This window comes from Schistocerca piceifrons, chromosome 2, assembly GCF_021461385.2.
Source record: "Schistocerca piceifrons isolate TAMUIC-IGC-003096 chromosome 2, iqSchPice1.1, whole genome shotgun sequence".
Classification (NCBI taxonomy): Eukaryota; Metazoa; Arthropoda; class Insecta; order Orthoptera; family Acrididae; genus Schistocerca; species Schistocerca piceifrons.
The window spans coordinates 496,296,938-496,369,026 of record NC_060139.1 but is presented as its reverse complement, the minus strand read 5'-3'; the positions used below and the strand labels follow the sequence as shown (position 1 = coordinate 496,369,026).

At 41.9% G+C, this 72,089-nt stretch overlaps 1 protein-coding gene across 1 annotated transcript; it reads right to left on the bottom strand.

Moving 5' to 3' along the window:
• Positions 1-32,139: 32,139 nt before the first annotated feature.
• LOC124777353 lies at positions 32,140-64,432 on the bottom strand. The gene is made up of 2 exons (XM_047252727.1): positions 64,324-64,432; positions 32,140-34,448 (listed from the first exon to the last, which is right to left on the bottom strand). The coding sequence occupies exon 2, from the start codon at positions 34,396-34,398 to the stop codon at positions 32,317-32,319; it is 2,082 nt and encodes a 693-aa protein (XP_047108683.1). The 5' UTR covers positions 34,399-34,448; positions 64,324-64,432; the 3' UTR covers positions 32,140-32,316.
• Positions 64,433-72,089: the final 7,657 nt, after the last annotated feature.

The following is a 72,089-nucleotide window of genomic DNA, read 5'->3' as shown; positions in this document are numbered from 1 at the left end:
TGATCACACGCACGGCACAGCAGACACACCAGAAACCGCGGTGTTGGCCGTCGAATGGCGCTAGCTGCGCAGCATTTGTGCACCGCCGCCGTCAGTGTCAGCCAGTTTGCCGTGGCATACAAAGCTCCATCGCAGCCTTTAACACTGGTAGCATGCCGCGACAGCGTGGACGTGAACCGTATGTGCAGTTGACGGACTTTGAGCGAGGGCGTATAGTGGGCATGCGGGAGGCCGGGTGGACGTACCGCCGAATTGCTCAACACGTGGAGCGTGAGGTCTCCACAGTACATCGATGTTGTCGCCAGTGGTCGGCGGAAGGTGCACGTGCCCGTCGACCTGGGACCGGACCGCAGCGACGCACGGATGCACGCCAAGACCGTAGGATCCTACGCAGTGCCGTAGGGGACCGCACCGCCACTTCCCAGCAAATTAGGGACACTGTTGCTCCTGGGGTATCGGCGAGGACCATTCGCAACCGTCTCCATGAAGCTGGGCTACGGTCCCGCACACCGTTAGGCCGTCTTCCGCTCACGCCCCAACATCGTGCAGCCCGCCTCCAGTGGTGTCGCGACAGGCGTGAATGGAGGGACGAATGGAGACGTGTCGTCTTCAGCGATGAGAGTCGCTTCTGCCTTGGTGCCAATGATGGTCGTATGCGTGTTTGGCGCCGTGCAGGTGAGCGCCACAATCAGGACTGCATACGACCGAGGCACACAGGGCCAACACCCGGCATCATGGTGTGGGGAGCGATCTCCTACACTGGCCGTACACCACTGGTGATCGTCGAGATCGTCGAGAGGACACTGAATAGTGCACGGTACATCCAAACCGTCATCGAACCCATCGTTCTACCATTCCTAGACCGGCAAGGGAACTTGCTGTTCCAACAGGACAATGCACGTCCGCATGTATCCCGTGCCACCCAACGTGCTCTAGAAGGTGTAAGTCAACTACCCTGGCCAGCAAGATCTCCGGATCTGTCCCCCATTGAGCATGTTTGGGACTGGATGAAGTGTCGTCTCACGCGGTCTGCACGTCCAGCCCGAACGCTGGTCCAACTGAGGCGCCAGGTGGAAATGGCATGGCAAGCCATTCCACAGGACTACATCCAGCATCTCTACCATCGTCTCCATGGGAGAATAGCAGCCTGCATTGCTGCGAAAGGTGGATATACACTGTACTAGTGCCGACATTGTGCATGCTCTGTTGCCTGTGTCTATGTGCCTGTGGTTCTGTCAGTGTGATCATGTGATGTATCTGACCCCAGGAATGTGTCAATAAAGTTTCCCCTTCCTGGGACAATGAATTCACGGTGTTCTTATTTCAATTTCCAGGAGTGTATTTTTGTTCTTAGACTCATTATTTTTCTCATATTTGTTTGCATAATGTTCTGCACGTTCGAATCTCCATCTGTTCCTACATTTCATTGGTGACAGTGGCTGACAAGACACACGTCTGATCGAAAAGACAGTTAGTGAAACTAGGGAACTTACACATAAAAGAAGGGACAGTTGGTTGAAAGGTCTATGGAAAGTCACAGTTACAGAATTTATCTAACAATGCTACCAAGATATCAAAGCTAGTGCAGGGTATATTTTGCCCCACACATGCGTTTATGGATTAAGTGCTATACATTAATAAGTTCACACGACAGCATAATTTCCTGTAAGTACGTAACAATGTGACAGAAACGGAAAATAATACATAGAAAATTGGCATAAAAAAACGCCATCTTCGGTGAAAACAGGCTTTATGTAAGACAGTTATGTGTTTCACTTAAGCGAAACTAATTGTCTAGCCCATGCTGCGTTCCCAATGCCTAAATGAATTTTTTCTACTCTTGCCTCAAACACTAACAAATGAACATTTTATTCCACACAATAGTTCCATAGTACAACTTAAAGTAATAGTTCCTGTCATATGGAGAGATATCAGCTTCTATGAACTTATAGTATGGGTCAACCACCGCTAGGAGATCTAGCTAAAAGAACTGTTTACAGTAGTAGAACTAATATTCTGTGTCCTCTGGTTATTTTAGCTTAAGAAGCTTTCTGTCTATGGTTACAAGGCTCGAAAACCCCCCAAAGTTGTGAAAATCCTTCTCTTATTTCTTCTGTACTTCTACTCCAAGCCGGCCGGAGTGGCCGTGCGGTTCTAGGCGCTACAGTTTGGAACCGAGCGACCGCTACGGTCGCAGGTTCGAATCCTGCCTCGGGCATGGATGTATGTGATGTCCTTAGGTTAGTTAGATTTAATTAGTTCTAAGCTCTAGGTGACTGATGACCTCAGAAGTTAAGTCGCATAGTGCTCAGAGCCATTTGAACCATTTTCTACTGCAGGTGTAGGTAAATAATTTGATTCTACAATATTTCAAATTGTGTGGCATACTTCCGTCATAATTTCTGACTGTTGCATTTAACCAACATCTGGGAAAAGATAAAATAAGTTGCTCTGATAAAAGAAATAGACAAATTAATGTGTGAAGAGTCCAACAAGCTGTGCGTTCTTAATACCTTATGTTGTCGCTCAGAACCTATAAAAAAGTATGACCATAGGTGAGAAGGAAGTAACGTAATCCAAAACTGAATTACAGTACTATTTTTTGTTTGTTATTAATGGATTGATAGCAGTTTGCTTCACGGCATCAACATCTTATTGTTTATGCCATTCGTTTACTACGATATGTAATAAATTATTAATTAGAAAGGACTGTAATTAAGAGCTGAGAGAATAACTCGTTCCAGAAAATGTTTTTTACTATAACTTCAGTTAGCATTTCCTTGCTTTGAGCAAAGGAAACTCGTTGATTATGTTATTGAAGACAAATTCAGCAGGTGCAGCATATTCTGTCGACAAGGTAGTTAAATTTGACAGACTCGACTATAAGCAGTATTTTATCATCTTTAATTTCCTGAAACTGCGTTCACAAGAGAGCAGAGTACAGTTGTTTATAGACACAATAAGTGACAACTCGCGTGGTAATACTAATCAGCCAGCTTATCCTCCCGAACTTCGTTTTATTTTCACACCAGATCGTAGTAACAGCAAAAATACTGGCTGGAGGGGCGGGTAAATGACATACTCCCCCCATCCCCTTCCATCGTTTTTGCTTACTTCTTCCATCGTTTCTCATTCCAGTCCGCAGACTGAATCGGCAAAAACCGGAACTCCCCCGTCAAATAGCATATTTGCTTCAGGACTCGCTTGCCACGTTTGAGATCCTACAATACAATAGTGAAGTAGCATAGAGAACTCTATTGCTGGACGTGAGCGAGCTGTTTGGCGGCGGCTGTGTGGACCGAGCGCGCTGTAGTGACATAAACCATGTTAGCCATAGGTGTCGGTTCGGTAGCGCCGTCGTGGTGATTTCTTTATGATGCTGCTTGGAGGAAATGTCACTGTAGCTGTGACACTGTGACAGAAGCGTTTGTTTACAATCGCGGGTAAAGGAAAAGGCTTCATATCTTACGCAAAAGGCAGGAACAATGAGAGAAGACCTCATGTACCTCTCTCGGTTAATTCCTAAGGCGACTTTCGATCCTGACTTTTTCCCCATATCTGTCCAGCCAGTTGGTACAGCCTTGACTGAACTACAAGACAAAACAATAATTGACAGTTATTTTCAAAGCAGTACATAATTTGAATACCAAATAATAACGTAAATTGCTAATGAAATACATTTGTTTGATGACCAAAATTCATGTGTCATTTAAATGAGTTTTTCCTTGTTCTGTTTGTGCTAAATGCTGCATTACATTAGAGCAATCAGTGTTTCGTGCTTTTTCATTTTCTATGTTATACATCTTCCACTATAGTCTCCGAAGCACTGTGAACTGAGTGGAAGAGCATAGCCTAATTTTTACTGAACCATGCATGTTGCTCTTCCATCTGCAGATACCGGCTGGGGAAACTGAATGCTTCTGCGACTGTGTTGTTGATATAACTTTAACTACACGATCTCTAGAGGATAGACACTTACGGAGCTATCGAACGTTCGTCGATTCTACACATAATATGAGTTTTGGGGTTTTCCACGCACAATCTTGAGAGATGTACGGTGAATTTCTATGAGTTCTGCCTGTGAAAATTTTTCGATATGACATTTACATTCTCTCGCCAGTACAATGAGCTTGTGACAATTTGCGCCATCGTTCTCCTGTTAATAGTATTTCCAAACCAGATAACCATCTTTTGCAGCTGTAAACCCCCCCCCACATGAACCATGGACCTTCCTGTTGGTGGAGAGGCTTCAGCGATACAGATAGCCGTACCGTTGGTGCAATCACAACGGAGATGTATTTGTTGAAAGGCCAGACAAACGTGTGGTTCCTGAAGAGAGGCAGCGGCCTTTTCAGTAGTTTCAGGGGCAACAGCCTGGATGATTGACTGATCTGGCCTAGTAACATCAAACAAAACGGCCTTGCTGTGTTGATACTGCGAACGGTTGAAAGCAAGGGGAAACTACAGCCGTAACTTTTTCCGACGACATGCAGCTTTGCTGTATGGTTAAATGATGATGGTGTCCTCTTGCGTAAAATATTCCGAAGGTAAACTAGTCCCCCATTCGGATCTCCGGGCGGGGACTACTCAAGAGGACGTCGTTATCAGGAGAAACAAAACTGGCATTCTACGGATCGGAGCGTGGAATGTCAGATCCCTTAATCGGGCAGATGGGTTAGAAAATTTAAAAAGGGAAATGGATAGGTTAAAGTTAGATATAGTGGGAATTAGCGAAGTTCGGTGGCAGGAGGAACAAGACTTCTGGTCAGGTGAATACAGGGTTATAAATACAAAATCAAATAGGGGTAATGCAGGAGTAGGTTTAATAATGAATAAAAAAAATAGGAGTGCGGGTAAGCTACTACAAACAGCACAGTGAACGCATTATTGTGGCCAAGATAGACACGAAGCCCACGCCTACTACAGTAATACAAGTTTATATGCCAACTAGCTCTGCAGATGACCAAAAAATTGAAGAAATATATGATGAGATAAAAGAAAATATCCAGGTAGTGAAGGGAGACGACAATTTAATAGTCATGGGTGACTGGAATTCGAAAGTAGGAAAAGGGAGAGAAGGAAACGTAGTAGGTGAATTTGGATTGGGGGTAAGAAATGAAAGAGGAAGCCGCCTGATAGAATTTCTCACAGAGTACAACTTAATCATAGCTAACACTTGGTTCAAGAATCATGAAAGAAGGATGTATACATGGAAGAATCCTGGAGATACTAGAAGGTATCAGATAGATTATATAATGGTAAAACAGAGATTTAGGTACCAGGTTTCAAATTGTAAGAGATTTCCAGGGGCAGATGTGGACTCTGACCACAATCTATTGGTTATGAACTTTAGATTAAAACTGAAGAAATTGCAAAAAGGTGGAAATTTAAGGAGATGGGACCTGGATAAACTGACTAAACCAGAGGTTGTACAGAGTTTCAGGGAGAGCATAAGGGAACAATAGACAGGAATTGGGGAAAGAAATACAGTAGAAGACGAATGGGTAGCTCTGAGGGATGAAGTAGTGAAGGCAGCAGAGGATCAAGTAGGTAAAAAGACGAGGGCTAGTAGAAATTCTTGGGTAAAAGAAGAAATATTGAATTTAATTGATGAAAGGAGAAAATATAAAAAGCAGTAAATGAAGCAGGCAAAAAGGAATACAAACAGCTCAAAAATGAGATCGACAGGAAGTGCAAAAAGGCTAAGCAGGCATGGCTAGAGGACAAATGTAAGGATGTAGAGGCTTATCTCACTAGGGGTAAGATAGATACAGCCTACAGGAAAATTAAAGAGACCTTTGGAGAAAAGAGAGCCACTTATATGAATATCAAGAGCTCAGATGGAAAACCAACTCTAAGTAAAGAGGGGAAAGCAGAAAGGTGGAAGGAGTATATAGAGCGTCTATACAGGGGCGATGTACTTGAGGACAATATTATGGAAATGGAAGAGGATGTAGATGAAGATGAAATGGGAGATACGATACTGCGAGAAGAGTATGACAGAGCACTGAAAGACCTGAGTCGAAACAAGGCCCTGGGAGTAGACAACATTCCATTAGAACTACAGGCGTCCTTGGGAGAGCCAGTCCTGACAAAACTCTACCATCTGGTGAGCAAGATGTACGAGACAGGCGAAATACCCTCAGACTTCAAGAAGAATATAATAATTCCAATCCCAAAACAAATCAGGTGTTGACAGATGTGAAAATTACCGAACTATCAGTTTAATAAGTCACAGCTGCAAAATACTAACGCGAATTATTTACAGACGAATTTAAAAACTGGTAGAAGCCGACCTCGGGGAAGATCAGTTTGGATTCGGTAGAAATGTTGGAACACGTGAGGCAATACTGACCTTACGACTTATTTTAGAAGAAAGATTAAGGAATGGCAAACCTACGTTTCTAGCATTTGTAGACTTAGAGAAAGCTTTTGACAATGTTGACTGGAATACTCTCATTCAAATTCTGAAGGTGGCAGGGATAAAATACAGGGAGCGAAAGGCTATTTACAATTTGTACAGAAACCAGATGGCAGTTATAAGAGTCGAGGGGCATGAAAGGGAAGCAGTGGTTGGGAAGGGAGTGAGGCCAGGTTGTAGCCTCTCCCCGATGTTATTCAATCTGTATATTGAGCAAGCAGTAAAGGAAACAAAAGAAAAATTCGGAGTAGGTATTAAAATCCAGGGAGAAGAAGTAAAAACTTTGAGGTTCGCCGATGACATTGTAATTCTGTCAGAGACAGCAAAGGACTTGGAAGAGCAGTTGAACGGAATGGACAGTGTCTTGAAAGGAGGATATAAGATGAACATCAACAAAATCAAAATGAGGATAATGGAATTTAGTCGAATTAAGTCGGGTGATGCTGAGGGAATTAGATTAGGAAATGAGACACTTAAAATAGTAAAGGAGTTTTCCTATTTGGGGAGCAAAATAACTGATGATGGTCGAAGTAGAGAGGATATAAAATGTAGACTGGCAACGGCAAGCAAAGCGTTTCTGAAGAAGAGAAATTTGTTAACATTGAGTATAGATTTAAGTGTCAGGAAGTAGTTTCTGAAAGTATTTGTATGGAGTGTAGCCATGTATGGAAGTGAAACATGGACGATAAATAGTTTGGACAAGAGGAGAATAGAAGCTTTTGAAATGTGGCGCTACAGAAGAATGTTGAAGATTAGATGGGTAGATCATGTAACTAATGAGGAGGTATTGAATAGAATTGGGGAGAAGAGAAGTTTGTGGCACAACTTGACTAGAATAAGGGATCGATTAGTAGGACATGTCCTGAGGCATCAAGGGATCACAAATTTAGCAATGGAGGGCAGCGTGGAGGGTAAAAACGTAGAGGGAGACCAAGAGATGAATACACTAAGCAGATTCAGAAGGATATAGGTTGTAGTAAGTACTGGGATATGAAGGAGCTTACACAGGATAGATTAGCATGGAGAGCTGCATCAAACCGTCTCAGGACTTAAGACCCAACAACAGCATCTTGCGATCCCGTCTGACATAGCTCGCGGACCCCTGGGGGTCAGCGGACTACCTGTTGGGAACCACTGGTCTAGAGAGACCATTCTTGGCAATTTTAAGTGATATAAGGGAGGGAGGTTTTTTCTCTTCGTCTGTTTGAAAGAACCCTCTTAGGCATCAAAATTGCAAGCAATGGCAATAAATCATCGTCAAAGTTACTTGTCGTTTATAGTTCTGAACATCATGTCTGCATGAAATCCGTATATCTACGGTAAAAGTTTTTCTAGGCATCGCGTTCATTATACATTTCTGGTTTCTGAATTGCTATCAGAACTTCAACTCATGAACACATTTGGCCTGTTATTGGGACCAGTGTCAGTCAATTTATTGGTTACGAGATACTGCTGGTCCATGTTGCAAAACAACATTTCCTTGTAACCTTCTACCATCTTTTCATGTAAGTCAATAACAGCTTTACCACTCCGGGAATACTTATTTCAATCTCAGAATTTCGATAAAATACAAGCCAAAAATAAATAAAATTATTTTAAAAATTTGTCATTGAGGTATCGGCGAATTTCTCCTGTCGCAATTAGCCTCTCTTCTGGGTATTTAGAATCAATATAGAGACGCATTCCACTATTCTAAAATCCTCACTGGAACTGCCCATAATGATAGTCATCCTGTCTGGAATGGATGTAACAACTTACGAATTTTGACTTCTAAAAGCTTTTGAAATCCATGCAGTTGTGCGTGTTTCTTAGCACTAGCTCTAAAATGGTTATTCACGTTCCTAGCTAGTTTTTCACAACGTCTGGGAAGACATTTACAAGTTCATTGGCACATATGTGAAGCGAGTAATATATACATTTGAGAATAATTAGCCCAGGACATTTTTAGTTAACCGTGTGGCAATAGAGTTCCTTGACCCCATAATAGAATTACAACCAACAGAAGCAAATCCTATAATATTGTTTTCAGAAGCAGAAAATGGAAGCATTACATTAGAATAAAGGTTTTTTTCTTGTTACACTGTCGTTTGACTTATCATATTCACCCTGCTTAAAAATTTCACAAAAATTCTAAAATTTACCTTCAGTTTTATTTGTTTATTTATCAAAACATCTAACCACGACACACTACATTTTAACAGATCTTACGTCTGTTGCCTCATCAGATGAACACTCAGTTTTGTATGTCTGTTTTTCTGCAAGTTCGTTCTTATGGCTCTCTTCTGTTACGTTCTTTATAATCTGGGGCATTCAGTGAGGCGCAAATCTATAGCGTCGGTGATTTTAGAATCAGGAAATCAACTCTTAACTACCCTCTCCAGGTGATCTACAACACTGAAAGGAAGATTGTGTTCTGCCACGAATCCTGCCAGTTTAATTTCAGCGATGTGAGCCTGATTGTTTAAAGACACATCAGTTGTAGCTGATTTCACAAAGGTACTAAATTTGTCTGGCTTTTAGATGACACCACCTTAATTTTTTTGATATGATTTTTCACTTTTAGAATGCTTTTTAGCACATCCAGATTCAGACATAAAAGTTAGGTTACAGATTCTACATCTAACCGTTTCAGAGTTCGATTCACAGCAACCAACCTTTAAATTCAGGATTAGTTTCATAGACTTTTTTATGTTTTTGTTTTCGCCTCTTACATTTAGTCACAGTACTAGGATTAGGAACTTGACGGTAATAGTGTACCAGCGGCCAGAAACAGTCTATTAAAGTACCATAGCAGTCGCTGTTAGGATGACGAATATCACGTAAGTCACTACTTCGCCTTGTGTAGAAGTATACACGAAGCTATAGTAGAGTTTACGAAAGTTGTACTTCATGCAGTTGACAGGGATGAATGTATCATAATTACATTTCTAGATCTATCAGAGGTCTGTGACACTATTCTCCATATAATTCTACTAAAATGTATAAGCATAATAAATAACAGGAATTTTTTTCGTTTGCTTTCGAGACGTTCCCATACAGCCATTTGAATAGCTGAATGTCAGTTATGACAGTACGAACATGAGTACCACACAACACCCAGTCCCCAGTCCTGGCCTTTCGTTAGCAATCTTCCCCGCTGGCAGCGTAGTTACAGAAGTAGATGATGTAACAGGAATTACCAATGATGGGTCCCGCTCATATCTGAAGAACATGGTACAGAGACGAGGCTTCAAATGAAGCAAAATTTTTAATGGGACATTTATCTGAGTCCAAGTTTATTGAGGTAGGAGTTCCTCAGGGCAGCATCTTGCAACTGGTGTAGTTTGTGATATATGTCAGTGACTTTTCAGACACGATTAGACAGAGAAAAGTTCTTTTTGCTGATGACAGCCTCTAAAATAAATTAGTATTTGAAAACAACGAAATTTTTTCCGCTAAAGCTTTTGTTACCATTTCATATTTATCATTTTCATCAGTATCCCACATTCTATAAATCTGAAGTAGATAAAGTAAATGGAAACACTTAAGGATATTTGTAAATGGTCATCTTGCAACGAACTTACAATGAACATACACCAGAGAAACAACATGAATGAATTCTTAAAGGAGGAAAATAATTTTGTAAACTTGGTATTATTGACTGTCACCTGAAGTGGAACAGACCAACCAATACACTAGCAAAGAGAGTGTCACCATCGTGCTATACCCTTTGAGTTCTGTCATCAGTGTATAACAGACGATGCCTTTTAGTTATATACTGTTGATGTACGCACTCTACGGAGTCATTTTGGGGAGCCATGTGGTCTTCAGACCACAAAAATTCAAATGGCTCTGAGCCCTATGGGGCTTAACATCTGAGGTCACCAGTCCCCTAGAACTTAGAAGCACTTAAACCTAACTAACCAAAGGCCATCACACACATCCATGCCCGAGGCAGGATTCGAACCTGCGACTGTAGCGGTCGCGCGGTTCGAGACTGAAGCGCCTAGAGCCCCTCGGCACACCGGCCGGCTTCAGACTACAGTTTAAGGCCATTGGAATAATAACTACACACTGTAACAGAAGTCCCTATTGAAATAGAGTTCCTAACTGGACCATGTAAACACATCTACCAATTTGTTGTGCACGTCAAGAAGATCATCATCAACTGTCTCACAAACATCGGCGTTCATGATCACGAAACAAGAACCAGACTAAACTTACAGTTACCTAAGGGAGTCCGGGTTAAACATAGTATAATATCAAATGTGATAACTTGAGAAGTAATTGAGATATTTATTGATGGTATGTTTCTGCAAAGATGGTAACTCAAAGTTTTTTTCTTTTTACACACTTAATAAACCTATATTTGGGAACCTTTGGTGGCAAAAGAGACATCTGCTTTGCACTTCTCTCCAAGTGTTTTGCGATAGCTGCACGAATGCGATGGCGCAGATCTGGCAGACCACGAACGGTTGTCTGGTATACTTGATTCATGATTGATACCCACAGAAAAAGCATCACGTGGCGCAACGTCTGGGCTTCTAGGTGACCAAGCAGTTAATGGACTATCTCTCCAATCAAGTGATCTGGAATCTTATGAGCTAAAAAAATCCGTCATAGTTTTCGCAAATTGTCATGGTGCTCCATCCTTCACAATGTTCGCAAAATGGCATGGTGATCCATCTTGATGAGGCACAGCATGCAGCTCCGGCATGTCTACGTACGTCGTAGCATTAAATGTAGGCTCCGCGAAGAAGAATGGGCCTGTAATCGTGTCCTTTAACAATTCACTTCAGACGTTCACACTCTGGGAGTCACGTTCGCACTCCGTCACTGTGTGAGGCGATCGGCTCTCCATGTGCGGCAACTGTGCTTGTTTACCGTGGTTGAAGTGTGGAATACATCCTCCTTCGAGAAACAAACGAAATCGAAAAATGGCTCTTTTTCATTCGTCTTTGCGAGAATGGTCTCCACGAATGCCTTCAATCGCGGCCTGTCCCTAAGCTTGATTTTGTGACGACCTGCAATTTGTACGGCTATAGGTACAACCTTTTATGAACGAGGTAGCTGTAAGTGCCTACTTGTTTGTAGGACTGACTTGATTGACTTACGAAGGCTCCGCTATGAGAACGTGCGAATTAATCCAACAGTAGCCTCAGGGACGGCGTACTTGGCGTAGTGGCCTGATGTGGAAAGCAAACTGCCAGTGTTCCGTGGCAGTTTCTCGATTGTTACGTTAGTGGGAATATCGTCATTCCCATGACGAAAACGACGTTGTACCAGTGTAACATACTTTAGCTCAACGAGACAAAGCACACAGAACACCTTCTGCTATTGAGCCCACATGGTTTCTAACGCGCCTTTACGTGATCAAAGCAGTTACACGTATGCGCACGCGGTAACAACTGCCGTAAGCAGACAGAGAAAACATTTTTAATTACGAGACTAGCAGAAGCAAACCGCCAATGAATATCTCAATTAAGTCTCAAGTTATTACATTTTCTATTATTATATGTTTAACTGTGTGAATGGATTAAATAATTTAAAAAAACTGTTTTCTTTTTCGGCTACGATGACATGACTGATATTATTTTTTAAATTATCTGTGGGTAAATAAACTACTGACTAACTAATTGATTAACAGTGTGAGCTGTGATCACCACAACCGTAATACAGCCGTAATATACTCTTGCATCCATTGTGGGGGACTGATGACCTTAGCTGTTTAGTCCCCCTTAAACATCCCAACAACCACCACCACCATCCATTGTGGCATGGAAGCGTGACAGCCTCCGAATGTCACTTTGAGGAGTTTCATGTCGAGCCCGAAACACATGCTGTGTCAGTTCATGACGATAGCTGGTTAGAGACTGGTATGAAAGCAGACGTCTTGTCATCGAATCCCAGACATGTTCCTTGGGTGGCAAATCAGGGGACCAGGCTGTCCTGAAGACGTCTGTTGTGTAAACTACACTATGAGATCTCGTGTTATCCTGCTGGAATACGGCGTTTGGTACCCTGGTGATGAAGGGTGTGACAACAGGGTTTATCAGTCTCGGCACAGACTTGCGAGCATTCAGGCTCCTTTCAGTAATTACCAAATCAATCTTGCTGCCAGATCCAGAAGCTCCAAACACCGTGATTCCAGGCGTTGGACAGAATTGCTGCCTCGTGTGAGCTTTCAACACGTCTACTCCAGATACATTAGCTTCGATCTGACTGCCACAAATAGGGGCGCGACTCACCGCTGGACTCTACAGAACAGTACTGAGTGTCCCAGTTGACCGCGATTCTACACCGTGCAAGCCTCTGTTGTCTGTCACATGGTGTCAGCGCTAAAGGACGCGTGGCACTCGAGATTTCATCCCAGCTGTTGCCGACTATTCGTGGCGAAATTCCGCCTGTAATTTGTGCCTGGATTTAACTTGTTTTCAACCGCCTGTTCGTCAAAGCCTATCGAACAATGCTGCGACCTTCTCCTGGTGTAGTCCGTTTGGAAGGACCCGACGGTACTCTTCTTGATACACCATCTCATCTGCACTCAGTCTGCTGTCATTACGCTAAAACAACTGGCTGTGTGCCCTGTCGGTATGATGTGTCCCCGTCCCTCGTGATAATGAACCGGTTTTTTGTCAGAGACCGATAAATGGTGGTAAGCGAGACGTTCAGGTCCTCCTGAGAAGCTCCAGCAACGATAGATACACCGAATAGCCATCAAGCACTCACACCACTCACCGTTTGTAGAAATGCGTTTTTCGGCATTGAAAATAATTAATATAAACGCTCATAGGGATGAAGTTCTGATCAATGTATCACACAGGCAAGTACATACTGGAGTATGAGTTTGGTTGAATTCGGTGGAAGTGATCTTGGTGTTACACTTTGCTCGTTTCCGCCACTGCATTTCGTTCACTTCAGACAAGTCTGAACATAACTGTTCATCCGCAGCTGTACTCTCAAGTTTTACTTGTGCAGTGACATGTGTTGCGCTCGTTGAGTAAATTTAATGAAATTCGGCGTAGGACTTTATGACGAGATGTTAGTTTTGCAGTTTTTCTTTATTTCTGAAAATGTACATAAACTAGTTTCAGAAAATAGTCAGACCGGAATAAAATAAACGAATGAAAAAGATTCAGCATGGTACATGCATTATCATATAATTTTTTTTTCATCTCTGTCATTATTATTTCCTTTTCATTTAATTAGCGTGTAATTGTTGTTAGCAGCAAAGGACATTGTCAAACAAATGTCTCATGTACGGTCACTATTATTTCCTTTTTATTTGATTTGCATTAAATCTCTGTTGACAACATAAGACATTGTCAGACAAACTTTTTATACGCTGTCGTTGTTATTTCCTTTTTATGTGATGAGCATTAAAACGCCGTTAACAAGAGGACTCACTCCCTCTGCTTCACCAGCTCAGGAGGCACGCCGTCTGCAGTGCCGTAACTGCTGGCCACTCGTGTCAACTTGTTGCGTGTGGCGGCGAATCCACAGGTGGGCGATTTGAAATACTGCCCTACTGCCGAACAACGACAAATGACGTCACTGCATCCCAGGTCCTGGTCGTCCGCAACTGGGCCAACAGCTGTGCTGCCACCAGCGCCATTATAACTACCCGGAAAAAAAGGTGGCAGTTATGAGCATCTGACTTGTTTCTAGGTATCTACCGTCTGTGGGCCAGAGGTCTTAAGATTTTGCGGTCCTTAAAGGGCGCAGCGAGGATAACGTTCATTTAATTCTGAATACTTCTATAGTATCGTAGCTTATCGATACTGCCGGAGCCGTTATCTCAAAGGTTCCTGTGAGCGACGCGAGCGGTGCTATGAACAATGCCACCAAAGAGGAGCCTTCAGGCCGCCGACCAAAGAAGACCGCCAGGACGGCGTTATCAGCGGCGGACACTGGGCACCAGACTTCTAGTTCGAGATTACTGCTACTTGCTAGTTGGTGCCGAACATTACACCGAGTTGTTGCTGTTAGTTAGCTCTACCGGCAATTGTTCTGTGTACTTAGACGCACGCCCTTGTCAGGCCTCTGCTCATAGCAACAGTGTAGCTGTTCTTTCGTACGAATTGAGAAAATTATATTTATTTAAAGTGCGCTTGTATCAACTAATCTTTGCTTGCCTGTCCAGATTCCTACGGCGTCAGATCCTTTGGCCAGCTTCCACCCATTCATCATTAGCAACGAAGGCATAACATTTCGCTCCTCTCAACATAGCATCTGTCGACTCGTATCATAACATCTGGAGACGAACCTTGTCAAATGTACACCACATTCGTCTATTTTTAACGCTTTCTGGACATTTTTGCTGCGCTTTTACCAGTTGTACTTGTGGCTATTTCTATTTTGGATCCGTGACTGCCATTTTTGTTCAGTTTACTTGTTTCCACAGCCACATAATGACATAGCTTTAGTATTTTTTGATTTGCGCTAGGTACCTCACCGCCCGCAGACCCATGCAGCCGGCCGGTTTGGCCGTGCTGTTGTAGGCGCTTCATTCTGGAACCGCGTGACCGCTACGGTCGCAGGTTCGAATCCTGCCTCGGGCATGGATGTGTGTGATGTCCTTAGGATAGTTAGGTTTAAGTAGTTCTAAGTTCTGGGGGACTGATGACCTCATCAGTTAAGTCCCATAGTGCTCAGAGCCATCTGGACCATTTAGCCAGCCTCTATAAATAAACAAAAAAATTTTACACCTGCAAGGGCTTACTAGGCAGTGTAAGTTTAAATGTGAGTGTGGTGAGTACTACACTGAAGTCACTAATTAGTGGGTAACGATATGCTCTTATACAGATGCCGGTAGTGTCACGTACTCAAGATGTAAAATGGCTATGCATTGACGGAGCTGTCATTTGCACTCGGATGATGTATATGACAACGTTTCCGACGAGATTATGGCTGCACGACGGGATTTAACAGACTTTGAACACGGAATGGTTAAGGAATTCCATATGTTAAGAGAGTACCGAGAATACCAGAGTTCAGTCATTACCTCTCACCACGAGCAACACACTACCTGACGGACTCCACTTCACACCAGAGCGTCGCCGTTTGCGAAGAGGTGTCAGTGCTAACAGACCAGCAATACTGCGTGAAATAACGGCAGAAATCTATGTGGGACGTATCACGAACTCGTGCAGTAGGACAGTATGGCGACAGTTTTCGTTAGAGGGCTATGGCAGCAGACGACCTGTTTGTGCTGCCACATATTGACTTAGCTTTAGTGTTTTCTTCTTTGTCATGGGTACCCCACCGTCTCAAGTCCCCCGTATGCCTGCCTCGGATTTAGCAAGCGCCACAGCACGACATCGCCTGCAGCGCTTCTCTTGGGTTCGCGACCGTATTGGCTGGATCCTAAATGACTGAAAACCGCGGCCTGGACATGCGAGTCCCTGTTTCAGTTGGTGAGAGCTTGTGGTAGGGTTCGAGTGAGGTGCAGACCCCACGAAGCCATGGGCGCTGTCAACAAGGCACTGTGCAAGCTGGTGGTGGCTCCATAATGATGTGGGCTGTGTTTACGTGAAAAGAACTGGGTGGTCTGGACGCTCCTCTACCTGGAAACAAATTGGAGTCGTTCATGGGCGTCGGGTTCCCAAACAACGATGGAATTTTTATGGATGACGATGCACCGATGCACAGTGCCACAATTGCTCGAGATTGGTTTGAAGAACATTCTGCACAATACGAGCGAATGATTTGGTAACCCAGATCGTCAGATATGAATCCCATCCAACATTTATACGACATAATTGAGAGGTCAGTTCGTGCACAAAATCCTTCATCGGCAAATTTTCGAAATTATGAATGGCTATAGAGACAATATCTCTCGTTATTTCTGCACGAGACTTCCAAATACTTGTTGAGACCATGTCACGTCGAGTTAATGCACTACGCCGGGCAAAAGGAGGAGGTCCGACACGGTATTAGGCGGTAGCGCATGACTTGTCACGTCAGTATATAGTAACTTCGTAATATGTGACGGCATCATTCAGAACATTGCTCATAATAGAATAAGGAAACAGATTCTCAAGAATCCCGACCCTTCCTAACAGGAAATTTTGCAAATTTTTAACTATCAAGACTCCTGTGACAGTCAGACAACATTCGTGCCGTAGCGCCTAGCAGTAGTACGTCGTGGCCGTGCAGACACAGCGCTTCCAAGTCGGCCCACTCAGGCTCAGCATAGGCAGCCAGGTGAACAGCCAGGCCGACGACACACCGGCGTCAAGTCTTGCCCGCGCTGCTTCTCAGCGCATAGGCGTCATTTACACCCGTCACGAAAGGCAACATGTGGCAAGGACGGACATGTTCAAGCGGTACGCTTACAGAAAAAAAGGTTCCCTTTGTGGTGTCACCGCCAGACACCACACTTGCTAGGTGGTAGCTTAAATCGGCCGCGGTCCATTTAGTACATGTCGGACCCGCGTGTCGCCACTGTGTGATCGCAGACCTAGCGCCACCACAAGGCAGGTCTCGAGATACGGACGAGCACTCGCCCCAGTTGTACGACGACATTGCTAGCGACAATACGGACGAAGCCTTCCTCTCATTTGCCGAGAGACAGTTAGAATAGCCTTCTGCTAAGTCCATGGCTACGACCTAGCAAGGCGCCAATTGTAACAGTGCATGTACCTTACGAGTCTCAGTTGTATAGTCAAGAGAGATGTATCACAAGGAGTGCATAAAGTTAAGTATATTCCAGCTACGTACTTTTCTTGCTACCATTCAATAGTTATCCTGTTCCAGACTTCACGCCCGTCGGCGTGTGTGAACGCGTGCCTTTCTTTCGGCTACCTCAAGTGGCGTAACAGTCTTGTTACGTCACTACACCCTTTCCTAAAATACACCCACAGAAATCAAACTTTGCTGTACGTGTTGTGTATTCTGGACCAAACAGAGCTTCTAGTATGGAACAGAACTGTGATAGTTCGCAACTCAAACTGTTTGTGGACGTTTTGGCAGCTGGCCAAACTATTCCAATGGAGGACCAACTGCTGGTTAATGTCCAGCCACAGCTGGCCACTCTCTCTGATGATCCTTGATTCGAGTCCAGCTGATACAGCAACCCAATCGTCACCACCTGTGAGGTGAAACACTGTTGCTTTTTGTCGCACTGCGTGGGTAAACATTGCTGCCAACTCGCTGTAGCTTGTGCGGGCACACACCACTGACGTCTGCTGTTTTCTACCGGATGCCCTGGTGCACGTAGCACTGAGTTGTGTGTCAGCGCCTGCCAGCGCAGCCGCCTCCGCTGGTCGCTACACGGCACCCAGCCCCAGACCTGAGTCAGCAGTCAGCACCACCGAGGAGCCGCCCACGCAGCCTTGCCTGCCGCATGCTAACTATGTTGGTAGGCCATTGCTGAGTCAGCGAACTTTGCTAACCGAATCCAGCCCACACTTGGGATTTTTTCCGACCTTGGTACCAATTTTAGGACTGCGTAATCAATATTGCTAATGATCGAGCGAAATGCATTTCAGAAAGCTCTAATGAAAAGTTAACTCAGAAGAATAAACACCATTCACAGACCCAAAGTGCATCATGCAAATCACACTACTACAAGTGGTTATCAATTGCATGAACGACCAATTCCGCATAGTTTACAAATACTGCACTCCCTGAACTGTTCCATGGAAAACCATTGCTGGCCGAATCTCACCAAATAAACTTCCAGTACTTTGCTGTGTGCCACCGGCTGCGAGCGGCGGTTAAAGACCATCTTTCGTGGAGGCAGGAGACAGAGTATGTTTAAACCGAAACTCTAACCTCCCTCTCAAGTTTTGGAAAAGCTCCAAGTTATCCACCGATGACTGTAATGACTGCCAGGGATGTCCAATCTCTAGGCAAGTTTTGCCGAGATTACGACCATCGACCACCTTCAAGTTTTTGACAGAGCGCCAACAAGCGTGAGACATTTTGTTTATTTTGTGGGTGGGGGCATGGTTTGAAAGGAACCATCTTTCTAGCTATGTCCCAGAGCAACCGTTCAGACACTGTGTCCAACGGTTCCAAAGGAAACTTCCAGCCGCCTCTTTCTTTAACTAAAGGAGGTATTTGTCCACATACGCATCGTACCATTGTACGACTGCTTTCTAGCCACTTGGTGCGTTACATCCCATCTCGTTAATATGGCCAGCCTCTAGTCGAGAGAAGCGCGAGGGTGGAGGCTGCAGACTGCATCGGCCTTGAAGACTTAAAGCTACACCTTTATGGCTGGGTTGAAGGTCGAATTTTTGCATCCCTCCATCATGCCCCTCCTCTAGACTATTGTTCCGAATAAACTGAAAATACAACTTCTCACAAACCTTAAGTGAACACCTAATTCCATTCCTTGCTTTGCATTTTGCAAGTAGTAACACGAATTATGAAAAGAACATCTCAGTTACCCATCCATTCATTACGTTAATAGATCTGGGGAGTACTATTAGAGCATAAAAATATGACTAAAATACATAGGGTGGTGCTACGTGAGTATATAAGTCACCTTACAACAGAATGTCACACTCGCAAACCCTGGCAGCTCCAAAATAACGCAAAGGGAGCTCAATAAGCAGAGAATTCTGAAACCTCTCATAGGTCATGGAAATGCCCGTAATAGGAAAATGTGGTACATAAGCCATAAATCCTGTACTATGGCAGCAATGGAAGACAATCATTTGGTCAGTTGAATCTTGCTGTACACCTTTTCCAACTTCTGGCCAAGTCTACGTCGTAAGAGAGGAATATGGCGGTGATTTGTTGACAGTTTAGGCAAGCACGTCGTGGTATTCCATGGGCCCCATGATTAGTTTGCAAGGTCTCTTTACTGCCAAGGATTACGTGACCATTTTGGCTGATCAGGTCCATCCCATGATGCAATATTTGTTCCCTATTGCTTATGCTATGTTCCAAGACGGCAGGGCCCCCAGGACTGCTTTGTGAGCACGAGAATGTACTGTCACGTCTCCTCGGCCACCACAGTCATCGGATCTCATTACTATTCAACATTTTTCGCGTCCTTTGGAGAGAAGGATGCGTGGTCGCTATTCACTTACATCATTGTTACTAGAACTGGTCACGATTTTGCACGAAGAATGGAATAATATTTCGTTTCAAATCATACAGAACCTGCAGCGATCCATTCCGAGATGACTGGAAGCTGTTTCGAACGCCAGCGGTTTTCCTACACCGTATTAGGCATGGTAATGTGTTGTTCTTTTGGGTGTTTCCCTATATTTGTCCTTCCCCCGTAGCACATGAACAGGTCTCAGTAAACAGGCAAGAATGTTCTAATCTTTTGAATGTGCATACCAATGACAGCTTGAAGCGGAATAAACATATTTCCGAACTGCTCAAACAAGTAATTTCTCCTCCTTTAGTTCTTCGTATGACTGTTCGTCTTGAAAACGAACGAATCAGTCTCGTAACATATTTTGCATATATCCACTCTGTACTGTCTCAAGTAACAATTTTCTGTGGCAACACATCACTTATAACGAAAGTATTCGTTGCACAAAAGCGAGCAGTAAAAATTATATCCTACGGTAATCTTGTAGAAGCTAGGTATTTTAACTGCGCTTCACAATGCCTATATGTACATATGTAATTCTCCACCGAAATTGGCATAAACAATCCGTCGATATCTACAGCAATAGGAGAAAAAATTACCTTTACTACTGATTATTAAAGTTGTCTGTGACTCAAAATGGAGTTCAGTGTGCATCAACAATTTTTTAGTTTTGGTCAGTAACGTAAAATGTTTAGCAGTTAGTAAAGAAAGTTTAAAGTCTAATCTAAAGTGCTTTCTTGTGAATAGAAACTTCTATTCGGTAAACGAATTTTTATTAAAAACTTGCTGCGTAAAAAAAAACAGCCTTCGTTTTAAGTGAACTTGCATGAGCAGAATTTCGGAATAGTATGTTCATTAATGTTAAGTTTAGGCCAGTATGGCTTTTAGTACTCGTAAAGGGCCAGCATGTAGCCAATGACTGCAGTGAAACTAATCATGTATACGCCTCCTGTAAACTGACTGTTTCCACATTATTTCGATAAAAAGTCGTTCATACGATCAATAAACTAAGCAAACAACTAGCTAACTACGTAGTTTCCTTATGATTTATATGGCCATTAGTAAATTTCTTGTCCACTGTGGAGGTAGGATTGTTTGTAATAAGCTAAGTACAGATGCTTCAGCTTCCGTAACTTCTGGACTGTCTTTTCTGTATTCGGAAGTGCTATCAGCTGTTATTAAGGTAAGGTAGTCAGCAATTCGTATATTCATTGAAAAATTTTCGTCAAGACTGTGCAAATAAAGACGCTGAGAAAGTTAGGTCACCAGCAGAGGGGAGGAAAAAAACACATTAAACATTTCTCTTTCCACCTTCTGTTGCCAACTCGTCGTTTCCCGGATTCTCCGGAAATGCAGGCTCTGTTATTTCAACTTCTGAATACGTTTCCCGTAGAATACGACGCTTCCTGGATATTATGGTCCTCTCGCTGTCCAGACGCTTAGTCATTATACTTTCACCAGGAAGGAGTAGCAAATCATAAAATATGTACTGCAGCACACATTTTGTGCTCTCTGTAAATTTCGAACATAAAAAGTTGGATTGCAGAAGTAATTTACAAATAAAATTTAAATGGACCTGGAATGTCTGAGAGCGTCGCTTGAACAGCTTCTAAGAATATAGAAATTCGTACCTAAAGTGCATGTAAAGAAAATTAAACCGGCGTAATACTATAATAAATGTATAATTTTCACTTTATCTGTAAGCGTACAGCGTCGTTCTATCATGCCCTGTTTCCATTGTATGAAGTGTTTAATGATGTTTGTTAACTCTTCTGGTTATCACTATCACCTGACTATCACCAACGAATATTGTGAGACGTGATGCGACGTCACGTGGTCAGTTTGTAGCTATCGATAACAGCTCTGGTATTAAGTGGTTAGTTCTGAAACTACTGCGAACTTTGTAAATGGAATTTGCAACTACTGCCAAGAATAAAAAATGTGTTTGCGTTGCGTGGGAGAGAGAGGTTGAGTTACATTGTGTCGGAACACAGTGATCGTCTTGTAAACTAAATTTTCTTATTTTTGTATTTTTGATTCTCTGGTAATACAAATGATATCACTCCCGATTTCAACTTCTTAGTCAAGTCATTATCGTATGGTCTGTTTGAAATGAAAGCAAGAGGAAGGATGGTATAATATACTGCCTGACAAAAGCAGTGAAGTAACTAGAAGACCTGGTTGGATGTAAATGTAATTGCGTACGTCTACACAACATTGGCGCGTACGTAAATAATTGGAGTTGCAGTGATTCTTCAGTTTTTCCCGGCGTATTTGTTGCTCGAACAGTCCACGGGTATACTGCCGGTTCACAGTGTCCCACGGGCACAATATTTCGGCGATCAGACATGTCGCCATCGTCAGGTGCGCTGACGAACTGAGCTCCTGAGGGCGGACGGCCGATTTAAATCCCCTCCCCCCACGGGCCGCTCTCTCCGCCGTCCGCGCCCGCGTCCGCCCGCCGGCGGTCGCGAAGACGTGGGCGTCGGAATCTGTCGTAGCGTCGACGTAGCAAGCTAGCAAAAGTAAACCAAATAACAAAAAAGTACAGTGTGTCCCAATCAAACCTTCCCGATTTCTCGGGCTCAGGAGTGAGAAACCACGTAGATACGACAATGAAAAACGCACCACATTGTAGAGCATCTCAAAGAATTTATATTCCCGCGGCAGAGATGCCAAGTATCGTCGCCAGAGTGCAACATGGTCACATGAAGTGAAAATGGCGACTCCACAGCAGTGTACGCAAGCAGTAGTGTGGTTTTGCAGAAACAAAATCGCCGATTACTGAGCAAATAAATTATCGTCGTGTGTATGAATGTGATCCACCTGATTTGAGAACAATTAAGGAATGGTATAGGAAGTTTCTGGCAACAGGAAGTGTTCTGAAACATTCTGGCGGTGCACGTTACGGAATTTCAGCTGAGACAGTGGAGCACATCAGACAAACGTTTCTCAGAAGCCCACGTATGTCTATTCGTCAAGCATCTAGGCAACTTGATGTACCTCAATCAACATTGCATCCTTTAGTTCACCAGCGTCTTCGTATGTGTGCTTACAAAGTACAAATTCTGCAACATCTGACGCCGAAAGACAAACCACGCCTACAACAGTTTGCTGCAGATATGCTGCAGTGTACTGATATGGATGCCAGCTTCCTGGAAAGATGTTTATTCTCAGATGAGGCAACCTTTAATCTGTCAGGAAGGGTTAGTAGGCATAATGTTCGGATTTGGGGTTAGCAAAATCCGCACTTTGTCACTGAATATTTTCGTCGTAGCCCTAAACTAAATGTCTGGTGTGGGCTAATGCAATACAGGATTCTTGGACCGTTCTTCTTTGCGGAACAAACAGTGAATGCGTCAGTGTATCTAGACCTGTTGGAGCAGTTTGTGTACCCTCAGATACAAGACTTGCAACCCAACATCATTTTTCAACAAGATGGAGCTCCGCCGCACCGGTAAACGGCTGTTCGCAGTTCCTGGGTAGGAAATTTCCCAATCGTTGGATCGGACGCGGAGGATACATTGCCTGACCACAACGTTCTCCCGACATTACGCCGCTTGATTTCTTCATGTGGGGATTTGAGAAGGACCTCGTGTATGTGGTTAAAGTGGACGATATTCCTATGCTCCGACATCGTATCACTAATGCGATAGCAACAATAACACAGGAAATGTTACAAAGAACTTGGCAAGAAATTGACTATAGACTCGATATTCTTCGTGCTACAAATGGTTTTTTTCCTGCGTCTTTGAAATCAGGGACGTTTGAGTGGGACCCCTGTAATTCGAAAAATCCTTTGTTACGGGAATCACGTTGTTAACTAAACAACTGAAGCAGGTGCTTTTCAAAATAGAAAAAGTTTCGAGCTCTTCAATTCTACCCAAGTGGCATCCTGTAGAAACAAGCTGACAATTATCAGTAAGTTGTTCTATGCTTCTTCCTGTATGTCCAGTTTTTAGAAAAATAAGAATCAAAAGCTGTTTTGTGTTATACAAGTCTCACTTTCAGTATTTATTAGGTATTACTCTTTCCTTACGCCGTATTTCATGTCGAAGTTGACTGCCCGTACGGGCGACTATTCGCGTTTTATTCTCAGGCAAAGTAGGAGGAATCTGTTCAGACATCGTTGCTTTTTAATGTGATACAAAGAATTTCTTTTTTGTATTTTGCGTTTGTCCCTTACACTGCTCATGCACTTGTTAATTATGACCTTATGCAAGTTAATGACATTCTTTGCTTTATAAACGTTATTCACCTCTACTCGTTTCAGTATGTCACGTTCATTATTGTATACTTCCTGATATAGAGGTAGATTGTGTAATCTGTAAGTCATAGACCAGAAGCACAGCCACTTATATTGAAGGGGAAGCACGACTTCTGATTGTTGATGGCATCTAAACAGTTCGGTTTACGGTTGTCAGCGAAACTGTTTATTACCCTATTTGCACGTATTAATATCTAAGAAATTAACGTTGTTATACTCTTTCTCTGTAAAAACGACATGTCGAAGGGTAACAAGCGAGATAGGGCATCTGCCGCGCACCCCTCCTAATTCACTTAGAGACGTACATTATTTAGAGGCACAGCCACACTCAAAAATGACGTCAGCAGATATACGACTAGTACTGTATTTAGGTTGATACCTATTTTTGCTAGTAACTGAATCAAATGTCGCATCCTGGATGCTACTGTCACACAATGTTAAACATCTTATAGCTCCAGTTATACTGTATCCTATTCTATGCTTCCTTGGGGAAATGTACGCTCTTGCAAATGGGAATGTTATGTGGCTTATCCGTCACTACATCACGAAGGAAAGTGTTACAATATTAATCCATTAAATTTCGGGCATGCAGCCGCGCAAATAAAATTTCTTCTACTGATATTTCGGCCGCGTATCGTCCGGCCATCTTCAGAGCGAGTCACAAGACTGATGACAAGGTGCCAAGCGCGGCCTTATATGCTCCACCGCGGCGGGTCACAGATGCTGCGCCGCCTGTGGCGAAAGCGTACGGACGTTCGATGTGCTTATCGATGTTTGATCGGCGGCGATGACACGGTGACGACTTCTCTGCAATTTAATTAGTCCAAGAGCCGGATTCCATGCTTTGTCCAAATTGAAACCTTTATCTCTGTTTATTAAATTGTTGGCTAATCGAATTTCTATTTCGAGGACAAGGCACTGAACTCAGCATGTTTTAAACCCACGGTCTTCTGGAGGTACGTGGACGACACATTCGTGGTATGGCCCCATGGTATGGATGAATTACATCGATTTCTTCAGCATTTGAATTCTATCCATGCTAGCATTAAATTTACCATGGAAATAGAAAAAGACGGGTGCCTCCCCTTTCTGGATGTTGTCGTTCGCCGTAAAAGTGATGGCACATTAGGACATGCCGTACATCGGAAACCAACGCATACAAATCTATACCTTCATGCCAGTAGCTGCCATCACCCTTCTCAGAGCATGGGTGTCCTTAAGACCTTAGTGCATCGGGCGCACTGTGTATCCGATGAAGACAATTTACAAGGAGAGCTAACATACCTCAAGAGTATTTTTAAATCGAATGGATATTCTCCGCAACAAATTCGTAGAGCACTCGATGTAAAACCTAAAAAGAAGGTATACGATGCGGAAGAAGATAGTAATTTCTTCAGATCTAGGGCGTTTCTGCCTTATGTGGGTGCTCTTTCTTCAAAGATAGGCCGTATTCTAGAAAAACACAGTGTTAAGGTGATCTTCCGGCCCCCCACGAAGATTGCGGCTTTACTCGGCTCTGTAAAGGACGATTTATTGCTTCGTAAGGCGGGTGTGTACCAGATTCCTTGCGGAAATTGTGAGCAGTCATACATAGGTCAAACAACACGCACCGTTCATGAAAGGTGTGTGGAGCACCGAAGATACACACGCCTATTACAACCAGACAAGTCAGCTGTGGCCGAACATTGTATTGATACGGGTCATTCGATGAATTACAGTGATGTGAAGATTTTAACATCCACCTCTTCTTTTTGGGATTCTGTATTCAAGGAAGCCATAGAAATTCGATTAGCCAACAATTTAATAAACAGAGATAAAGGTTTCAATTTGGACAAAGCATGGAATCCGGCTCTTGGACTAATTAAATTGCAGAGAAGTCGTCACCGTGTCATCGCCGCCGATCAAACATCGATAAGCACATCGAACGTCCGTACGCTTTCGCCACAGGCGGCGCAGCATCTGTGACCCGCCGCGGTGGAGCATATAAGGCCGCGCTTGGCACCTTGTCATCAGTCTTGTGACTCGCTCTGAAGATGGCCGGACGATACGCGGCCGAAATATCAGTAGAAGAAATTTTATTTGCGCGGCTGCATGCCCGAAATTTAATGGATTATTCATTACGCCGCGAGAAGTTGAAAATGTTACAATATTATCTGCTATCGTTATGTTGAGTCTATATCGAGAAACAGAAGGCAAAGGAGAGAAAAGTCTCTTCACGTAAATCTGTCGCATTTAATCAGCAACGTGAAAATAGCACATCTGTGATGGATCAAGACGCGCGACATCTGCTGGCCGATCAGGAGAAAACTGTAACCGTTCTACGGGTGATTATCATTTCGCTCAAGTTCTTGAATCGAACAGGAAACGCGCTGAGAGTTCATGAAACTATCACTGGAAACCTCATGACACTTCTCGACGAGAGGAAGACCGCGATGTACCAGGAATGAACGTCTAGTTGAAGCGCCTCAACAAGTGGTTGGCGCCATCAAAACAGAGCGAAACAATTGAAATTACGACTCGCTCGAGACTTTCACTGCAAATAAAAAACTCTGTGTTTGCCGGAATTATGGTAGATTCAGTGTCGGGCGTGGTTGGCCGGGAGCAGTTAAGTCTTTCTGTACAGTGCGTCCTCCCCGAGGTGCTGGAAGTAAAAGAACGTTGCCCCATACGTCAAGTAGTGTTCATCATTTCCAGTAGATATGATTTGTATTTTATACAGTGTTTGAATATTAGAAAAAGCTACAGAGATTTCCTTTCTTACCCTCCCAGTACTTTTTTAAAATTTCCAACATTTTTTTATTTAACATACTACGTTTTCTTTCATTTAATTTTCTCTGTAACTCGTAATTATTACTTTAAATTTTTTAGTGCTAAAAACAATACTTGCTTGTAATGTGGAACAGTTTTTGTTATTACACGGAAAATTGTTCAATTTACAACCATTTTTTTAAACTGACTAATGAAAAAACATCGCAACACCAGAAAGAGTTGTGCGACGTTAACGAAAGTTGATAGACGTGTCTCTACACCTGAAAGATGATGTCTAATAAACTTTTGGGCCAATCGCATAAGAGTGATGCTAGTAGCACCACTATGAGGATGCAAATCTAGTTTGTTCTAATAAACGCTGGAACGGTCGTGAGCATTAGTTACCTTCGAGATTGGACGTGGTGAGTTGATGTTAGGCAAGAATGTCTTCAATGAGACAAGAACGCCATTATCAACACCTCACTGAGTTTGGATGAGGTGGTGTAATAGGGTTACGAGAAGCTGGATGTTTCTTCTGCGACATGTACGATCGCTAAATAACCGGGCTCCAGATGGTCACGTGACACTAACGAGAGGAGAGACCTTCGTGTTCGGCGTCTGGCTCTGGCGCATCATACTGCATCTGCAGCAGCAATGTGAGCAGCAGTTGGCACCACAGTGGCACAATGAAGTGTTACAAATCGGTTACAACAAGGACAGCTCCAAGCCACGCGCCCTGTAGTGTGAATTCCACCGACCTCAAACCACCGCCATTTGCAACTTCAGTGGTGTGGTGAACGGCAGGGTTGAGGTCTGTTGTGGTTTCTTATGACAGTTGAGTCAGCATTGCTGCCAGTGATGGCTGTGTGATGGGTGGACAGAGGTCGGTTGAGGACCTGCAGCCAATCTCTCTGTGTGCTAGACACCCTGGACCTACACGTGGAGTTATGGTCTGGGGTGCGATTTCGTATGACAGCAGTAGCACTCAGGTTGTTGACCCATGCACTCTGACTGCAAATTTGTGCATCAGTTTGGTGATTCGACCTGTTGTGCTCTCATTTATGCACAGTATTCGAGGGGTGTTTTCCAGCTGGATAACGCTTTCCCACATACCTCTGTTGTGACCCAGGATGCTCTATAGGAATGTTGCCTTGACCAGCTCGATCACCAAATCTGTCTCCAGTGAAGCACATATGGGACACCATCGGACGACAACTCCTGCGTCATCCACAAACAGCAGTAAACGATCCCATATTGTCCGACCAAGTGCAACAGGCATGTCATCTAGTGCTTCAACAACACAATGCATGTTCGTTTGCAAGACTGCTTTCAACATTCTGGCGGTTACACAACTTATTAATGTACCAGCGTTTCACATTTGCAATGACTTATCTCGCGCTTCCATTAACATGTGATCTTGCAATGTCAGTCAGTTAAATATGTTACCTAGACAAATGTATTCCCGAAATTTCATTACTCTACACTAGTTATTCTTTCCTGTTGCGAATTTTTCCCGCCAATGTATTACTCAACAGCTTTTTAAATATGCAATAAACGAAATGAAAAATGCTACAAATATTCTTAAGATGATATTCCCGGGGAACCTTGAAATTTTTCCAGTACCACTATTCGTTACTGAAATCCATTGGTTCAAAGTTACCGTGCTTACGCACGTAAATTATAGAGCCACAAATGTAGTTTTAACTAACATAGTGAGCCGGCCAGAGTGGCCGAGCGGTTGTAGGCGCTTCAGTCTGGAACCGCGCACCCGCTACGATCGCGGGTATGGATGTGTGTGATGTCCTTAGGTTAGTTAGGTTTAAGTAGTTCTAAGTTCTAGGGGACTGATGACCTCAGATGTTAAGTCCCATAGTGCTCAGAGCCATTTAAACCATTTGAACTAACATAGTGAACACATGGCAGAGGGTCTCGGTCATTGCAAGGGTAAGTCACCATTTTTTCGACAGTAAAACTTTGTGCCGTTCTGTCTCTGTATAATAGGCACTTCACGCCTATACAGGCTGTCTTGACCTGCAAATTATATGACAGTGCCATTTGACGGCGCACAAGTTCCTTGCAAAATTTATTTTGTCGTGCGAAATGCTTTGTACTTACGAATCAAACTCTGCATTTTTTTAATGTAGGTGTAGTCTAAAAATGCTTGGCATTTTTATGTAACGTAGTGTAAAGTGAACTTGCATTGGATAGGAGATTGTTTTCTTTTAACCTTATATTATGCCTACGTATTGTTGTTTATATGTGTCAAAGTATATAAATGTGTCGAAGTATACAAATAAACTATCAAAACTTTACTGACCTACAGAATTCGTTTTATATAACCAGCACACCCTGACGCACAGGGAAAAGAATTGAACGAACTGAAAAATGCTCTTGTTGGAGCGCAAAAATGGCGAATATGCTCCTCTTTAGCACGGGGGGATATTTTGTAAGGAAAGGTAAAGGTAAAATAAAAACAGCAAAAAAAAGTCACCCTCTACGAAATTCAACCTTCCAATAAAGAGTTCAAAATATTTATAAATGCCCTGAGAAATGATAACAGTTTTGACAAAAACTGATGTGAAACTGTAATTTTTACAAACAATATACGCATAAAAGCTGAACATGTCACAGGTGCGCAATGTAATGTCGTAACCAGAAGAAAAAGAAACGAAGAAGGTGCCACAATGTCAAATTCAGTGATAAAAAGTTACTTATCTATAATACAGGCAGAGTAAATGTTGTGGGAGAAGCCAGTACCTTCTGTAAGATTGGGAATAGGCTGGAAAATGTGAAGTTTTTGGTGGTGGAGTCTGATTTTCAGATAATTTTGGGACGAGAAACGTGTTCAAAACTGAATCTGATAAAAAGAATATAACAGATAAGAGTAAGCGTGCTAGGAGTCTACATTCCAGATGCATTATATTTTTCACGCTTGGGATGTGTAAAAGATTTCGTGTACGACATAGATCTGTACCAAATACGAGATGAACTTGAGATAATTGTTGAAATTGGAGTAATCAAACCTGTGAAAGATGCTGTGCCTGCTGCTTCACGTATGATAGTCATATACGAGATAAGAAACTTCGTATATGCTTGGATCCAAGAGAACTAAATGTAATTACTCTTGGACGACACTATCCAATAAAAACACTGGCAGAAATTAGTAGGATAGTGAGAGGAGCGAAATATTTGATACTTTTAGACTGTGCAAAAGGACTCTGGCAAATCAGTGGCAGAAAGAACTAAATACTTAACATTTTGCACACAGTGAGCAGGTTGAGTTGCACATGATTACCAATTGGCTTAGCTTATGTCCCAGAGGTTTTCCAACAAGTCATATCTAGAGTCCTAAATGGTCAAGAATGTAGCATGTTTTATAGACGATAGTTTGATTAATGCAGAAACATATAAACACTTAATGAAGTAACAAAACAAGTTATACAGAGACTGAAAAATCTGGGCATTAAACTAAGTAAAGACAATGTGAATTTGGTGTGAAGGAAACAAAATTCATATGACACGTTTTCGCAGAGGATGGACTTCATTCTGGTAAAGTAAGTGTCATTAACAACTTCAAACTGTACAAAATAAATAGTAGCACCAACATCTATTAGGTATGGTGTATTACTTACCTAAATACGTACTAAATTCTTATGTAGTGATAGACCTGTTGCAGTAGTTGCTAAGGAAAGAAACTGAGTGGAAATGGGATTTGGCAAAACAGCAAGCATTTACCAAAATAAAAGCATGTCTCACAATACCGCCAGTGCTTCATTGTTATAGTGAAGCTGTGAATTTATCTGCTGATGCCAGTCAAAGAGCCATAGGAACTCTCCTGTTGCAGGGTAAACAGCCAGCCGCATATGCTACAAAGTCATTGTCACAAGCACAACACTTATCTCCACAAACAGAAAAGTGGGCCATGGCAATTAAATACGCAGTCAAGAAATTTCATGACTGTATTAATGGCAAGAGTTGATAACTGAAACTGAATACAGACCACTGGAGACAAATTTTAAAAAATTATTCGAAGGTGTACCTGCAAGACTAAAACGCATAATTTTTGAAATTTTGTTTCTCCTAAGGTAATTTATACCGAAGGGTCATATATACCGATATCAGACATCATAATTGGAGACTGCAAGAACACAGAAGCTAAAGCAGAAGTGGAAGAACTAGATGTATTGACGGTTTTACCTATCAGTGAAGAATTCCTGACTTAACTGAAGGAAGCTACACAAGAACTGTCATTTTTGGACCTTTAAAGAAATTATTAACTATGCTGAAGCAGTTTTCTTCAAATGCCAAAAGATAATTACGTTATCAAATTTAATTCAAATGAAAATGAAATGGATCCATGAAGGACACCTTGACATAGAAAGTTGTTGCAGGAGAGCTAGAAAATATGATACTCGAGAAATATGACACAACACATCAAGAATTATGTATCAACATGAAACATATGTCACCTGTATTCAAGAAAAGAAACGCATGAGTCCATTGCAGTGAAATCAATGCCAAGTTATCCAGGACAAATAATTTCTGCAGATTTATTTTATTTGGGAAAACAAGAAAATTTATTGATAGTGGACAGTTACTCTGACTTGTCTGAATTTTATTACATGCCAAACAGTACCACTAAAAAAGTTTTGAAAAAATTAGGTAACTAGATCAGTTTGTTTGGAATACCTGAGGCGCCGGCCGGATTGGCTGAGCGGTTCTAGGCGCTACAGTCTGGAACGGCGCGACCGCTACGGTCGCAGGTTCGAATCCTGTCTCGGGCATGGATGTGTGTGATGTCCTTAGGTTAGTTAGGTTTAAGTAGTTCTAAGTTCTAGGGGACTGATGACCACAGCAGTTAAGTCCCATAGTGCTCAGAGCCAATACCTGAGGCGCTGAAACCGGATAATGGACCAACCGTCAAAATGTTCAGTAGATAAAACAAACACTTCTCAGTTACCGAAACACGCAACAAGATATACACTTGGGGTCATGAACCAGAGATCATTTTCAAGAAAAACTAGAACATACACCAGAAACATTCCGTCCAGAGGCTATAATACCACAGCAACTTAGTCGAGAATTGGAAAATAAGGGATATTAGCAGAGATGTTACGTAAATATACAATATCTGAAAATTCTCGACTAGCACGTGACAAACCTTGAATATAGTTTGTCGTGGAAATTGAAAAGGAGGAGAAGTTTTAAGACCAGCAAAACCTCTGAGATCAGTAATGGTTAAAACAAATGATGGTAAACTATACAGACATAAACTCAACATGTTCAACCAAAGTAGCGGTCATCAAACCGGAACTAGTTGTCGTTTGCGAAGAGGTCCAGAGAACAATTTCACGACATAGAAACATTTATTATAAATTAAACACAGTAGAGTACATAAATACTGACATACATATATACATATATATATATACCTTATATCTCATTAAAATTGTAATACATTTTAAAAATATAATATTCTGAGCAGCATACTACGTTATGAAAAGCGTGATACGTTAAATCTTATTCCTTTTTCTTTTTTTTTTCAAATTACCAAGTGAGCAACACAATTACAACTGCTACAATATAAGCTTAGAAACCAACAATGACAAAATGATTTCACACAGATCTTCACATATATTATGGCTATTACACATTTACCTGTCCACCACTGAATTAGAAACATTAAGTATAAATACCTTCAGCTTCCTCAATAAATGTTTACACCTCCTCATCAAAACACACATATTACCTCGATTATATGCTACAGACAAAGATATTATTTCAGATTTCTGCGCCCATGCTAGTTCAGCATGAGCCAATTCTCTTATTAGATGCTGACTTTCAAGACAGTCTCTCACGTGGGAAATAGGTGTTGACTTGTTTCTTCATGGCAATGCGCATACTCCGCCTGGGCTGCCCCTCTTTACGTTCAGCCCACACATGATGAGGTAAGGTAAAAGCGTGGCGCGCCACAAAGCTAAGAAGTCCTTTGTGGTCCCACGGTTCCCTGCTCCTCCTCTCGAAGAACCCGGCACGTGCTTTGCGTGCATCTTGTTGTGCAGGGACCTGGCAGGAGGAGGGCGCTACCACGCTTTGAGATGTCCCCCGTAGTGGCTCTGATTCCATTGGGGGTGAATGTTCAGGCAGAGATGCTGGGAGCAGCGCAGATGGCTCGGACTCTGATTCCATTGGGGACGAATGTTCAGCTACTGAAGCTGGCAGCAGCGCAGATGGTTCAGCCACAAAAATTGGCTCCATGGGATGATCATGTGAGGAAGATGACCGCTCTGCAGATGGAGCCGCAGGCCTTGGTCGATTTTCAGCTGGTTCCTCTGTGGTGCAGTCCTGGACATGGGAGAATGGTTGGGCTGAACAGAGCTGCATGGGAGACTGCGGTGAGAGTGCTACGGCTGCCTCTTCTGACAATGCGGCTGACTGCATACCTGCTTCATTGAGATGAATTGGTAACACAAACTCCTGTGCCAGCGGGGCTGGCAGCTGGACAGCAGGTGTGCAAGCCTCAGCGCCCATTGGTGGTGGATCGTCTGGTAGCGAATGCATCGCTGGAGGATCTCCAGGCTGCATCTGCTCGATGTGTGGCTGGATGATGGAATTCTGCTGAAATTGCTGCTCCCCAAGCGGTGACGACTGCTCAGCTACCTGCTGCTTTTCCTCCTGGGCTCCTGCCACTTTCTTCTCGTCATCAGGAGTAAGATCAACCATTTCATATTCATTGTTGTCACTTCTGTGATGCTGTTTATTGCGAGTTGCTTCTCTGTCCACAGATTGCCCTCTGTCTACATTGATGTTTCCGAACTGTTGCGTGACAGAGTTCTGTGTGGCGTTCGAGACATGAAGCCCAAGGAATGAAGCCTTTTCCGTTTTAAAATTCTGAATATTGTCACTTAGCCGAGCCTGCCATTTCGACAAGAGTTTCAACAACCTGGTCTTCGGCAGTGCCTGAATCAATATATTGAAAAGGCACTCTTCCAGCATTGCACTGGAAACGGTACCGGGTCTCTCATTTATGAGGAGGAACTGACTTGCAAGCAAAGAGCTGTAAAGGGGTAAGGCTTGTACATATGCATTCTCAATCCGTTTCCAAGGTTTAGGGTATGAAGCTGTTGCTTGTTTTTTCCCATCTGAATCATCTACTGAATCATTAGAAACGTCTGACAAATGAGTATAGGTCGGACGTCGGATGGGTGAGCCTGGCCGTCCCTGCTTAGATGGCTGCACAGGGGTGTCGCCGTCGCCGTCGCCGTCGTCAGAATCGTCAAGCTCTGAATCTGAGTCTGTGTGGCTTGGTACATCTTGGTTGCCCTTGGGCATAGGCGGGTCAGTTGATCCCTCATATTCTGGACAGTTTTCTGAAACGTCACCGACCGCGTTATGAGACGCTGGGCGTGGCTGCACTGATCCCAAAGACTCATGGCTACCGTGTGCTCCATAAGGACCAAAAGATGAGGTGGAAGGAAAAGCATATGGCTGCCTCCCGTGAGCTGTTGTATTCTGAAAGGAGGGCTCCGCTTGTGGAGCAATGTTATCTGAGCTTGTGTCCACGGACATTTTTCGAGACACATACGCTGAGAGGTTGGCATCACCTCTCGGGATTGGCTCGTGGAATATGGAGATGGTGGCGCGGACTTCGCTGCTGGCAGGTGAGGCTCCTCCAGTGACGTCATTCAGAGGAGCGTGGCGCGCTTCCTCGTCCTCGATGGAGGGGAAACTGCTGACGGCCTTTGGTGGCTGCTGGCGCTGTGGCGAAGATGCCTGATCCAAGGCAGGAATTCCAAGTCCACTCAGGAGCTGGTACGCTCGATGGCAGCTTTTCTCCGATGTTGTTCCCATCGTCTGTGACAGCCACGGGTTGTGGATGCCCCTCCAGTTCAGCAAGAACATGTTGTCAGAGCAGATTTCCATCTACTAATGTATTGCTTCCAGCCCTCTAGCTTGGAATGCTCTCAGGTACCCTGAAAAGCAGAACATAAAATGTTTTTAATTTTTATAGTTTTTTCACAGATTTTATAACTACCAGTTGTATTATCAGTTCTGTTATATGTATCTCTTTCGCAATTTTCGTACAACAAAGTTTTATGAAATTTAGTCTAATCTGCTATTTGCATAGTACACAACTGTTGTAGCCTAGTTCGTACCAAACCTTGTTTCTACCCATTCTTTATTAATTCTAGGCGTGTGTTGGCTTTTAGCCATCAGTATTATTGATTTCCAATGGATACTTATATCATAAACGCCTGTTAGCAACTGATTTTCCTACACGTGGAGGTTGTGCATATTACCCAGCGTTACAGATTAGTTAACAGCACTGAAACAACTAATCAAAACAAAGGGCCTGGAGTAGACGACATTCCCTCACAGTAGCTGAGATCCTTCAGAGGGCCAACCAGTTCAGAACTATCTGCAAATACAAGCGAAATAACCCCACACTTGTAGATCAAATAAATAATTCAAACTCCAAAAAAAGCTGACTAACAATGAATGGCTGAAAAATAAAAGTAGGTATTATTTACAGATGCATAGAAAAACTAGTAGAAGCCAACCCCATGGAAGAACAGCTTGGGTTCCAAGGAATGTAGGAACACACACGGCTTGCCTTAAAAGATAAATCAAAGAAAACAAAGCTTATCTTCATAGCATCTGTAGATTAAAGAAAGTTTTTGGCAGTGTTGTCTCGAGACCATTCTTTGAAATTCTGAAAATAACGTGGATGAACTACAGTGTTTGTAAGGTTACTCACAACTTATATAGAAACCAAGATTGGAGCGATGAGAGTCGAAGGACACGAAATGGGCGCACTAGCTAACAAAGGAGTGTGACTGGATTTTCCCCTATGCCTGATATTATTTAATCTGTACACCGAGCAAGCAATAAAGAAGCCGAGAAGTAATTTAGAAATGTGATGAAAATTGCTGTTTGCCTATGGCACTGAAAACCGAGGTGGCAAAAAGTCATGGGATAGCGATATGCACATATATACACGACGGTAGTATAGCGTGCACAATGTATTAAAGGGAATTGCATTGGAGGAACTGTCATTTGTACTTAGGTGACTCACGTGCCAGGTTTCCGACGTCATTATGGCTCTACAACTGGAGTAACAGACATTGAAAGCAGCATGATAGTTGGAGCCGGATGCATGGGACATTCCATTTCAGAAGTCGTTATGGAATTCAATATTCCGAGAAACACAGTGTCAAGAATGTGCTGAAAATAGCAAATTTCAGGTATTATCTCTCACCACAGACAACGCAGTGGCCGACGGCCTTCACTTAACGACCGAGAGTAGCGGCGTCTTCGTAGAGTTGTCAGCTCTAACAGGCAAGCAACATATGTGAAATAACCGCAAAATCAATGTGGGATGTACGTCGAATATATCCGTTAGGACAGTGTGGCGAATTTCGCGTTAATTGGCTATAGCAGCAAAGTAACGATGCGATTGCCTTTGCTATCAGCACATCAACTGGAGCGCCTCTCCTCGGTTCGTAACCATCTTGGTTGGTCCCCAGACGACTTGAAAATCGTGGCCTCGACAGATGTGTACCGATTTCGGTTCGTAAGACTTGATACTAGGGTTCGAGTGTGACGCAGATCCCGCGAAGCCATGGTCCCAAGTTGCCAACAAGACACTGTGCAAGCTGTTGGTGGCTCCCCAAAGGTGTGGACTGTGTTTACAAGGAATGGACTGAGTCCTCTGGTCCAAATGAACCGATCTTAACCGCAAATGATTATGTTCGACTACCTGGAAACCATTTCAGCCATTCATGGACTTCATATTACCAAACAACAATCAGATTTTATGGATGGGTATTATAATGGTCACCTAATCGTAGACATTGCTATAATCGCACTATTTCACACCCATTTACGGAGCTTGTTAGTACTTGATGTTAGGTTGGCGCCATTAAAATGCATTGTGGTAATCGCTGCTGCTTGCTGGATCGCTGCTGTGTCTCGATGCTAATGCTGGCTCTAAATCCGGTTGTGTAGGGGTAAAAAGATGAGGTCCCGTGTTTTTGATGTGCTTTTGATGATAAATAATGAGCGAAACCAACTAATATTTAAACTTCAAATATTTATTACTCTGGTGGCCATCTTAATTCCACTGTCCACCAAAGACAATGACAACACAAAGTAGCACTTCTTTTATATATTCTTTGCAATGTTTATCCAACTCGAACAATAACACACATACACTTTACCAAAGTGACATTCAGCCTCCGCTAATTTGCATAAATAAGTAAATAACATGAATTATTAACAATTACATTTGTTTTCGTCTAAAATAAGAGTGTTTACGTGAATACTGAGTGAAAAAGGTCCTAGTGAACAAATAGGTTTCACTGGGTGATTTTTATTTAAGAAGATCCAAATTACGTAAGTTGGCCACTATTAATTATTTAAGATGAACTTAGTGTTTTTACATGATGACATTTGTTGTATCAGTGATCAAGTGATATTAACTTTTGTGTGGGTCAGCTATTCAGTATAATTTAATGGGTTGACTGTTTATGGAGACATGTTATGCAATCATTGTCAACATACACAATAACTTTTCTATAATCATAAATACTCGTTAAACTGGTTGAATTTGGAGGGTATCGCATACTTCGGTAAAGTAAAGCATTTAATAAGTTCCGTTACAGAATGCAACATGTCACTGGTCCCCAGTTGTTCGCGGCTGATTTGAAGAACATTCTGGACAATTCGAGCGAATGATTTGGCCACCCAAATCGCCCGACATGAATTCCATAGGACATTAATGGAACATAATCGAGAAGTCAGTTTGTGGACAAACTCCTGCTCCGGAAACACCTTCGCAATTATGGACGGCTGAAGGGGCAGCATGGTTCAGTATTTCTGCAGGGGACTTCCATCGACTTGTCGAGTCCGTGCCATATCAAACTGCGGCACTACACTGGGGAAAAGGGCGTCCGACAAGATAGTAGGGGGTAAGAGGAAATACTGTGATACGAGGCTTGTTAATGTTTGGGATGGAATACAAAAAAATCCATAATTGTACTACACAAGGTAATTTCGTGATTATATTACAAATTTTCTGGCACGATGGAGAAACATATCAATTTAATGCAAGAAACACTGGTCTGTAAACGACGGAGCTATAAGCGGAGTTATAAGCGAAAATGGTTCCAGTACCTCTTACAGTGGACTATACCTACCAGTACTGTTGCTGCTAAGATTTTAGGGTAGGCAAGTTTCAGAGGAGGAAGTACCGATTAAAAGACGAAAGATATGTCCAGTAAATATGATCTCTAAAATTCATACCTAAAGACTGATGAGCACTTGCACATTTTCGGTGCCATAAAAGACGTCTCTTCTACTGGTAGCTCTTTGCTTTTCATACTTTTGGAGGATTTAGTGTGGTCCAAAATAAGAAAAAGTCCAGTAAACGACCTTACTACACCCTATTACAGGTACGAAATAAGCTTCAAATAAAGTTTGGAGACTTATTGCAGCTGAGCGTTCAACTACCATGCTCAGGCAAGTGTCCTTGTAATATTTCGCTGATATCAGCATCAGCACTTCCTTATCTGCAAGACCACTCCAGGAATCATGACATTCTGCCATCTGCCAAGGTCAAGGCGGCGAGGGGAGGGGAACAGAGGGGAGGGGAGGGGAGTGCCCTATCGCCTCTCCCCCTCTGCATTCCTGTTATTTGCAAGAAGCATAAGTTTTTCTGCCTGTATGCAGTTTTCATTATCTACCTGTAAACTATGTGGAGATCATTAACACTGACTCCAACACTGACAACATGGAGTATTACACAGAAGTGCTATATTAAAGCAAAGGAAACATATTTCTTTCAATTCAGGACATTGTTCTTCAGGATACCATCAGATATAGATACAGCCGAATTAGGACTGGCACCCACAAACAATGTTATCCCACAAGTCCTAAGAAGAAGAGTAAGTATATTGCACAGACTTAAACCATTCTCCACTACAGAAATTACGTCTTTTAAGTTCAGTTACTGTGGTGCATGTACGAAAAAGAAAATTAGAAATGGAAGAGATCGAATCCGAAAAACGAAAACTGGAGTATTTGGAGAAGACAACTGTCATGAAGAAAGAATATAAACTGCAATTGGTAAAAGCGAAAGCTACTGAAGACTTGCAGGTAAGGCTTAGATATTGTTTTTAACACAGTGTATGGCGAAATCTGGCAACGGATGAGGAATATAAAAATCAGCATTTTACTGTTAATAGCACTGGTAACTGGCCATATGTTGGAGTCCTGGCCGAAAATGATGGACTGGAGCATGTTTACTGCATTAAAGAACACGCGAGAAATCTTTTTATAAAGCTCCTAAATGTGTATCTAAATTTGCCAGACTGGATATTGCGCACCTGGCAACAGAAAAACCATTTTCAAAGCTTAAAACCAATGGAATAACGACATTTAATGGCGACTCGTTAGCAAAAGTTGTAAAAATGAAGTTGTACACAGAAATTCCATAAGATTATGCAGCAGAAGAGGTGGTCGCGTACGCCCAGGAATATGTGGAGTGCTATAACAATAGTGCTCTGCAGGAAATAAGAGGTAAAATTAAAATCCCGAATGCTCTCGACTAGGACTACTGGAATGAACAGAGCTAATTGTCAAAGCCATAAAAGAGGTAGTTTACAGCAAAAGCTTAGATATATATTGGAATTCAAGAACATACCTCCTACGTACCAGTCAAATTACTGGCTGGTCAAAGGATTAGAATAGTCCAATGTAGACTTAAATTATAAGTTAAAAATTAAGCTGTATGTTATTAAAACTACACCAAATAAAAGTATAGAGTGAGGTTTTGTGTGAATGTTCACGCAGGAATGAGTAAAGTTTCAGAATATATTATGCTTTTTTATTCGCTACCCAGGAAAAATCCTAAAAAGTCTCCCAATTACAGTTATCTATGTGTATGGCATGCGGGTAGTTGCATGACCTTGAAAAGTAGGTGAAGTTAGATAGATAAAAGTGTAGCGACACCCTATAAAACTTCGAGGGTCTACATTTCCGGTTTTCTTTTCTGTCCCTCATGCAACACACATGACACCTTGGGATACATTAAACAATAAATCTGCTAGGGATGCCTGTTTAACGTAGATGACTTGCAATTGTAGAGAAAAACCTACGAGTACAAAGTACATTTATGTGTTAAACGATAAGCCCAGGAGTAAGCAAAGTTATTGTGAGAATGGGGAATTTTTATGTTTTCCTTGGCTAAAGAACATGGTACTACCAGGCTAGAGACCGCTACATAATGGATCGTGTGTTTGATCCCTGTGCAAGACTGTGTAGGCATGTACGCAGCGATTTGTACCTTTTTTTCAGCTACGCTGTTATGGAATATAATTACGTCACTTCGTCAATTATTGGCTATGCCTCACCGATACTGCTCCTGTAATCGCTTTATTCCATCTCCATTTTCCATGTATTACACCATCAATATATTCTTCTCTGCACTGCCATACTGTCCCACTGCAATGTTGAGGTAACATACCTCATAATATTTACAGCCATTTTGTTAGGTTTTCCCTATTGGAAGTCCTAACATGAACGATGTGGTTGAGGGCTTGACATTAAGCATATATTTCAGCTGAGGCAGCATCATGACTTTGTAGGAACTCTTACCTAATTTTCGGTTGTGATTCACTAAATTTTAGAACACGATAACTTCCACATCTATGTATACATTATAAAGAATAACACTACTTTGATAGTTGTTGTGGTATTTGTTTAGTAATTATAACAATGGAAGCTGATCATACAATGTCTTGCGTTAGGCGTGTTTTGATGGATCGTTGTTCTTGCAAGGTGCACAAAATCGAATTTTCGTAGCGATTTTGATTATATTAGGATAAATGTGTGGTGGTGTAGTTGCTCACAGGTTTTTCTTTTCGCAAGCCATAGTTACTAGACATCCAACTGCACACAGTGAATACACTCTCTTCGTATTTTGGTCCCCTGCAATATGAAATCGATTTTTTCGTGCTGCTGACGTATTTATTTGAACATCGTCAGTAATTTTATAGGAAATATACGATCTATAAAGCTTTTTGGGAGACTTCTGACTGCCAACTGCTGTTATTATGCATAGCCTTTAGTTGGCCAGTATTATTTGTAATAATGGCAATAACTGGCAATGAATAACATCGTTTATATTATTTCTAGTGCACTATCTATATCCCTCCTAAAATGGTGCTTGAGAGCAATTTAAATAATGGAATGTATTCTTTGAGGACGTGTTGTTAATTACATCAAGAATATCCCCAATTATTTGCAGTCAGTCTGTCTATTTGCGTGATTAGCGTAGTATTTTTTAGCTAACACATATTTTTCTGCAGTTATGAGCTACTAAGGGCAGTTTTATGGTACTGAATTATTAGACCTAGCTTCTACAACGTCAGCATATATTAGACAGTGAAATCTGCCATTGGGGTACATACTTTAGAAATTTGAGCGTTCATTGGGTGCACTTTTGTAGACATGGAAATTAACCTGTGCTTTCTTTTACATTGAAGACATATGTGACGTCATATTAATGGAGTTTGCCTGCTTACGTATTCTGTAGACTTCCAGAATTTTTCAATACGTTAAATGTGGAAAATAATTAATTTGCGACTCTGTTGTGTTTTAGCACCGCAGGTTTTACTGCAAGCTGCTATCATTGCACATAGCCTTCAGCACGCGTGTGTCATTTGTAATAATAGCAATAACTGGCATTCAGTAGCATAGTTTCTATTGTATTTAGGGAATAATATGATGTTTTATCTTTGTCCCTCCTAAAATGGAGCATGAGAACAATCGAAATGAGGATATTTCTAATTTGAGGGTGTGTTGTGACTAGGCCTAATTAGTTTCGTTCAGACTGTCTATTTGCGTGCTTAGAGCAATAGTTTTTAGCTAAAGCGTATTTTTCCTGCAGTTATAGGCCTGGTCAGGTTAGTTTTACGACATCGAATTATTAGGCCTACATTCTCAAATGGCAACTATTATTAGGCGTTAAAATCTTGCATTGAGAGTAAATTACTTTTGAATTTAGGGACGAATATGTGTATATGTGGAAACTGACTCACACTTTCTTTTACGTTACAGACGTATTCTTACTGTAACGTGACATCTAATTAACTGATTTGAGTCTTAAGGCGTTCTTTCAGGTATTAACCTCAACTAAGTCCTGGATACTCGGTGCAGACATTGCACTTTTTGTGCTGCTAGACATATTTTGTAAACATTGACGAATATCGCAACATCTTAACTGTGGAAAATGAGTAGTTTATGACTCCGTTATGTTTTCTACTGTCGAGCCATCTGTCAGTAACAGTGAGAACTACTTATTGATGGTACAGCAACGAAGCAAGGACGACTTTAACAGCTGAACCATCTGTTGGGGTAGTCCAAAGATCGCACTACATTCATATTCTCAGTGCAGCATCTGCTGGTGACAAGAGGAATTGGGATGTGAAACAGGACTTGCTGTTACTTCACGTTTTCTGGGTCTGTAGGATAGTATTTAAGATAATACTCAAGGTCAACAAGTACGAATTCCTATCTTGTTATTTATATGTTACAAGCAAATGTTGGTTTTTAATTATTTATACAGAAATATGTTAGCTACTAGTTCAGTATTCCATGGCGAATGATTTATAGCTCCAAATCAATGTTACCAATGTCACTGGTGAGCCAGTCCTTAAACGAATTTTTGGAAGCCAGTAATGCAGGTCACAAATTTTTCAGCAATTCAGATACTTAACCATATTTGGCTTCAGAGTAGGGGCACCAGGGACAGGGGGTGCTTCATGAAAATAGCAGGAACGGAGGGGCGGGGGGGGGGGGGAGGACCCTTCCCTCTCCTCTCCTCCTCACCGCTTCCATTCCCTCCTCTTCCCTCCTTGACTTTGTCATGCGCCGGGATGTCATAATTGCTGGAATAGCATTGGAGACAATTAAGTGCAGATGCTGAAATCAGTGAAATATAACAAGCCTGAACGTGATATTTGAAAGCTCAACTGTAACATGACTCCAAAGGTCACTGTCTTGAAGGTTTTTTCGTAGAACTGTTCTGGCAGTGCACTACTACTCTTGTTCATCTTCGTTGCTGTGAAATACATCTCTTCTACTGAAAAAGTGGCCATAACTCATATGATATGAATTTTTAGGTCATATTTACTGCATGTTTTTGCTTGCTTTGGTCTATACTTCAACCTCTGAAAGTTGGCCACCCTACAATCCAAGCAACAACGGTATATGTATGTGTATTCCACTGACAAAGGTCTCAGAAGGATTTTCGCTTAAAAGTTCCACTTCGGTCGTTACCAGACTGGAGTCCCTTCCCTCAAATTGATACATTTACCCTTCTCTATCATCCTTGAAAGTTTTAACATCATCACGCAATCATCCTATCTATACTGGTGCAAATATAATTTTCATTCCGTCTTGAGAAAATCACTTGGAAATGTTCCGCATGTGTGGGTCATGCCTGCTAGTAAAGCAGAATATGATATACGGTGCCAACTAAACATCGCGTAACACCGCTGGCACCATTGTCTTGGCTGCCATATGTAGTACAATTCTGGGCGTTTCTTGTATTCCATCTCAAACAGGAACAAGCATTATATTCCGGTATTTCCTCTCTTTGCGAGTTCCCCAATATGTATAAGGAGAAATGCATCTCCCCATTTCAAAGAAGATATTGATTTCTTATTTCGGTATAATAATAAATTACGAATACTGGCCAAACAGAGAACTATTAGGGAACCAAGCGTACTGTCGCAGCGTAAAAAATAAAAAGGAAGGAATTTAGGGTTTACCATCCCATGAACGTACTGTCAGTGTGTAGGAGATGTTTACGTTTCGAGAAAACGTGATTTCTTCTCATGATGGGTACTAAACTCCGTGACGATGTCAACCATAAAATGGTGGCAACCAGCCATATTTACTTCCGTTTTTCCAATTTATTCTACCATTTCCTGTCCTGTGTCGCACTCATATTCAGAACTCGATGTAAACTGATTTTAGCTCAACAAAACTTTCATTTCTCTCTCTCTCTCTCTCTCTCTCCCTGCCTCTCATCGTAAAAAACGATGCTGACTAGGAGTAGAAGAAGAGTAATAATACGAGGGGACTTTAAAAAAGTAACATGTACATTATTACGGCAGGTCGAGTAACTTTTATTTAATTCTGCACTGCACTTCAAAGAGACACAAGTATGTCATACTAATTTTCAACATAATCCCTGTAGACAACGTTCTGCTAATCCTTCAGTTCTTCTTCGAGAGAAATACGCTTCTTGATCACAGAGACATTCGAGAACCGCTGTGTATGTAAACGACCGCCCACAAAAGTTCTTTCCCCCAGGTATTCTTTCGGCTTGCCTAAAACATGGAAATCGAACTGTGCAAGATATGGACTTCGTGATAAATACCAGTGGTGTGGCAGTGGTCAAATTGCTGGCATGCTCCGTACCTTGCCAGAATCTCACGACGAATCTGTGTGTAACTCACATGTTTTGTTCATAAAAATCGTACTGTCTCGCATACTTCTACTTTGGAGTACGTTTACAGCTGTCGCATCATTTTGCTGGCACACTGAGATGCACCTGTCATCCGTGCCGCGGCAAAACAATGTCTGCAGGAAACCTGGAACATGTACTCTAATCTGACAACGCACCAGTCCTATTGCGCAATGGTCTCGGCGTGGGACGACATGTGTAACTTACTTTCTGAAGTCCCTACGTAGTAACGCCAGTGGCGTTACGTCAGAATATAGGAGACTTCCGCCAATAGAGTTAGTCTCATGAACATTAATATTAAGTGTAACGACAATGTACTAAAAGGATGAATGGAAACAAGGGCGTAACAAGTGAAGGACAGTGTGGAGGGCAGCTGCCATCCCGGCCACAACCCCCTCTCTCACTCCCGCCCTTCTTTGGAGTTTATGATCTTTAAAAAGTGAACTCGCATCCTTTCTTGCTACAACAAACATATCAGTTCGGTTTCAGTGTGAAGGAAGTCAGAAAAAGTAATGGATATTAACAATCAGAGCTGCATCCTTCCTACTCCTACATCAGTGCTTACCATCCTTTACGAGACCCTTACCACTGAGTACATTCAGATATTAGCCAGAACACACTCCCCCCTTCTTTCTCCTCATCATCTACATTAGTGCCCCACTAAACATTAAAATGAAAAAGAATTTTATATGAAGACTTCTATTTTTAAAATGACCACACATAAATTTTTTTATGTTTTATTAAAAAAAAATTTATTTCTGAATAAAACATCAAAAAATTTATTTATCTGTGGTCATTTTAAAAATAGAAGTCTTTTGATGTTTTATTCCCCCCCATGAACCATGGACCTTGCCGTTGGTGGGGAGGCTTGCGTGCCTCAGCGATACAGATGCCGTACCGTAGGTGCAACCACAACGGAGGGGTATCTGTTGAGAGGCCAGACAAACATGTGGTTCCTGAAGAGGGGCAGCATCCTTTTCAGTAGTTGCAGGGGCAACAGTCTGGATGATTGACTGATCTGGCCTTGTAACATTAACCAAAACCGCCTTTCTGTGCTGGTACTGCGAACGGCTGAAAGCAAGGGGAAACTACAGCCGTAATTTTTCCCGAGGACATGCAGCTTTACTGTATGATTAAATGATGATGGCGTCCTCTTGGGTAAAATATTCCGGAGGTAAAATAGTCCCCCATTCGGATCTCCGGGTGGGGACTACTCAAGAGAACGTCATTATCAGGAGAAAGAAAACTGGCATTCTACGGATCGGAGTGTGGAATGTCAGATCCCTTAATCGGGCAGGTAGGTTAGAAAATTTAAAAAGGGAAATGGATAGGTTAAAGTTAGATATAGTGGGAATTAGTGAAGTTCGGTGGCAGGAGGAACAAGACTTTTGGTCAGGTGATTACAGGGTTATAAACACAAAATCAAATAGGGGTAATGCAGGAGTAGGTTTAATAATGAATAAAAAAATAGGAGTGCGGGTTAGGTACTACAAACAGCATAGTGAACGCATTATTGTGGCCAAGATAGACACAAAGCCCATGCCTACCACAGTAGTACAAGTTTATATGCCAACTAGCTCTGGAGATGATGAAGAAATAGATGAAATGTATGACGAGATAAAATAAATTATTCAGGTAGTAAAGGGAGACGAAAATTTAATAGTCATGGGTGACTGGAATTCGTCAGTAAGAAAAGGGAGAGAAGGAAACATAGTAGGTGAATATGGATTGGGGGGAAGGAATGAGAGAGGAAGCCGCCTTGTAGAATTTTGCACAGAGCATAACTTAATCATAGCTAACACTTGGTTCAAGAATCATAAAAGAAGGTTGTATACCTGGAAGAATCCTGGAGATACTAAAAGGTATCAGATAGACTATATAATGGTAAGACAGAGATTTAGGAACCAGGTTTTAAATTGTAAGGCATTTCCTGGGGCAGATGTGGATTCTGACCACAATCTATTGGTTATGAACTACAGATTGAAACTGAAGAAACTGCAAAAAGGTGGGAATTTAAGGAGATGGGACCTGGATAAACTGAATGAACCAGAGGTTGTAGAGAGTTTCCGGGAGAGCATAAGGGAACAATTGACAGGAATGGGGGAAAGAAATACAGTAGAAGAAGAATGGGTAGCTCTGAGGGATGAAGTAGTGAAGGCAGCAGACGGTCAAGTAGGTAAAAAGACGAGGGCTAATAAAAATCCTTGGGTAACAGAAGAAATATTGAATTTAATTGATGAAAGGAGAAAATATAAAAATGCAGTAAATGAAGCAGGCAAAAAGGAATACAAACGTCTCAAAAATGATATCGACAGGAAGTGCAAAATGGCTAAGCAGGGATGGCTAGAGGACAAATGTAAGGATGTAGAGGCTTGTCTAACTAGGGGTAAGATAGATACTACCTACAGGAAAATTAAAGAGACCATTGGAGAGAAGAGAACCACTTGTATGAATATCAAGAGCTCAGATGGCAACCCAGTTCTAAGCAAAGAAGGGAAGGCAGAAAGGTGGAAGGAGTATATAGAGGGTTTATACAAGGCCGATGTACTTGAGGACAATATTATGGAAATGGAAGAGGATGTAGATGAAGACGAAATGGGAGATAAGATACTGCGTGAAGAGTTTGACAGAGCACTGAAAGACCTGAGTCGAAACAAGGCCCCGGGAGTAGACAACATTCCATTAGAACTACTGATGGCCTCGGGAGAGCCAGTCATGACAAAACTCTACCATCTGGTGAGCACGATGTATGAGACAGGTGAAATACCCTCAGACTTCAAGAAGAATATAATAATTCCAATCCCAAAGAAAGCAGGTGTTGACAGATGTGAAAATTACCGAACTATCAGTTTAATAAGTCACAGCTGCAAAATACTAACGCGAATTCTTTACAGACGAATGGAAAAACTGGTAGAAGCCGACCTCGGGGAAGATCAGTTTGGATTCCGTAGAAATGTTGGAACACGTGAGGCAATACTGACCTTACGACTTATCTTAGAAGAAAGATTAAGAAAAGGCAAACCTACGTTTCTAGCATTTGTAGACTTAGAGAAAGCTTTTGACAATGTTGACTGGAATACTCTCTTTCAAATTCTGAAGGTGGCAGGGGTAAAATACAGGGAGCGAAAGGTTATTTACAATTTGTACAGAAACCAGATGGCAGTTATAAGAGTCGAGGGGCAAGAAAGGGAAGCAGTGGTAGGGAAAGGAGTGAGACAGGGTTGTAGCCTTTCCCCGATGTTATTCAATCTGTATATTGAGCAAGCAGTAAAGGAAACAAAAGAAAAATTCGGAGTAGGTATTAAAATTCATGGAGAAGAAGTAAAAACTTTGAGGTTCGCCGAAGACATTGTAATTCTGTCAGAGACAGCAAAGGACTTGGAAGAGCAGTTTAACGGAATGGACAGTGTCTTGAAAGGAGGGTATAAGATGAACATCAGCAAGAGCAAAACGAGGTTAATGGAATGTAGTCGAATTAAGTCGGGTGATGCTGAGGGAATTAGATTAGGAAATGAGACACTTAAAGTAGTAAAGGAGTTTTGCTATTTAGGGAGTAAAATAACCGATGATGGTCGAAGTAGAGGGGATGTAAAATGTAGACTGGCAATGGCAAGGAATGCGTTTCTCAAGAAGAGAAATTTGTTAACATCGAGTATAGATTTAAGTGTCAGGAAGTCGTTTCTGAAAGTATTTGTATGGAGTGTAGCCATGTATGGAAGTGAAACATGGACGATAACTAGTTTGGACAAGAAGAGAATAGAAGCTTTCGAAATGTGGTGCTACAGAAGAATGCTGAAGATTAGATGGGTAGATCACATAACTAATGAGGAGGTATTGAATAGGATTGGGGAGAAGAGAAGTTTGTGGCACAACTTGACCAGAAGAAGGGATCGGTTGGTAGGACATGTTTTTAGGCATCGAGGGATCACAAATTTAGCATTGGAGGGCAGCGTGGAGAGTAAAAATCGTAGAGGGAGACCAAGAGATGAATACACTAAGCAGATTCAGAAGGATGTAGGTTGCAGTAGGTACTGGGAGATGAAGAAGCTTGCACAGGATAGAGTAGCATGGAGAGCTGCATCAAACCAGTCTCAGGACTGAAGACCACAACAACAACACGATGTTTTATTAAACCACAAACTAATGAGTAAATGAGACAGCTGGTTCTGTTTGTTTCCAATTGCTTTTTCTCATACTGTATGTTAAAGAAATTCTCAATGCATTGCGAGTGCTGCTGTCAGCAATGGTTCCCACCCTGAGCGTTTTTACCGCCTGAGGGGTAAATGAAATTTTCTGAGGGGTGAAAACGAAAAGTTCAATAGTGTTTTGCTCACGAAACTAAATTATTTTTGAAAGATCATTACTGTTAACACTATCTCGTAAGGTGAAAACACTGGTAGCGTAAGTTACCAATGATTACATTTTTTGGAATACGAGTATTAGCATAAATGTGTGACAATATCTTGATTACAGCTTGTGAAGCGAATGTATAGACAACATCTTCCTCACGTAGTCCACCCGCTACACACATACTTTGCACATTGTACCTTGCTTCTATGACTGTAAAATTGAGGCATGTGCATCATATTCCCTTAAATACTTATGAAAATGCCTTATCCTTCTCTTTGCTGTAAGTGATTCTCGCTATAGAACACAAATTGCTTCATCATTCACTTTGCTACAATAAACGAACTGATTGATGCCGGCCGGTGTGGCTGAGTGGTTCTAGGCGCTTCAGACTGGTACCGCGCTACCGCTACGGTCGCAGGTTCGAATCCTGCCTCGGGCATGGATGTGTGTGATGTCCTCAGGTTAGTTAGGTTTAAGTTCTAGGGGACTGATGACCTCAGATGTTAAGTCCCATAGTTCTCAGTGCCACTTGATTTTTGAACTGATTGACAGCACAACAAGACAGTAAACCATGTGCTGGCTACCACACTGCTTTAGGACCAACACTGTATTATTATTATCGTCATTAGTGTCAGTCGTCAGACATAACTGCTAATCTGAAGTCTTCCAATGTGTGTCAGTTCAGAAGTATGAAGACGACAATCGAGTGATTTGCAAACAATAGGCGTAACTATAGTGCACACATTTTAACTTGGTATGTTTTAAATGGGGATTCAATGTGTGGGCGAAGCAACTGACGTCAAGCAGAAGCTTGTTTTGTAACAAGTGTCATGCCTCATTGTGGATAGTTTGCTTTCTTTTCTGACTCGAGATGCACTGCGAATTGCTTCATCATTATATACAAAACGTTGTTAGAAATAAGCAGTACAAATTGTCTCGTTGACTCATTAGTTCGTGGTTTAGTAAATCCCCCGTATCAAATAAATAGATTTTATCTTCCGTCATTTAAAAAATGAAAGTGTACAAAGAAAATTCTTTGCCATTCTAGTTGACTTAGGCGCTAATGTTGATGATGGTATGGGTATGGGTAAGGGGACGAGAGAGGGAAGGGGACTACCTAATACCTCAATGCACTCAGTGATAATAGGTTCAGAAATACTGGTAACCACTGACATAGAGAATAGGCACTTGTTACAAAACACGCTTCTCTATCAATCCTGATCCTTGCGATACTTGCTTCACACCCTGAACTTCCATTTAAAATAAAAAAAAGTTAAAATTTTTTTGAATCACTTGATTGCTGGACTTCTTACTTCTGAATTGGTAGAAATTGGAAGCATTCAGACTGACCTGCCACTAATAATAATAGTATTTAATAATAACAATACGCTCTGCAACAATGTAGTAGCCTTTACAAGTAAGGGAAGTCAAATGAAAACAACCCACATGTTATCAATGTTGTTCCGACTACACTGCAAGAGTTTCGACGGAAAGCCCTTACACATCCTCTATACAGTCCCAACGTCTCCCCATTCGACTTCCATATTTTTGTGCCCTGAAGAAAGACACTCTTGGCCATTGACCTGCTTCGGACGAAGAGATGCCTGGGTACAATCATAGGTCCATATGCAGTCGCAAATATTTTTCCATGAAGGCAATGACCGACTTGCCTCACAGTGGTATAAATGTATTAACAGTTACACCGATGACTTTTGAAATAATAAAAAGTTTACTTAATTTTTTTTCCATTTGTCTCATATTTGTTTGACTGTCCCTTACTGTTGCTACCGTGTTGTGCTGTCTATTACTTCAGTTATTGTTGCGCAGCGAATAATAAAATAAATTATGGTCTATTGCGGGGCTACCTACAACTCGACGACGTCATTTTCATGAGATGTTTAAGCATATGTGACATGAAGCATCAATTTTAATGTCATAGATGCATGGTACAATGTATAATGTGTGTGTGTGTGTGTGTGTGTGTGTGTGTGTGTGTGTGTGTGTGTGTGTGGAGAGGGTGGACTATGGGAGGAAAACTTTCGTATATTCGTTTCACCTCCACAATATTGTGTCGCATGTTAATGCTAGTATTTAAAAAAAGATATAATTATTAGTAGCTTACGTAATCAGTATCACAATATTACGAAACAATGATAATCGTAATTATCTTTTAAAAATAACTTAGTTTTGTGACCGAAACACAATTGTACGTTTATGTATTTATCCCTCAGAAAATTTCATTTTACCCCATGATGCGGTAATAAACATCAGGCTCAGAGCTCAGACCCTGGGTACGCTCTCTTATGGAATTGTGGAGTGGAGCAACAGTGGCCATTAACAAGACAGACACAATAGTACAAAAATAGAACCTGCAGAGAACGAAGGAAATTGTTAAATGAAATGAATGATGAAGTGTGACGTAATGGAGGAGGAGGAGGAAAAGAAACATAAGGAGAGCGCATATACATGAGAATATTGGATTGTGAGAAACGTCGCTTCTACTTTTTCTTAAATGCCGCGTGAGACTGCACCAAACGTAAATTGCGAAGAATCAGTAACCAGTGGCGGGTAGAAATCAAAGATCTAGCCCCTCAAAGTTACTCATTTGATTTAACGGTTTCCTCCGTTCTTTCGCAGGTTATATGCTTGTAGTGTTGTGTCTGTCTTGCTCATGGCCATCGTTGCTCCACACCACAGTCCCATACTGTAATTACCATTATCATTCTAATTCCTATTATCACTATTTCTTCAGGTTATGATACTGTCTATATAAACTATTAATAATTACATCTTCGTAATTACTAGCATTAACGTGTGACACAATATTGTGGACGTTGTAGCACGCGAAATGAAAGTATCAAAGTTTTCCTCTCTTAGTCCACCCACTACCCGTAAACCCTGTAGATCGTACCATATACGTCTACGATGATAAAATTGAGACTATGTGTCACATGTGCTTGCACATGTCTTGAAAATGCCTCCTCTCCGAATTTCAGGTAGTTCCCACAACATACCAGAAACTTCCATGTATGAGGTGAGTAACTGAGCTCACTGTAAGCTGAGAAACATTTAAACAAGGCACAGTACAAGACTGGTACGTTGCTTGTCCGGAAGCATTCAAGTTACTTGAAAGTGTCAAGTACTAACAGCGTCAAACAGTCGAAATTCGAACACATATCGAGTGCAATCCCTGATGGATAGCTCCAGTAGTGGGGCGTTGTCATTTATGTAGCCATTTTCGACTACATTACAGTGTGAAGTTTCTAAAAGGAATGGTTTCATTAATGGCTGAAGTATGTTCAGAATTTTCTAATAGCGTAGAGGATGGACGACATTTATCTGGATGTTAAACTAGTGCCTTTTCCCCAATTAAGGCTTTAGTTATGATTCCACCAACTTTTGTAATGTGGTAACTGGGTGTTATCCGAGAAAAACGAGGTAAATCCTCACGGAAATAAGAGAAGGATCCTGTTTCCTCCCAGGATTATCCAATTTCACCTTTCTAATCTTCTTGATTAAATTACTTACCGGCTTCATAAACATAACGTGTTTCCCACCTCAGTGGCTCAGCCCTGCCTACTCAGTCTCTCCCAGATGACGAGAAAAGTTTTGACGATCTTCCAGTCCAAATTAGGGTTTCATTCGCATGCTCCATGTTTTCGTAGCGCGTTTGTTGCCTGAGGACACTGTGCAGAAAGATACATAAATTTACAAGGGCAAAAGGAGATTACAGTCCACGGCGTAGATTTATGGAACGGTGAGTGAATGGCCGTTAAGGTAAGTAAGACAAGAAGCATCCATTACAAACTTTTTTATGTAAGAGGTAGCTCTCAGCTGCTAATCATTCTACTGTAATCCGAATTCGAAAACAGGATATTCGTGTACAAATTGTACATATTTATCCTAGTTCGTGTGTTGAGACACCTGTATGCAACAGGAGTGCTCCTCCCGTTCATTTTTAAGATGACAGAAAGCACAAGTCCAGTCGTGGGAACAAGAACTCTTATACGGTTCTCAGCACATGAGTTCTTTGTTCCAAAAATGTGACTTTTGCGCTGTATGAAGTTCGGCGCTTAAACAGAATACGGGTGGTGAGGGTGGGGGTGGGGGATGGTGGGGGATGGTGGGGGGGGGGGGGATGAAAACTACCGACGAAATTTCGCATCTTTGCTGCGTATTTTCGTACAAAGGACACGCGGGTTTCGGTGGTTTGTTGCAGACCAACGATGTAGGTGTGATTTATTCATTCTGTTAGCCCAGTTACTTTTATTTCCGTTACAGTACATTTACCACATTGGAAAAGCCTGCAATATGTAGTCACAAAAATGTGCAAAACAAAAAACCGAGTAACGAGACAAACATCAAATTGCTGTGATGTGGTTGCTGTCGCTGCTTGTAAAGTTCAGCATAACGTAGTTTCATTAACGCTAGATTACCAAATCCTCGTAAAATTTACGGTTCCAGTATGGTATATAAAACAAGGCATTTTGTACTAAATTTGGCATGTAACATAAAGACTGCAGGAACGAAACTTAAAACATCCTAAATGGATTCCGGATTGCAGACCTCACTCCTTAAGTGGACTTGACTGCACACTGTCCACAGTAAGACACTGCAACGTGAGAAATAACTTCTTACCTATTTGATGTGGAAGCATTTAAAAAGAAAATCGCGTTGCAGAAGGAACACAGTCTCACAAACACAGACTAGTTACCTAAGCTCACTGTCATGAAAGAAAATGCGAAGACAGAAGAATTCATTATGGCCTTGAAAGAATTACAAGGATAGTTTCCTAAACATTCTGAGGACACTGCCAAGCTCGCATTCGTTTTTGAGCTGTTTTTGAGACCTTTTGCCGCGTCATTTGAAAGCGACCTTGTGCATACGCGGACGTAACTGGTTGACCTGCAATGTAATTCCCGTTTTAATGACAAATCCTTTTACATTAAAACTCTCAGAGGCATCAGTTTCCTCAGATAGAGTCTCCATAATAGGGTTGCATTGGTGTTGCAATATTTCGATCGACATAGTATTGAGAAAGAACTGTTTCGATTATGAAATTAAATAAGTCACAATTATGCAGCAACCTGAGTGAGAAAATCTGTGAAATAATAATCAAATAATACTGTTTGTCAACATAATGTTGAGAAATGTGAAATAAAAGCCAAGTTGTATGCAGTGTGACTGCGCTGCTATTTAAATGCAGCGCATTTGCTGTTTATCCCTGTTCTGGCAGCTCGCACTCAGACTGCGTGGTGTGGTGGTGGGGGAGGTGTGCAGTGAGGCTGAGCGCTACACCACTTGTGCAGAGCCAATTCTTGGCTTCCCCTGCAATAAGTGAACCAATACACGAGTTGCATACAGCTGACTCTTCATCTGTAAAACTGCCTATACTGCAGCATATCAATGTTGTACAACTAATACTGACGGAAAAAGAAATCCAAGACAGTACTGCTCAGTACTGAATGCAAGGGCGAAAGTAGTGCGGGCATTACTGTTGTGGCAGCAACGTACAATTCAGGCTAACACCAGAGGGCACTCGTATCTGCAGGAGGGGAAATGCAAGGGACATGAAGAAGTATTGCAGTGTAGTGGATGATCAAAGGGGTTAGAGGTGGCAGGAGCATATATATACGAAAATATATTTTTTTTATTTTATTTTATTTTTATAAGGATGTTCTCCACATCTGACAAACTAACTGAAATCTGTCATCCGCTTTGCCTACTAGCGAACCTACGTAACCGTTCCATTTCATATTTGTACAAATTGTTATACTCATAAAATCTGGAAATTTGTGGTAAGATCCTATGGGACCAAACCGCTGAGGTCATCGGTCCCTAGGCTTACACACTACGTAATCGAACTTAAACTAATTTCCACTAAGGACAACACACACACCAATGCCCGAGGGAGGACTTGAACCTTCGACAGGGGAAGCCACACTAACAGTGGCAAGGTGCCTTGACATTGTATCAGATGAAGATGAATTTTTTCGTTTTGTGAAGTGCTCAGTTATACATTCCCAAACGCCGAAAGCAACTTGTCCATCTCTGCACCATTTTTGAAATATTTTCAAGATGTGACTGTACATTTGTACAGCATTTTACAGATAGTATTTCGCTATTGATGTGCCAACGGCCTTGCCTCAGTGTAGGTCTGCTGAGTACTGTTGGCTAGCAGGTGCACTCAGCCCTTGTGAGGCAAATTGAGGAGCTACTTGATTGAGAAGTAGCGGCTCTCGTCACGAGCAGAGTACTGAACACATGCCCCTCCATAACCAGTGTCGCCTACTGTCTGAGGATGACACGGCGGTCGGCCGGTACCGTTGGGCCTTCCGAGGCCTGTTCGGTAGGAGTATTTCACTGTAGACAACACTCTTTGCTTTTGCTCAATATATAAAAAAATGCTTGAGATATATTGCACAAAGATTTATAGTAGTTATATCCTTATGGTAAACGAAACGTGTTATTTCTTCTGATATGCCATGGCAACATGTATTTCACTTATGGGATGATCGGCATGCTGGACGTCATTCACGTGGATAATCCTCAAGAGGAGTTTGGCACGTTTGAATTAGTCGCCCGACTCTGGAGGGCGGCGATTCAGATCCCCATCTACTTTGGGTTTTCCTCGATTTCTCTAATGGAATACTGGGAGGATTCCTTTAAAAACTACACTGGCGATTTCCTTCCCCAATGTGAAATGAAGGAATATTGCGGTTTAATGTCCCGTCGATGACGGAATTGTCAGTGACGGTGCGCAAGCTGGGTTTTGGGAAGGGTGAGGAAGGGAACTGCCTGTGCTTCGTCTGTAATGATTCTGACGCCGACGGGACTGGGCGCTAAATCTTGACCAAGCAGATTTCACTATTTATCCCCGTACAGTGCGAGGTTGTGCTCTGTGACTAGTGACTTCGACGTTGACTGGACTTTATAACGCCAAATCTTCTTTCGCTTTTAGTGACATAAAAGCTTAGAGATAATGTCTAAATCAGAGAGGCTGCATTCATAAGTCAGACAGCTTCTTCCTAAGTTTTGCCACATACTTTACCGCTATATCATGCACTTTTGCAGTCAGATTATAGGATATTTATAAACAGTGTAAACATCCACTTCCTGTGATATTTTTCGTACTGCTGTTCATACAGATTCGCTAGGTTTTCGAATAACAGCGGGCAATGTTAGCGCATCACTAGGTATGTATGAATTTATGGGGAGAACCTTCTAGCTCTGTAAATAAAATGTTTTCATTTATAAGGGGCGATACAAGAGATTCCGTTAGACGACCACACTAACCCCTTGCTTCCATGTCGGTAATCACATGCCCACATTGGAGTCGCGCTGGGTTGCATGTATTTCACTTATGGGATGATCGGCATGCTGGACGTCATTCACGTGCACTCACGACTCGTAGGCGTTTTCGGTGATCAGGTGTCAAAAACTTTCAAGCCGCGAAACAAGATTCAGCGTAAATATTAAAATGTATACCTTATCTCGTTCTGTAAGTACAAAGATTCTTTGTATCTGATGATGACAGATGCCGAAATAATGACAATTTTCTAGCTATCTATACGGTTTTGATCATAAAATCCTCATGATGATCGCCGACTCATACCGAAAATTCGTTTCCTATATTAATACGTACGTATCATTTTATTTTAACGATCTACCAACGAGAAAATCTTTACAAAGGAAACTCGAATTGACCAAGAAGAAACAACAAATTAGTTGCGAACTTTCTAAGGAAATTGTCCCGTTATTTCCCTAGATGTGATTTATGTACACTTTGTAAAGCCGACCTCATGATGGCACGAGGGGTATTCGAACCGCAGTCATCCCGAAAGCGAGTTCACCGTCTTATAATGGAAGCATACACCGAATGTGCTGGTTATTTCACTCATTCTTCGAAGGATTGTATTCTTAGGTGTAGCAAATGATGCTCAAGTACGATGCGCTTCTCACGCGTTTTCGAGAAATCGTGGTTCAGTGTTTCATGTGCCTGTTGTAAACCACTAGCCCTCCAGCAGTGATTTTAGGGTGGGATAGACTACTCGGGCTCCGTTCGAAACTCGTCTGTTTCTTTCCCCTAATCTTCCACCAAATACTCGCTACAACAAATGATGTGTCTGGAGAAAGTAATAATAATAATAATAATAATAATAATCTACATCTACATACACATACACAATCCGCAAGCCAGGGTACTGTGCGTGGCGGATGATACCAGCCACTTCCTTTGCTGTTCATCTTATCTTCGTGGTCCTAACGCGAAGCCGGCCGGAGTGGCCGAGCGGTTCTAGGCGCTACATTCTGGAGCCGCTCGACCGCTACGGTCGCAGGTTCGAATCCTGCCTCGGGCATGGATGTGTGTGATGTCCTTAGGTTAGTTAGGTTTAAGTAGTTCTAAGTTCTCGGGGACTGATGACCTCAGAAGTTAAGTCCCATAGTGCTCAGAGCCATTTGAACCATTTTTGAACCTAACGCGAAACGTGCATTGGCGGCAGGAGAACGTCGCCTTTCCTCCAGGAATTCTCCTTTGAGTTCACGAGGTCTCTATGTAATACTTGCGTGCTGATCGAACCTACTGGTAACAAATCTAGCAACACGCCTCTGAACTGCTTCTGTGTCTTCCTTTAATCCGACCCGATGGGGTCCCATAGACTCGAACAGTAGTCAAGAAAGGGTAGCACTATTGTTCTACAGGGTGATCCATTGATCATGACCGGGCCAAATATCTCACGAAATAAGCGTCAAACTTTCAGAACTATAAATAACGGAACTTTTCTAGCTTGAAGGGGGAAACCAGATGGCGCTATGGTTCGCCCGCTAGATGGCACTGCCACAGGTCAAACGGATATCAATTGCGGTTTTTTTTAAATAGGAACCCCCATTTTTAATTACATATTCGTGTAGTACCTAAAGAAATATGAATGTTTTAGTTGGACCACTTTTTTCGTTTTGTGACAGATGGCGCTGTAATAGTCACAAACATATGGTTCACAGTTTTAGACGAACAGTTGGTATCAGGTAGGGTTTTTAAATTAAAATACAGTACGTAGGTACGTCTGAACATTTTATTTTGGTTGTCCCAATGTGATACATATACCTTTGTGAACTTATCATTTCTGAGAACACATGCTGTTACAGCGCGATTACCTGTAAATACCACATTAATGCAATAAATGCTCAAAATAATGTCCGTCAACCTCAATGCATTTGGCAATTCATGTAACGACATTCCTCTCAACAGCGAGTAGTTCGCCTTCCGTAATGTTCGCACACGCATTGACAATGCGTTGACGCGTGTTGTCAGACGTTGTCGTTTTATCACGATAACAAATATCCCTGAACTTTCCCCAGAGAAAGAAATCCGGGGACTTCAGACCCGGTGAACGCGCGGGCCATGCTATGGTGCTTCGACGACCAATCCACCTGTCATGAAATATATTATTCAATACCGCTTCAACCGCACGCGAGCTATGTGCCCGACATCCATCATGTTGGGAGTACATCGCCATTCTGTCATGCAGTGAAACATCTTGTAGTAACATCGGTAGAACATTAAATCAACATGCATTGCACCATTTAGATTGCCATCGATAAAATGGGGGCCAATTATCCTTCCTCCCATAATGTCGCACCATACATTAACCCGCCAAGGTCGCTGATGTTCCACTTGTCGCAGCCAGTGTGGATTTTCCGTTGTCCAATAATGCATATTATGCCGGTTTACGTTACCACTGTTGGTGAATGACGCTTCGTCGCTAAATAGAACGCGTGCAAAAAATCTGTCATCGTCCCATAATTTCTCTTGTGCTCAATGGCAGAACTGTACACGACGTTCAAAGTCGTCGCCATGCAATTCCTCGTGCATAGAAATATGGTACGGGTGCAATTGATGTTGATGTAGCATTCTCAACACCGACCTTTTTGAGATTCCCGATTCTCGCGAAATTTGTCTGCTACTGATGTGCGGATTAGCCGCGACAGCATCTAAAACACCTACTTGGGCATCATCATTTGTTGCAGGTCGTGGTTGACGTTTCACATGTGGCTGAACACTTCCTCTTTCCTTGAATAACGTAACTATCCGGCGAACGGTCCGGTCACTTGGATGATGTCGTCCAAGATACCGAGCAGCATACATAGCACATGCCCGTTGGGCAATTTGATCACAATAGCCATACATCAACACGATATCGACCTTTTCCGCAATTGGTAAACGGTCCATTTTAACACGGATAATGTATAAGCAAATACCGTCCGCACTGACGGAATGTTACGTGACTATTACAGCGCCATGTATCACAAAGCGAAAAAAGTGATCCAACTAAAACATTCATATTTCTTTACGTACTACACGAATATGTAATAAAAAATGGGGTTTCCTATTTTTAAAAACACAGTTGATATCCGTTTGACCTACGGCAGCGCCATCTAGCGGGCCAACCATAGCGCCATCTGGTTTCCCCCTTCAAGCTAGACGTGTTTCGTTCTTTGTAGTTATTTCGTTTGATGCTTATTTCGTGAGATATTTGGCCCGGTCACTATCAATGAACCACCCTTAAATGCGGTCTCCTTTATAGGTGAGTTACACTTTCCTAAAGTTCTCCCAAAAAATGTAAATCGACAATTTGCCTACAATCCTTACATACTTGTTCCATTTCATATCCCTTTCCAACGTTATGCCCATGTTTTTAGTTTACGTGACGGTATCAAGCATCGTACTACTACTGCTGTATTCTAACACAACAGGATTGGTTTTGCTACTCATCTGCATTAACATACATTTTTCTGTATTAATAGCAAGCTGACACTCAACACGACAACTAAACATTTCATCTAAGTCACCTTGTATCTCCTACAGTCACTCTACGACGACGGGATTCCGTACACCACAGCGTCATCAGCAGTGAGCCGTAGACTGCTGGCCACGCTGTCCGTCAGAGCATTTATGTATACAGAGAACAAGGCTGTTGCTACCACGCTTCCCTGGGGCACTCCTGACTATTCTCTTATCTCTGACGAAAACTCGCCCTTGGGGACAACGTGGTTAACAAGTCAAATTTAGTACTTCCGGGCTCAGACAATGTTTAAGAGTTCTGCGGCAAACTGATGTGCAAATGTTTTAAATGGCTCTGAGCACTACAGGACTTAACATCTGAGGTCAACAGTCCCCTAGAACTTAGAACTACTTAAACCTAACTAACCTAAGGACATCACACACATCCATGCCCGAGGCAGGATTTGAACCTGCGACCGTAGCGGTCGCGCGGTTCCAGACTGAAGCGCCTAGTACCGCTCGGCCACACCGCCCGGCAAACTGATGTGTGGGATACTGATCTGTAATTATGTGGGACCCTTCTTTTACCCTTCTTATACAGGGGAGTCACCTGCTCTTTTTTTCTAATCGCTTGGGACTTTGCGCTGGGCGAGAGACAATAATAATTGTGCACATTCGCGACGTGTCACGCTCAAACTATAATACGGCATCGTGATGTAATCATCATTTAATTAACGGAACAGTGAATAACACGTTTTAACCGCTATAACCATTTTTGATAGAATTCTATGGCACTTTTTACCAAGCAATAACTTGTCGTCTGTGGCACGTTTCACAGCTTACACGTAACGTAGCTAGCTGTGCTGCACAAAGCGCTCTGTTTTATCCGTATTAAAATGCACATAAAACGTGTCTTCTTTCAGATTTAACACCAAAGAACAGGGCATTCTCCATCACAGGCATTAGCCAGGGTGCTTTGTTAAAACTAAGGTGTTTGCGTGGAGTGTAGCCTTGTGCGGAAGTGAAACGTGAGCGATAAGGAGTTGAGACAAGAAGTAAACAGAAGTTCTGTAAATTTGATGCTACAAAAGAAGGCTCAAGGTTTGATGGATTTGCTTGTTCCAGTATACTGTGAATTCAAAATTTGTTTTATGTCCTGTCTTCTGTTAAGCCCCCGTAACTTCGTGCCAGGGTATGACTTAAACTAATATATGCTCTCAATTGTCTAAATGAACTGTCGTATAACATTTCCAGTGCTTCTATGGCTCTATGGGCACATTCCGAAAGCCAGTACACAAAAAAATAGATCGCTAGGTAGAGTGGAGAACAAATTGGAGAGAAAAGAAATTTGTGGAACGGCTAAAAGGAGTGATCGGTTGAGGGGGCACATCATGAGGCGCTAAGGAACCGTCAATTTGGTAATGGACGCGGATGTGGGGAATGAAAGTTGTAGCAGAATATCATGACGCCTGCGGTAAGCAGATTCGAATGAATGTATAAGGTGTAGTCAAATGAAAACGGTACAGATGGAAGAAACGAAGTAAACTATTTATTATTTCAAAATTAATCGTCAGAACTATTATTACATTCATATCACCGTGAGATAAGACAGTCAATACATTCACGGAAAAATGTTTGCAGCTGCTTACTGAACCATGATTGTACACAGGCATGCACCTCTTCTTCCGAAGTAAATCAGTAGGCACCAACGTCTCTCTTCAGGGCTGCGTAATATACAGATCGCATGGAAATATGACCATTGGCAGTTATGTCGATTTAATTTGCATCAGCGGCAAGAGACAGAGCTAGCTCATCCGACGAGAATTTGTGTGCATCGGTGTTAAATCCTAGTGCTGTCATCCAGATTTATGTTCCCTGGGTCTGTAAGTCCTTTAGCGCTATGGCTACGTCCTAACCGTTTTACTCGTCTCACTGTCTCTATTACCATGAACTCTAAAAGAATACTAAATTCCTGTTTTCATCCATGGTTATGCAACTATTTCTATGGCACTCTGTACCAAGCAATAACTTATCATCTGTAACATGTTTCCATAGTTTACACCGTCCGCTGCATAGTATCCTGTTTTATCCGTCGTATCTTTCCTAAACATACAGCGAGTCAATAACCTGCACATAAAACGTATTGTCTTCGAAAGAAACTGTCCTGAAACGACACGCCGCATTTTAAATTCTTAACCTGAAAATACTCGTATATCCAATCCATCTGTATCGGAAATTAATTTATATCTGTTTGTTGCTGTTGTGGTCAGAAGTCCTGAAGAAAGAGGCCGTCGATTGGCTTCGGACGAAGAGGTGCACATCTGAGTACAATCTCGGTTCCGTAGGCAACCGCGAATAGCTTACCGACTTACTTCCATCTATGTCGTTTTCATTTGACTGCCCGTCGTAGATAGCAAAAGTTACGTATAGATGAATAGAGTGGCTTGTTGATTTACAACAAATTAGTCTTTGGACCAGACCACAGTCGAAACAAACAGGTATAAATGAGTTTCAGAAACAGTTCGAAAGACGAGTCCAGATAGGATGTATATATTTCCAGGTTGAGAATTTAGAATGCGGCGTTGGATATATTTTCACGACAATTTCTTTGGAAGACAACACGTTTCACGAGCAGTCTATCGGCTCATCGTATGTTTAGAAAAGATACGACGGGTAAAACAGGATACTTTGTAGTGGACAGCTAACTACGTTACGCATAAACTATGAAAACGTATCACAGACGACAAGTTATTGCTTGACACAAAGTGCCACAGAAATGTTTGTGTAACCATTAATGACAACGGGGATTTTGTATTACTTTTGATTTCACGGTAATTAGTGAGACGAGCAAAACGGTTGAGACGCAGCCATAGTCCCAAAAGGACTTACAGACCTCGAGAACGTAAATCAGGATGACAGCGCCAATATTTAACTCCGGTACTCGCGAATTCTCGTTGAATGAATTAGCTTTATCTCCTGCTACTGGTGTGAATTGACACATCTTCCAATGATCATATTCTTAGTGTATTGTGTTCAGCTCGTAACATGCCTAGAATCATAGGCCTGCTACACAAACAGTTTTCGGGAAGAAGATCCGTCCTAGTTTTTTCAGGGAAAATTAGCTGTAAGGATTAATTGAATGGTGAACCTGATAGCCAAGAACTTCTAAAACTGTAGAAAACGAAGTCAGTTTTAATATACCAAAATGAAAATTCTCCTAAATGTTGTTGAACAAACCTCTCAAATACTTTTTATGTTGCGCCCACTTGCTAATGCCATCACGAAATATGCCTAGCGTTAATGATTTTAGAAACTCGGAAGAAAAGGACAGACATTTTTCAGAGTAATTGACATTCTTAGTCTGTTATGAGTCTGCTTTTGGTTTGCTGTAATATATCCTCAAAAAGTGACTGAAAGATTAATGAATATGATTCCCCACTTTACTGCAGTATCTAAGACAGTGCTGATAATCACGCAACCCCAAAACGCTCAAGCGGCGTCAATTCTAGCACCCGTCTCCTAGCTGGCAATGAGAAATTTTAAATTAAGCTGACCACAAAGAAAAGTGGCGAAAAAGGATACAAAATTTGCTTTTTAATTAAATTTTAAACAAAACATTATTTATAATCTAATGCTTTTTACTGTCACATTTACAAAAAAATTACTTGTATTTTGAAATTGTGAGAAAAGATTTATATTTTCTCCTTACAAATGTAAAAGCCATTTTTAAGCACATCTATTACCCTACAGAATTTTTGTTTCTGTTCATAAGCGGTTACATTTTCTTAGTCAGCGCAACAGACCAAACAACTTGCTAAATAAAAAATTTTAATGTATAATGTTTTTAGAAAAATCATGATTTTGTGCAACAGCTGAATGTCATGTTATTAAAACTACAACTTTCGGTCAAATAGATCATCGTCGAGTTTACAAACTGGCCGTATTAGAAGAAATGCATCCAGTCATTATCGTTAACATCATTTTTTTCTTTTTTTCATACCTGAGGATTGTCTGTCGTTTACAGAAACGTAGTTTTAATATAATGACTTACAGCTAATGTGCCAAATCATGATTTTTCAAAAAATTTCGTACCTGTAAAACAATGTGCAAATAACTTAAACAGCTGCTGTGTCTCTACCATTTTACAGCGAATAAGAATACGAAATGTACAGGTTTCACCTCATTACAAAAATGGTTATTTTGTAACATCATCTGATTTAAAATTTGGTATTAGCCTACCCCTAGTTCTCAGCAGATTCACCGCAAAGCCGGCCCCTGTGGATGAGCGGTTCTAGGCGCTTCAGTCCGGAACCGCGCTGCTGTTACGGTCGCAGATTCGTATCCTGCCTCGGGCATGGATGTGTGCGATGTCCTCAGGTTAGTTAGGTTTAAGTAGTTCTAAGTCTAGAGGACTGATGACCTCAGATATTAAGTCCCATAGTCTTAGAGCCATTTGAACCATTTACCGCAAACTGAGGTTCACAATACCCATCGCCCCTAAAGATTTGCCTGAAGTGCATGTCAGCCGAAAATACCTGGACGCGTCTTTTTCCAGATAGAAGACTGGTTCTGCGAACTACACATGCCAAACATTACAAAAACGTGTGAGAAATACAAGTGCATAGTGGTAAGATCAAACAAATAAGATGATTAGTATTCAACTACATACAAATAAACCGTTTGTTGCAGTATCTGAAAACATAATTACCTACATAAGACAGAAATTATCCTTTATATCGTTACAATTTTTCAGTATCAGTATGTTGTTGATAACATGTAAATTGCCAGCGGTGGAAGTTACCTACTGAAATTTACTGCTGTTATAGTGAGCTAAATGCCAGTGTTAGAACGCAGAGCCAATGGATCCAGTGGAAGTGCCTCTCAGAACCATACTTCCATCATAATGAATCCAATTTTTCACCACGTCCTGCCTTTGACAACATTAACTTTGTCCCTTGGTTTCTAAGTTATTTGTACTTAACAGTTTTCTGTGATAGTAGATAATATCAACTAATTTTAAACTGTACTATTAACGTGTCCGGAAGTTATTTCTCAAATTGTGTAACAAATTTATGAACTCGTTAGCAAAATATTGTGTCTGAATGCTTTCTGCAAAAAATGCGATGAAATACATATCTCTCAAAACAAGTGCGTGCGTATTTGCTGTGCTGCAGCCTACCTCACAGTACAGCTGCAGAAGCACGCCGCTCTGATCAGAGTTCTTCTCGAGCTTCCAGTTAGGGTGTTTGGATGGGTGCCAAAGACACGTGCTTCTCTCTCCAGCTGCCGTCACCAAGTAACGCTTTCCTGCCGCTCACGCGGCGTCACTTCGTCGTGATACCCCACAGCGCTACAAGAGGCGCTGCTGTCGGAGTGCTGCCATCTGCAGCTCAGAAAAGGAACTTCTTTGAAAGCGGTAGTGGAATTTGTGTGGCGGGTTGTATGCTTTCTTTCCGCCAGCGTCCCTCAATAACAGATTGTTAACAATAAACCCCTGATTCTTTAAAGAATCAAACACCAGCGTATCAAACAGCTTCGAATGTCTCATTATTTGCAGATGAGTTAATGTGCTAAATATTTGACGTTCAGCTTCTAAGTAAGAAAAATTTCTGAAAAGTTTTAAAATTATGTATTAAAGTTCGTTGTAAGTCATAAGTGCTCTCATTATGCCGGCACGGTAGCTCAGCTTGTTCGGTCAGAGGGTTAGATGCCCTCTGTAATAAAATAAAACTGAGTTAATCGATAAACAACGAACTTACAAGGTTGTCTTACGACGTCCGCTCCGAGCAGATACGGGGAACAAACGCGAACAAAATGAAATTAAAAAAAAAAATGAAACACAGGATGAATAATGTCTACGCAATTTGCGCTCCATGTTAAGCAAAACCTAGTTTTTCAGGTATCTCCACATTACGACGTCATATGTACTGAAGTATGTGCAGGCCCGAATCTAGAGAGGGGGGGGGGGGGGGGGGGGCGGAGCGCAAACCGGGTATCTGCTCCGGGCGGCAAGGCAATTTAGGGGGCGCAAAATTCATATTCTTGAAAAACAAAACTTTGTTTCAGAAAGCGCCTAGCATGCAGTGCGTGTTGGTCTACCGGTTATTCTTATGATTTTGAAACGCATCCCAGTTTGTTTTTGAACATTTTTAACATAATCTAAGTTGATTTCTGAACAAACCATAGGTTGATTTTTGAATGCATGCATAACGTACGTGATGTCTCTGCCATGGGAATCCCCGTCGCATCTAGAAATAAAATTCTTTGCCGCAGACAAACGGGAAAGGGGCTACACGAGCTGAGTCGAATAAATACCAATCGCTGTTTGTTTATGTGATTGATGGGGTGTGCGAATGATAAACATTGTTATAATTATTAGCGAAATCCATAGATTCAGACTACCAGAGTGGAAATAAACGACTAACAAGAATAACAGCTAAGGAAGATTACCTATTATCTTCTCGGTGTGTCTAAGAAAATGAAATTTTGACAGAAAATTTTCGCCATAAGGCAACACTACTAAGGACCTGTTGTACAGTCCTGGATTAGGAGCCGCTTAATTTTATTCTCGGAATGGCGCAGAAAACGAGTTGTACGAACACGTAACAGCGCTTAGCAGGAAAATAAACGCGGGATAACTGAACCAGTGATTCTGGTAGGGTTAGTGAATTGAACTAGAACTTTGACATGGCAGGAACAGTTACAGAATTGATGATGACAAGGTTGTTTGTTAGGAGAAGAAATGGGGACATGACACAAATTATATGGAAGACTCTGATGGTTCGAAAGGTATATAAAAATTTCGTACTTTTGCTTTTCCACCTCCTGCTTGAGAAACTGGAGTGTATGAATGAAATACTATGCTATTTACTAACATAAAGCTTTTTGCTTGTAGTAGGCCTAGTAGGCATTTGATATTGGTACTTCATGAATTGTATTCTGTCGTGTTATTTATGTAAATGAGGTACATAAAAATGACCATTTGTGCCAAACAGTCTTGCTTTTTTCACGTGTGTTACAACTGCTGCAATATTAGAAAGACCTATTTCGTTTTATCTAGCAGACAGTGACAAAATAGACGTAATCAAATCGAGAAACCACACCAGTCTTGGTTACTATTCGTAACAACAGCTTTTGCAGTATTAGACAAGGACATTTTGATTTTTCGTGTAGCAAAACGTTTTACGAACTTTGATGAGGTAATAGAGTCCTTCGCCAAGTAAAGCTATAGCAAGATTAGACAGGAAAAAATGCTGGGACCTAAGGACTGAAGAAATGTGTACTGTCTTATTTGTCTCTTGCCTGTAGACCCGGGGCTGAGAATGTGTCGTAGAATGATATCATTTTGCAGGTACATTCAGTAGTATAATTGTATGGATTTTGTCTGCAAAGTGTGTTTCGAATAGAGTTAGCAGTAAAGAAGTAATAAATTAAAACTTCATGCTGACAGTGAAGCCCATTTTAGTAAAGCTAGTTTTTTCACGCACCTCAATGCTTCTGGCATCGTGTCCCCTGGACTATGTGTCGTACAATGATGTAATTTTGCGGGTACATTCCGTGGTATATGTGGATACCGCCTGAAAAATAAGTTGCGAATGTAGTTCGCATTAAAAAAAGTATTAAATTAACGCTTCCTGCCTGATGCTGAAGTTTTACTGCAAGGAGAGCGAAAATATAATAGGCTATAACTTTTTTCCTCTCATTATTTTGTGGCAGTCGTGAGCGAGAAAATCTTTGAAATTATATTTAAAATCTGTTGGAATTTGCTAAGTGAACGAACGTGGTCTGGATAATTCGTGTAGTGAGCTACATTGCCCCTAGACACATAAACAGTTTTTAATTCTCGTCTTACTGTGTTAAACCTTTAACATAACTTTATTACCATTAATGAGTAGATTATGATGGAACTTTAAATCTTTAAAGTCAGTCAATAATATGCAAAAATCAAAGCGATCAACGACAGCAAATATTTTTATTATTCAGTGACCAGTCTCAGTCGCTACGATCATCTTCAGATTCATCTGTACACCAATGTCTCCATTAATGAATTTCATAAATAGTGATACAGGTACCAATCTAAAGACGAACATAACGACTGAAACCTGTCATTGTATAAAACAAATATTTGTGATAGTAAACTGTTTTGGTTTGTACATGTGTCAAACTCTGGATTGCTGTTATCTTCAATGTGACCAAGTACTCCTCATTGGCCAATAATTATACGAAATACTAACGAACACGGCAATGCTTCACAATTGCTAAATATAGAGGGTGATCCTTGTCAACATTTCAAAAATCCTGAAGCGACTTACATGACGCCGAGACAAGTAATTTAATATAGAAGGATATGAGGCCGCAAATGTAGGGAAAGATACTAAAAGGGAATGACAATGCTGAACATGTGACGTCACCAGATGACGAGCCTCGATGCACGTACAGCGGGTGAGCCTATCGTTCTGAAGCATCTGGTTATCTCTAAGTCGGTGTGGCTCCGGGCCTATGTGAGCGACTTTTAGTACTTGGGACTTAAGGTTCGAGTCTTGAGTTGGGCAGGAAGTATTTTTTAGCTTTGAGTTAGACAGCTAGATGTTTACGTTGACGTAAGATTTGTTATTTTATTTACCGGTCTTGTGGCCTCCGCTCGTTTATCGCAGAGTACAGTACAGCAAAAACCTGCCGTATTACGTGACAAGGAAATTAGTATAAGCTTCCGAATAGCGTCATTACTGGTAATTGACATACGGGGTCTGTACTAGATAAAATCTGTAAACTAAACAGAAGGGAAAAAGGGAAAAGAGAAGGAAGTAATAACATTTTTTGGTTGGTTACAGCGATGATGGTAAATTTGTAAGTTCTATGTTTCAAAAAAAAAACATTTACAAAAAGAGTTAGAAATTTGCACAGTCTGTGTGATTGTAAATATTGCATCGCTCAGTGTGCAATGTGTAGCGGTGTCCCCTACCGGCGAGGGCAGAAGTGAAAAATCTAACCATTGCTCAAGCGGTGGGGCATGTCATTGGGTGACGCAACATGTTCAATATTTGTCGTCCATTCCTGGGCTATTTCTCGACATTTGCGGTCTTATTTGTCTTATTTTAAATTACTTGTCTCAATGTCATCTACGTCGCTTCGGAGTTTTTTAAACGTTAATAAGAATCCCCTATATACTGGAGTTGGATACACATCCTAATCTCCTGTTGCCCCACTCTTTGTCCATCTTCTTCTCCCTTCTCTTTCTCGGTCTTCGTCTCCTCTCCTTCTCTCTCTTCGTTACCTCCTTCCCCCTCTCTCTTTCCATCTCCTCCCTCTCCCATCTTCCTGTCCATTTCCTCTTCCCTTCGCTCTCCCGCCTTAAGGCTTGTTTACTATTATTAGAAACCAAAAAAAAAAGGGTCAAATGGCTCTGAGCACTATGGGACTTAACATCTGTGGTCATCAGTCCCCTAGAACTTAGAACTACTTAAACCTAACTAACTTAAGGACATCACACACATCCCTGCCCGAGGCAGGATTCGAACCTGCGACCGTAGCAGTCGCGCGGTTCCGGACTGCGCGCCTAGAACCGCTAGACCACCGCGGCCGGCTTAGAAACCAAACTTGAATGGAAACTGGAGTAGCTTAAAATGAGTGGACAAATCGGTTTGGATTAATGGTATACGGGATATGAGAGAGACGTTTCCAGCTGTTGGACGTGTGAAGACAGTAGCGTCAATAACAGTAATTGGCGCAGTCATAATCTGCGAACGGCTACGATTACCAAGTTTCAGACAATTCATGTTCCGTATTCTAATCATAAGCCGATATGCCATTAAAATAGATTACATATTTTCTTCAACGCACTGTTGTGTCTACAACTTTTCTATAAAAGTACGTATAAGAATAACGAATATGTGTGGGAGAAACAATCTCTCTGATGGTTTAAATGCCCTGCTAATGTAGTTAAGACTGACTACGAGAAAGAAAACTAACATTTTCCACAGCACAGCATTTTATTTCTCGCCATTGATTTTAACAAAAAACCTGTACACTGTGTCATGAACCGGGTTATCCATTAGTAATGTGACTGCTGATGGACAATATCACAGCGAAACCAGAAAAATATTGGCTTTGTATATTTTACAGGTCGCTGTAAAGGATAAAATGATGGTGGATTCATAAACTACGAATAGTAAATACTGGTTAAATTAATCACTTAGCTACAACATAATATTGCATAAAGGTGAGCAAACGCGTAGCTATAAGTTTGTTAAGCGTGCGTAATCGAGTACTTCCTACAAAGAATGTTTGGATAAATTCGAGCAAGCTTTCCGATCGATTTTCACTTATGCATTGTCCATATGCCTGAACGAGTGTACCGGCAATTTGCTGGTTTGCACGAACAAACGACAGTTGTGAGCTGATTTCGTACTCCCTGTTTGATAAGCGATGTGAAGAGACAGAAGCCAATAGGCAGTTTGTCAACAAGTGACCACGAAAGCCTTAACAATTTTGAAGAAATTCAGTTGCAAATTGCTGGAAAAAAATTATTCTAGTACGTGTAAATCTGTTTCGTTTCAGGAACACAGGAGCAGCGTGAACTCATCCTGGTGTCTTTCGAACCATGCACCTCCACTGCCAATTGTGTGACACTTTGCGTCGTTTTGCTGATAGACGTCATGAAATATATGTGCCGTTTACGGAGGTAATGTCACTGATGTAACCATTGAAATAAAGTGGTTCCATGGGCCTTCGGTGACGACCTTCAGAAATCTTTCATCCATAATTACCCACTTCCGGTACCCCAAACAGTAGTAGCTGACCGTTCGTGTACATTTTTTTTTTTTCATGTAACAGTTACAAAAGCCATCATGGTTACCAAACGCTTTCAGTGGGAACTGCGCAACTCATTTTGTGACTACGTACTTACGATTGTTCGATTTACAGGCCTTGACAGATATCGACCTTCCCTATTCAACGTTTTTACTCTTAATGAATGGGGTGTCCACATATCAACATGAGGAAGAAAAATGATTAGCTGAGCTCTAACGAAAGAGCAAGCCCCACATTATGGTTCTTCCCTAGCCACAGAAGACGATCTTACACGACTAATCGGGTGACGATTTCTGATGTCTTACGGACTGCTGTCTACTCCAACGTACACTGAAGAACCAAAAAAAAAAAAAAAAAAAAAAAAAAAAAACTGGTACACCTGCCTAATGTCGCGTAGGCCCCTGCGAGCTCGCAGAAGTGCCGCAACATGAATGGCATGGACTCGACTAATGTCTGAAATAGTGCTGCAGGGAACTGACACGATGAATCCTGCAGGACTACTCATAAATCCGTAAGAGTACAAGGGGGTGGAGATCTCATCTGAATAGCACGCTGCTAGACATCCCTGATACGCTCAATAATTTTCATGTCTGGAGAGTTTAGTGAGCAGTGGAAGTGTTTAAACCCAGAAGAGTGTTCCTGGAGCTACTCTGTAGCAATTTTGGACGTGTGGGATGTCTCATTGTCCTGTTGGAATTGCTCGAATCCGTCGGAATGCACAATGAACATGAATGGATGCAGGTGATCAGACAGGATGCTTACGTACGTGTCACCTCTCAGAGTCGTATCTAGACGTATCAGGGGCCCCATATCACTCCAACCGCACACACCCCACACCATTACAGAGCCTCCACTAGCTTGAATAGTCCCCAGCTGACACGCGTGTCCAGTGTCGGTGTTGACGGGCCCAGGCGAGGCGTAAAGCTTTGTGTCGTCCAGTCATCAAGGGCACACGAATGGGCCTTCGGCTCCGAAGACCCATATCGATGACGTTTCGTAGAATGATTCGCACGCTGACACTTGCTGGTGGCCCAGCACCAAAATCTGAAGCAATATGTGGAAGGGGTACACTTATGTCACATTGAACGATTCTCTTCAGTTGTCGTAGATACCGTTCTTGCATGTTCTTCTTCCGGTCGCAGCGATGTCGGAGATTTTACATTTTATCAGATTGCTGATATTCACGGTACACTATAGTGATATGGTCGTACGGGAAAATCTCCACTTCATCGCTATCTCGGAGATGCTGTGTCCCATCGCTCGTTCGCCGACTACAACACGCTTAAACTGACTTAAATCTCGATAACCTGCCATTGTAGCGGCAGTAAACTATCTGACGACAGTTTTTGTTGCCGACCGCAGCGCCGTATTCTGCCTGTTAACATATATCTGTATTTGAATACGCATGCCTATACCAGTTTCTGTACCAGTGCATTGCACTCTCAGTTCCAGAAACTTCACCAACATTACCAACATTACAGCTTTACTCACAGCTGCAATACGATAATGGATATCCGCACTTAGTTTACATGAGGAATATACACTGCTGGCCACCGTAAATGCAACACCAAGAAAGACAAGAGGTAGCACAACAAAATTTATTTTGTAGATAACATGTTGACCAAGTATCAAATGATTACGTTTACAGACGTCTGTGACATGTGGTTCCTGCCAGAATCAGTAGCCAGAGTAGCCGCCATTGTTGGAGATCACCGCTGCCACACGTCTCGGCATTGAGTCAAAGAGACGTTGGATGTGTTCCTGGGGTACAGCAGCCCAAGCAGCTTCCACACGTTGCCAAAGATCATCTGGTGTGGCAGCTGGGGATGTAATCTGGGTCACTCGTTGAGCAACCATGGACCATATGTTTTCTATCGGCGAAAGATCCGGAGAGCGAGCCGGCCAGGGAAGCAATTCAATCTGGTTATTGACGAAGAACCTTTGGGCAATGCGTGCCACGTGTGGTCGCGCATTATCCTGTTGAAATATGGCTGTGGCCGAGCCCTGAAGGTAAGGAAGGACAACTGGCTCCAGCACCTCGGATATGTAGCGCCGGCTATTTAAAGTACCGGCAATGCGTACTAGAGGCGTGCGAGAGTAATATCCAATACCGCCCCATACCATAATACCCGGTGC

Coding starts and splice junctions, on each gene's coding strand:
- LOC124777353 (XM_047252727.1), bottom strand. CDS start 34,398: ATGGAAATCTGCTCTGACAACATGTTCTTGCTGAACTGGAGGGGCATC.